This window comes from Carica papaya, chromosome 6 (genome assembly GCF_054855325.1).
Source record: "Carica papaya isolate Zhongbai chromosome 6, ASM5485532v1, whole genome shotgun sequence".
In the NCBI taxonomy this organism is placed as follows: Eukaryota; Viridiplantae; Streptophyta; class Magnoliopsida; order Brassicales; family Caricaceae; genus Carica; species Carica papaya.
The window spans coordinates 31,737,578-31,809,666 of NC_142314.1; the positions used below are offsets into that span (position 1 = coordinate 31,737,578).

General features: G+C 35.6%; 1 protein-coding gene across 2 annotated transcripts; it reads right to left on the reverse strand.

Annotated features, from left to right (window-relative positions):
- Positions 1-1,052: 1,052 nt before the first annotated feature.
- On the reverse strand, positions 1,053-25,518 carry YAK1 (YAK1-like protein 1). 2 transcript variants are annotated; one of them, XM_088223433.1, is made up of 18 exons: positions 24,759-25,518; positions 17,793-17,992; positions 16,813-16,966; positions 12,563-12,672; positions 12,347-12,416; positions 12,177-12,259; positions 10,428-10,506; positions 10,267-10,307; positions 8,680-8,802; positions 7,833-7,983; positions 5,882-5,996; positions 5,706-5,788; positions 5,531-5,605; positions 3,883-3,957; positions 2,885-3,708; positions 2,151-2,303; positions 1,494-1,792; positions 1,053-1,326 (listed from the first exon to the last, which is right to left on the reverse strand). In XM_088223433.1, the coding sequence occupies exons 1-18, from the start codon at positions 24,927-24,929 to the stop codon at positions 1,250-1,252; spliced, it is 2,883 nt and encodes a 960-aa protein (XP_088079559.1). In that variant the 5' UTR covers positions 24,930-25,518; the 3' UTR covers positions 1,053-1,249. The 2 variants fall into 2 exon arrangements, with proteins under 2 accessions (XP_088079559.1, XP_088079560.1); XM_088223434.1 differs by having other exon boundaries at positions 17,793-18,045; positions 24,759-24,898.
- Between the last annotated feature and the right edge of the window lie 46,571 nt (positions 25,519-72,089).

Here is a 72,089-nt window from a genome sequence, read left to right on the forward strand (position 1 = left end):
CATTACTTGATTAAATACCAAAATTACCATATTTCTTTTTGGTAGTTAAATTAATTTTCTAAAGCAGTTAACAGCAAAGACCAACAAAATTAAAAGTGCCAAGAGCTGCTCTCCTGCTTTCTTCCTGGCCGTAGGGTCTTTTTCTTAGTGACAAAGCTTCCATACAATGAAAACTCAACCTTTAACATCCTCAAACCATACTACTAAAGCTACTCTTTAAAAAGCATACAAGAACGAATCAACCATAATACCTCCGCCTGAATCGTAACGGATGATCAGTAGAAATTGAAACTGCAGTTAAAATGAAATGGCTAAAACGGAGTCAGTCAGGTCCAATCAAGAAAACAACACCTGCAATGTTTACATCACTCTGTTTGAATATCTGGTATTAAGCTTAAAAAATTAAAATTTCCATCTTTCAGTGACTTCTTAATGTATGCATGCCGCAAGAATATCAGAATATCTGGCCAGCCCTTGTGCTCTATGAAATGACCAGCAAGATTTGCAAATTGAGTGCAGAAACCTCCAAACAGATACAATGCTTGAAGAAACTAAATACAAGTTCCTTTCATGCTTTCTAATCAACAGCATTGCATCCAAAAACCTGTGCAAGACTCTGCTCTAATCTCCAAATGAAGTAAGCAATTCAAATTTACAATGAGAATTGAGTCCATTTTGCCAATGACTGTAACTTGTACTCCCTGTTCGAGAATTTCTGAAAGTAACCTAGCTTGTTTCTAAATATATGCAATAGATGTCCTAATGTGCTGAACCTAGAGTCCACCCGAGACCCTTCCCTCCTAGGGCATGTACAAAGACAAAGAAGAAAGTTTAATATAAAGCTTCTAATCTCTAACAATGACGAACCATATTTACATAAGGTACTTAAATCATCACCCTGTACCTGACTTCCAGTCAAATTCCTTTTGAGCAGCTGCAAACTCCAATATGCATGTTAGATTCCGTAATATGGATGAAAAAGCCAAAATTAGTACTATGTATGCGAAAAGTCTGATAATGGAGAAACAGAGATTATAGCCATTGAAGCAGCATAATCAAAAGAACCTTAATTGAGGAGACAAACCAAAAAAATAACCATAAATTATATTTATGCAAAGCACAAATGAATAAGCATTGGTTGGGATGAGCATTTGCTCGGCATGAACCCACTAAGCATGTGAACTGAGTACAATTTTCTCGCCAATCCCAATACACATGGCACACGATTTAAAAAATCTAGTTTCCAATGTTAAGCAATCCTTCCATAATCCTTTCTTCCACGAGATGCTGGTGGAATGTTTGAGACAGGGTGATTAGCCCTACGCCCTACAGTATAATGCCAGGATGAATTTCAATGATCAGATGACTACCATTTTCTCTAAAATATCATTTTCTTGTGTATTTTGCTTCATATATTGAGAACTATTGACAACAAAAAGAAAAGGCAGGAAAAATGAACACTGCAGTATTGCAAGTTTTAAGTCAGGAAGTACCCCATGGCATGCTATTGCTAAATGAGCTACTTCCAGGAGAACGTTGGCCTCCAGTGTTGAAGCTGGAAGGAGGGAGCTGAACCTTCATGTGATTCCATTCACTACCCCAAGCAAAAGTTGCCCTCCCATGATTGAACCGATGAACTGGTTGCTGACCTAAACGGCTGGGAGAATTTTGCGAAATATGAGGCATGAAATGGGAAGGCTTTGACATGACACGGGACGACCCACCATGGGGGTCATGAGCTGAAGGACTGCCCACTTCTCCATGTGAGAATCCTTGTATAGGTCCATTTTGTCTGAAGTAAATCAAGTAAAGCATCAATGGGATTAAAAAAACATTCAACTCCATGGCAAAATAGAAATGTAAAAAAAAAAAAAAAAAAGAAAACTCAAAACATAATGTTCAACTAAATATTTTGAATATCAAATATGAGCTGTATACAAGAGAGTTCACTTATTTTATTATCCAAATTCAATTAATTTAAAATACTGAAATGTTATGCTAGGTATTCATCCAATAATGATGCCAGTCATAATAGGTAGCATAAATTACGTGGAATAGACCCATAAACCAGTGATTCAGTGGGTGGTGAAAGTTGCACACAGCATATACATGACAGACAAGAAATCAACTTAACAGAATGTACGACCTACCTCTGGATAGGTAGATTCCGACATGTGTTTGAGGCATGGCTAAATCTTCCAACACTGACCAGTGGCTCCGCTGAACCAAGATGCATACTTTTGCCAAGTTCAGTGGCTAACGAACTCTCGTCTGAGCCATCTTCTTGCAGCAGAAGTTCATCACTAGAACATCAATGAAAATCAAACTTAAAAGCTGAGCAAAAGCATGGTAAAAATAACATTTAAGATTTTTCAGTGAAATCGCTTTTATAATCTACGCAAGTACCAGATAAGAAGTTCCTGCACAACTAATATTTGAAAAGGTGAAGACATGCACATTTAAAATCATCACTGCAGGTATATCATTCAAGCAACAACTTCTCCAAATTTATATCTGCATCAGAACAGGCACATCCTGCAACTTTATGGTAATTTGCTGTCCAGGCTTGACCTATGAGTCAGGTGCTGTATGCTTCTTGTTAACAGCTTAAGTAACTATAGTTTTTTTTCTCTTTTGAGACAAAGCTTAAGTAACTATAGTAGAAGTGACAAGACCAAACACACACAGACACATAAAAAAAGCTAGTGAGAATAAGAAAAGGATATCTCCTCTTAATTTGATAGAAATCTTGGTGGTTGTTTTCATGCCCTAAACATCAGTTTAGAGTGCAGACACATACAAATAAATGTGAACTCATCAATTTTGATATTATGAAAAATGCATCCAATGTTAGATTATAAAATAAGTTTTATCATATCCTTGCCTGTAGTTGGGATCCCAATCTCCAGGGTCAGGCATCGACAAGCCAGCCTCAGGATTTTCATGACCCACTCCCTTGCTAGGAGGGAATTGTAAATTTGTACCAAGTGACAAGGAATTGGGCATATTGTGAGTACTGGGGTACCCAGCAGTATTTCCGCTGCCTCCTTGCTGCTGCTTCCAGCTTGTGGAGCTAGAATTTGACTGGAAACGTGATGGTGATCCAATTATTACTTGAGAATTTCCCTCGGTTTGGTTAGGGTTACCATCAAGAGATTGTCCTTGCCAATGCGAAGACGAAGAATTATCTTGAGATTGAGAACTTCCGGGATATCCCCAACTTTTTCTTCTGTTAAACTGGCTAACAGCAGCCATCTTTCCCAAAGGCGATCCATGACAACTGCTTCTTGCTGGAGAAGGTGGGCCATAATGCCCTGGAGAACCACCTGAGACTTGACCATAGGAGCTTGGTGGAGTGAATTGTGAGGGACTAGTGCCAAGGGGAAGTGGAGCAAAATTTCCTGCTGATGGAGACATACCAAGTCCACTTCCATGTGAATACTGCATAATTCTCCTTCTGGCATCAGGGCTACTTCCAAGCATTGACATACCACCCTGTGCATGCATATTCATCCCAGAATGACCAACCGGTGAGTAGTATGCAAACATATTGCTACTATCTCCATAACTCCCATAGCTGCTACCAAGCCCAGTGCCATCATTGTAGCTACCATGGCTTCCTACACTGCCATAACTATTAGCATGTGTGTATGGCACCATGTGAAAATGTGGGCTGTTATGAAGAGAAACTCTATTCCTGCCTGGAATCTGCATTAAAAGTTTAGATACTTTAGCATACGGGACAAAACAATTACAAAAGAAAACAGTCAGAAACATCATAAATGTGTATATATATATATATATATATATGAACTATTTTTAATATATATAATATATGTATTGATGAAGATATTGAACCATCAGTAAATACAGAGAACTCACATTAGGAGAGAGACCAGCAGCAAACCAGTGCCCTCCACCTGGGTGATGGTCCACTTTAATATTTTGAGTGACAGGCTGTAGAAAAATGTAACTAAAAATTACGAAAAATATGAGACAAAGAATGCTAGAGAGAGGGAAATGACTTTGCTATTTAACTCCTTGGTCACTAAAAACAAATCTCATTCATTTTGTTGCTGAGAGGAAGTTCCACCAGTATCATCTACCACAAAGCTTCCATCTAAAATGGAGTACTTGCACTAGTTTCAAAGGAACTTGGAATTTTAGGATGACCAAAAGTTTCTAAGAGATTCAGGATGTTTCAAAATGTTCATCAATTCTGAAAAGTCAAAGGTTACTTTTTGTCACTTTTTTTAGATTGCCCTCTTATCTTTTTAATGGAGAAACTAAAATAACATTCAGAAAGTACTGAGGAAGTACCACCCACCTATGGAGGTACTCTAAATCTTACACAAGAGATAAAAGTTCTACAAGTTCCACAAGCTCTGCATTGAAGGTATGACCTGTGAACCAAAGACATAGTGAGTACTGTTGAAGGGTATCTCCTTCCTTCAGAAAGCTCAAAGGTTCCTCTCCTTCCATAAACTCTAGAGGATGGAGAGAGGAACAAGGGCAATAGTTTTTTATTTTTTAGATGCCAAATTTTTTTCCAAGGGTCTAATTTCGCTTAGGATATAACAAAAAACTGCCTATTCCAATTCCATCACACCAAGAGCCAGGTTCCAATAAAGTTAGAACCAAGGATGCCAAAGGAGAAAGTATCTTGGTGTCTCTGCTCCATGTTAACTCAAGTAGCAACTGCTCGCTATCACTTTTTCTCATTATGTCAACTTCCTTTTCTGTTACAAATTGTGATGCACAGTATAATTTCGGAAAACAATGCACTTCTAGATTAAAATGCATTAATTAACATTGCTTTGAGAAGTTCAATTCTTAAAGATGGTTAACAACTTTTACCACAATCTTTTTCACTGATCTTGCCTTCATTTCATTGGAATGAATTAGAAAGAAAAAGACTTCGGCTCATATTGGTTTTCTTTTTACTCGGGAGGCTAGAAGATCCCCCTAATTGTGCAATCTAGCTTCCAAACAGCAAAGAAGCAGATGATTGGAGGATCCATTCTGGTGCAGACACAAAGGCAATCATTGACTATGATTCTCCCTCACCTTAAAGTTATCAAAAGCGAGGATTTTGAGCCAACCTCCCATTTTTTGGGCAGTTAATGGCTCAGTGGGCTCTGAGATTTGGGTGAATTTGTGCTATCAAGAAAATGAACTTCATCTCCCTTACTCTTTCGGCCATTAATTGGGTGTTATAGAAGAAAAGAAAAAACAGAGTTTGTTCAAGCAACACCTATTTCTTGAAGGAGCATTGATTCCGAACTTGAGTTTTTTTGTTAGAAGTAAGTCTATCATATAAAAGGAGGACTACAGAAACTTGAAGATATTCTGCCTTCTATTGGAAAGATTTGACTCTCTTGTATAGGGGTGGGACAACCTTGATGCCTTGTTTATAATAGCATTACAATTTTTTTTCTTCCAGAAACAAAAAACAAAATGACATAACAAACATCTAATAACACAAAATGATAAAAAGGCCAACTGTGGAATGGAAAATTTTAAAACTTACCATGCGAGGGGTCTCAGGAGGAGGTTTATAGGGACATGTGAAAGGTTCCCCTGTTACAAAAGGATGTTTGGAAGCCTGCAGAAAAATCAGTTAAAACCGTAACTATCCACAGGTTACTAGTTGCAAGACAGCATTCTCAACGATTAAATAAGTAGCAGATGAGAAAATTAAGAACCTGGAAAGGTGACCACCGTTTTGCTGGATCAAACTCCACAAGTCCTCTTAAGAAATCAATCAAAGCTAATCGTATTTGACTCTCTGGTGTTTGTTCATGTGAAATGTCCATTAATGATTTTATCCTAAGATGATAATATAATCAGCTTAATGCTCCGAAGGTAAAATAATACTAACCTTTAATAATATCTTCTTTGGCTAGGTTCTTTCTGTACGGATAGTTTTTAACTATTGCCTCAAGGTTCATATGATTGAAGTACTCTTTCCCAATAGTCGGTTTTTTCCTCTCTCTCTGAAAAAACCAACAATAACCAAAGAAAACTACATCGGTAATTATAAGTAAACACATCAGTGCCAAAACAAAGACTTCATCTATTGAATCACAAGAACTCTTTGAATAGCAATCTTACTTTTTCTTCACTTTATCAAGTTTCCTGTTCTTTTAAAATTGTAGTATTAACACTTACAGTTTTATTCTTTGCCAACGACGCATTAATATTTTGTGAACCGGACCTCTATTCTTTACTTCATTTGAGGTGTTTACTTGCTTGTTTCCAAATGGTGTCGGGTTTAGGGATTAACTTCAGCAAAACTGAAATGGTTAGAACTGGAGATAGGAGGGATGAAAGGGAATTGGCTAGTATGTTGGATTGTAAGATTACCGAGCAGCCCATTAAATATCTTGGTCTTCCCCTAGGGGCAAAAATTAAAGATACCAAAACTTGGGACCCCATTGTGGATATGTTTGAAAAGAGACTTGCGGGGTGGAAGCCGAACTTTCTTTCTGAAGGGGGAGACTCACATTGATCAAAAGTATCTCAACAAATTTGTCAATCTACTACCTCTCCATCTTAATTATTCCGGCCAGCATCGCCACTAAACTAGAGAGGATACAATGCAGATTTCTTTGCAGTGATGAGGAGGGGCATAAGAAATTTCACTTAGTTAAGTGGGAGGAGGTAAAGAAACCGGTCAATAAAGGTGGTTTGGGGTTGAGATCTATTTCGAAATTAAATTCTGCTTTACATGGCAAATAGCTATGGATATTTGTAAATGAGAAGGGGAAATTAGTGGAGGAGGGTGTTGGAGACTAGGTGGGGTGATTGGAAGAGGGATGGGGGCAGAAGAGGGAAATATAAACGTCATGGTTCTAGTTTGTGGAAGAAAATCAGCACCGACAGCAAGAATTTTTATGACTGTTTCTGCTGGCAGCTAGGTAATGGAGCTGAAATTAAATTCTGGAAGGATGAGTGGGTTGGTGACTTCAAATTGAAAGATAAATTCCCAAGGATCTTTGAGATTGCTAGTGAGAGGGATAATCTTGTGGAGAAGGCATTTGAGAAAGGAGAAAGAGGGGGTGGGTGGTGTATATAGGTTAGAAGAAATTTAAAGGATGAAGAAGAGGTAGAATTCTGTAATCTACTTCGTTGGCTAGCTGTTTTTAAGGTGGGTAATGTGAAAGACAAAAGAATCTGGAAACCGGACAAGAAAAGAGGTTTTTCAGTGAAGTCCTACTATAACTTTATTGTCAAAAATGGTGAGGAAAATGCCTAAACAGCACCGTTTAAGCAAATTTGGAGGTCAAAAGTACCGCCTTGAATGGCTTTTTTCATTTGGGAAGCTGTTTAAGAAAAATCTTGACAACTGATGTTGAGAAAAAGAGGTATGATAATGGTTAATAGCCGAAGAAGAATCATGCAATCACTTGTTACTTCATTATCCTATGGTCAACAGTATTTGGAAGTACGTGTATGGGATTATGGGGATGAAGTGGCCCATGGCGGGTAGTGTTAGCAAGGAGTGGTGGACGTGAGCTGGTTTATGTAAAAAAAATTTTTTTTTTTTCCTTATTCCGATTTCTATTATGTGGGTTGTTTGGAGGGAAATGAATGCTATGACTTTTGAGGGTATTGAAATAGACATTGTAAATATGAGGGATAGATGGTTTCATACTTTTGGTTCCATTTTGATTGGTCATAACATAATAGATTGGGAAGATATTAGGGCTGTCAGAGACCACCTGATCAACTTGTAATTTTGTGTTTTCGGGTGGTATCCCCTTGTAACCTTTGTGCATAATAATATTCTTTCCTTTTTATTTAAAAACAAAAGTAGTATTAACACTTACAGCTTCATATTCTTCTTCAGCCAATGCTTGGTAAGCAGATCTGCCACCAGTGGGAACTTCACCACTCTCCATATTATGGACACTTGCAATGCACTTAAAGAATTTGCTTGTATTTTTTGCTTCTTTTAGAACATAATCTGGGGGTTGTCCTCTACACATTAACAGTAAGACATAAAAGGACTTTCAAACAATTCTAAAAGCATGCAAGCTATTACTAATAGTTTCATGATTTGTAAGAGTCTAAAATGCAAACAGCATCTAGCATATTGGAAAACATTGAAGAACATTCTTTTATTTTTTTGAGAGAAGGAAAACACTGCAGAACATGATGTTCCACATGTCCAAACAGCTAGCATGGTTCAGGTATGAACCATATTTTCAAGTAGCTTTTCCACTTTGTTACTGATCTGTGGGATAGGATTGTGTGCCTAACTTCCCTGTGGCTAAAGCACATGGTTTCTTCAGGGGTATTCCTCTTTCCAAAATCCAATGGTATTGGAATACTATTTTATATTGCTAGTATTTTGTTTTCTTCACTTCTGTCATTTGTTCTCATGTTTGTTTTTTTTTTTCTGTTTATATGTTTTCAGAGGATAGCTTAGCCTCTATGATGTAATTCTTCTTCCTTTTTCTAATATATTTATTTTTCTATCAAAGGAATACTAAAACATGAGCATTAATGGTGAGAAATCAAAGGAACAGGAAAAGATTGACCTTCTCCCGGACAAAATGAATAAGAGCAAAAGGTTCCAAAGATGATTTCAAATTTTCCAGTCAACAAACAGAAAATGACACCAAAAAAGCAATTATTCTTCTTGTTTATCAAAACTAAAGAATAGAGTAATACCCAAGTATTTCAATCATTCGCCTCAAAAGATCAAATTCTGAAGCTCCTGGGAATAATGGTAACCCTAGAAAGAGTTCAGCAACAATGCACCCAAAGGACCACATGTCGATAGCTGTAGTATATCTGGAAATTGGTCAAGTCCAAACTGAAATCCTATTGTCCTTCCGAATCTCTAAACAGTTAAAAAGAAGTTCCAACACATTCTTTTATGAACAAAGAACAAATAAATCTCTAATTTCGCACAAATAAGATCTTTAATTGAAATGCAAAGCTCTCGATACGACTTCAGCTATTGACAATTCTACAGATTAGACCATCACAAAATAAAATATCATGATCACTCTCAGAGGTAGCTCGCTCAAACAAATCTAAAGCTCTGAGCAAAGTTACAGAACTTTAAACAAACAATATAAAATAACAGGAAATGTTCAAAGGAATTCAGATACCCCAAAAACTAATCAAATAATAAAAAGGAAAGAGTTTTGCTAGTATGAGCCTTGGTAGTAAGATCTTTAGGTATAGGTTCAGGTGTATTAGCTACCAAGTCAGTTGAAGTGTTTCAAAGGGGAAAAAAAGCTTGTTTTAAAACTTGAAGCATGCCCGCCCATTGAGAAATGTGGTAACTGCTCTCCACCACAACCAACATTAGCTGAAACCTCAGCAATACAAGCTGGCATCCAAACAGGTGAAATCATAAATGTCATTCTGACTTCCAGCTGCCAATGATGCAACTGGCTATCCAAAACAAAGATTTTTATTTGAAATCCAAAACCAACGACATTGTAGATCTGGACTTGATAAACATATCCACCAAGAAATGTTAGAGAATCTAGGTGAGGATGAAGTTCAATGTTTTATTTAATCTAAACATTCTATGCATATGACAGGTCTAAGCAGTATGGTCTTAAGTTATGCAGATGGATCAGATCCTAAACGATAAGGCATTGAAGACCATAAAAGAGAACTGTCTAAGAAATGTACAAGCCACATCTTAACTTATGCAGATGGATCAGATCCTAAACGATAAGGTATTGGAGACCATAAAAGAGAGCGGTCTAACAAATGTACAACCCAAATCTAAGCAGATCTGATAACACTAAAATGGGCCTACAGTCCAATCAAGTTCAGTAAAGAAGGTCAAGTTATTGTTGTATAGAGTGGCATCAATTGTTATATTCTTAGCACATTCCGGGATCAATTTCTTACAAATCCAAATCAAGCAAATCACATATATACAGAAGAACAGAAACATTTCACTGCACACAATGATTTTGATTCAAGAAACCGATATTATGACCTATACAAAAATTCTAATTCAAGGACGAAAAAGGTTTAAATGGAACAAATTCCCCAAGATATCTTCTAAAATTAAATCTTAAGAATTGGAATATTCTAACCCAATCTATTCCAGAGACATACATGTTGAATAAATGCATTGATGTTGGCCATGTCCAACTCATGTAAAGTCAGTTTATACTATTCAAGGTACTAGAAAGAAACATGAAATCACAATCTATCCATAAATTTTAAAAAAGAAAGAACTAAAACTACCCAAGCATATAAAAAAAAAAGCATTCGTAAGGATACTGATACCCAAGAAGAACTTCAGGCGACCTATAATAACGACTCTGCAGAAAAAATGAAAATATAAAATTATTATGGTCCCCTAAGTTTGATAAGAATGAACTTTAGCACCAAAAAGTTGTTTTATAGGAAAGAAACTAAGAGAAGCAAGCATAGAACAAAACCTGGATGTAGGAATAAACAGTGCGATCCTCCATGCATGCAGACCCAAAGTCAATTATCTTGATTTCTGCTGGCTTCACACTGTATTTTCCATCAAAAAATATTATTTTTAACCAAAAAAATGATTGACAGAATGAAACTTAAATTCAGAGTAAATATTACAAAACATATATTTAACTATGGCATCCAATTATACCATGTGTATTTAGTTGACTCATTAGCCCCACAAGATTACAGGAAAATAAAAATGTTAAGTTTTAACAGTACTTTCTTTTAAGATAGAAAAAGAGATATTTATGAAGACTACCAATGATTGTTAAGTTTTAATAGTACTATTTTTAAAAAAAGCATTTTGTAACTTCTAAACCATATCTTTACCTCATTTTTTTTGTGAACAAAAACATAGTCACAAAATTTTTACCTTTAAATCTCTTAATAGAAACGAAAAATTATTAATGATGAATAGAAATGTAAAATGAGGAGAATTACATTTCCTACTAAAAAGAGAGGAAAACATAAAGGGGGAAAAAAGAAATGCCATTATAAAGGACATGTTCCTTACTCTAAAGAGACACTGAAGAAGTTAATTTATCCCAAAGAAAGAAATAGGAAGAGAAATGATCCTTAAATATCCTTGCATTCCTCTCAAGCCTCGAAAAAAAGAAAAACTAATTTTTTTAAGTAGAAAAAGAAGTATTATTAGAAAGAGAAAGGAATCTGCAACCAGGGAGAATAAGACATCGTCCCCTCCCACCCCCACCATGATACATTCTTTCTTCTTCCCAACACCACGAAGAGTAGAAGTAATGAAACCCTTGAAATTCGAAAGAAAATCCCATCAAACACCAAAAGTATCAGATAAATTAGTCCAAAGTCTCCAAGCTACATGTACTGAAAGAAAAGATGGCTATGAGATCGAAAACACATCATGCACAGCCTTGGGAATAAAGCACAAATCAGCCCATGAACTTAGAGCAAATCATTAGCACTGGACCTGTTAAGAACCACTGTCCAAATAAAAACAGTGACCGATTCAAAGGTATCATTTGACCAAACATATCCTTTGGAATAAGAGCTATCAACTAAAAATAGAGAAAATTTTGCAAGAAAAAAATAATTCCCAGGGCTTCTAAAGGCCAAACTCTACAATCAGGTCTAGGAGAAAAAGTGACAGATTAAGGTGCATCAAAGCAAACATATCAATAGCTCATGATTACTGGTTTACATGAAAAAAAAAAACAAACAAAAAAAACAAATTCCAAGACATATAACCATCAGTTTGGTCATAGTAGTACAAGATAAATCATAAAAGTGTTATGGAAATGAGGAATCTTATAGAGATGAAGAAACCAAGTAGCTAACAAGAGATGACCAATCCAAGGGTATTCCCAAACAAATATGAGATCTACAGCCACCATCAACTTGATCAAAAGAAGAAAAAAGTCATATAATTATGAGATTCCTTCCTAGAGGCGCTTGAAAGAAATAGGAAATCTGATATTAGAATCCCAGGCATTTCTGTGCAGCCCAAACTTTCTCCTTAATTCTCCTTATATACACTTTTTTTAAAAATAGATTCTCGTCATATACACTCTGATACATACAGTAAAGTTAGGGGCTAATTAAATCAATTAAAATCATAAAGAGAAATATGACATAAAATGACACTTTATTAATCTCTAAATTTATCTGAAAATGTAATTCACCTTGAGCAAAGAAGAACCCTAAATTTATCCTAAAAAGTAAGTTACCTTGTGCAAAGAAGAATATTCTCTGGCTTCAAATCGCAATGGATTATCCCAGCATCCTTCAAAAGTGCCAAGCCCCGCAAAATCTAAGTAAAGGAAGCTCAAAGTAAGGCAAATAATGCATAAATAAACCAAAATAAGATGAGAGACTCAATTTAGCAGAGCCCATGTACCTGTTTGGAGAAGAGCTGGACAATGCTCAGCGACAACCCTCTAAATTGATTCATCTTGATAAGCTCATACCTGAATAATACAAGAATGTGAAAACCCTACTCTACAAGAAGCTGGAAGACTAAGCGAGTGTAAACAAGACAAAGGTATGATTATGCATGCAAACACTTCAAGGAGCAGATACTAAGTTGCTCACAAGAAGCAGTGCTAAAACTTACAGGTTTGTGTCAAGCAGTTCGAAGCAAATGCACAAATGTCGTTGATGTACAAAGTAATCATAAATACGTACAACATGATGTTTGTCCTCTGGATCATACTTCTTGTTTAACTGCAAAAAAATAAACTTTTGAGCAGAACATTAAATCAACTTCATTAAAAACATATCAAAAAGCCGATAAAAGATTACGGTGATTTGTTTTTGGAATATTTTACACGGGCACTAAACAATCTAGGTATAGATTTGAGGGTCTCAGCTTCTTAGGAATATTGACAGAGACTTTTTCTGTCAAGTTTGTTAGAATTTTCTGGAAAAAGCATTCTTGACGTACTTGCTGCTGCCAAACCTGAAACATTCAGAGGTTGATAAATATGTTGGTCTCCTTCAGCATCTTACCCACTCAATTCTCCTTGATGGAAATGATGAACCAATTTGAAGTTGGAACTAATGGTTCCTTCCTGGTTGAAATCTTCTATTTGCATCTTGCTCAATTTGGCTCATCTCAGAGTGACCCCTATGGAAGTGCATCCAGAAGCTTAAAGTTTTCTTTTTCCTTTGTTTTTTTGAAATAAGTATCCAGAACATTAAAGTGTCCTTCTAGAATTGATTTTTTTTTTTTTGCTTTGGAAACAGTGAGAGAGAATTTACTGTTTACAATCTTCAAAAGGGGGCTAAAAAGAGTGTCTTGTACCAGAGGGCAGCTAAGACACCAGACCGTCTTATGCTGCCATTCCTCGGTATGAGTTAATTAATGGCAATTTTTTCTTTTCTTTTTGAAATAAAAGTTTGATGGCAAATTATGTGGCCAAAGAGATCTAGGCAAAGTAGGACATCCAAGGTAATGACCACAAGGGAAAACTCATCTTTCCCATCCCCCAACCACTATGTGGATCATTTGGAAGCAAATAAATAGCAGGGATTTTAAGGGCTTACTTTTTTCCTTCAGAAGAGCTAGAAATTTACAGTTCCAAACAATGGATTTTTGGTTTAAGGATCATCCTCTTTCTTCTAGAGGGGATCTAGGGATCTAATAGATATTCTAACTTATATGTAAAGTTTTTGTGGCTGGGTGGTGCTAGATGCCTTTTTTATACATATATATTCCTTTTTTCTTCTAAAAACCCATATTGCTACTGCCAGCTATCTTAATTTCGGATTAATAGGTGCAGTCAATTATGGAGATCAGTTTTGCAGACCCAAGTAGTACACATCTCATTTGGCGAGTTTACACGGCCATGGTCTTTGTTGATATCAATTGATGCAAGTCAAATAAAGCTTGAACATAAACACTACGAGAAAATATTTTTTTACATTTTGATTTACATTTTAATTGACATGTAACCCCTTTGGTTCTTGTGAATACTTTACTCTTTATTTCAAAAGACAATAACACTAAAAGAAGTAATTAAAAACCAAAATTGGAGATCTTGAAACTCAGTAATCAAATCAATAACTAAATATTTAAATAATAATCATGAAATAGTCTACCAAATGGCTACACTAAAGTACCTTATTTATAGGCATCAACATACAATCAAAATAGAAATTCTTAAACCTATCTAGTAATTCTAGAAAATAGAAAAATAGACTAATTAATTTGAATAACCTATAAAAGAGAATAAAAGGATTCTAACTAAATAGGTAGTAAACTTTTCCCATTATAAGTGTGTAGCTACTAGTCCTGGTTAGAAATTTGAATGATTGTGAGATTGATGAATTTACAAGGCTTCTACAAGTTCTCACGGATGTTCAAGTGGGTTCGGACAACGATAAGCCTACTTGGAAATTCAAGAAAGATGGCAATTTCACTGTGAAATGCTTCTATGACCTTTTGACATCCAAAGAGGATAATGGTAAACAATTCCCAATTCAATAGATATGGAAAGCAAATGTGCCATCACGATCACTTTTTTGCTTGGGAAGCATGTCAGGAATGTATTCTCACTATTAACAAGTTGATGAGAAGGGGGCACATTATAGCCAACAGGTGCTATCTTTGTGTGAATGCTGCAGAATCTTGCAACCATGTTCTTATTTGGTGCCTAATGACTAATAGTTTATGGTCTATGGTTTATAGTCTATTTGGTATAAATTGGATGACTGGGGGTATGGTGAAAGATGAATTGTGGGCATGGGGTTGGGATTAGAAGTAGTAATAAGTTTGTTAAAATGATTCCATTGTCTATTTTTTGGGTTGTATGGAAAGAAATGAACAATAAAACTTTCGGTGCATGAGAGATATTGTAGAATTAGAGATAGATGACTTCATGCTTTTGAGATTCTAATTCTGGGTCATGACGTGTATAGGTGGGATGATTTTGGGAGAGTTATTGATGCACTAACCAATTTGTAAATTCTTTTGTATAGAGAAGACACCCCCTTGGTGTCATATAAATAATATACATCTTTTTATCTCAAAAAAAAAATAGCTACTAGTCCTAGATAATCTAGGTACCTAAATAACACACAAACATTAAAACTACATAAATATATCTTATTATAAAAATGTCCACTTTAAGATCTTTCTACTCTACATCACCTACATAACTAACCACTCTTAAATTTAAATGTGATACAAGAATGAAGAATATCAAATCTCTATCACAAGAATATATGATGTATCCACCTTCATTGTATAACACCCTCGGCACAACTACCACTAGCCCAACAACTTCTCGAACCAAACTACTGGCCTTCAAAAGTTTAAGTGCAACCTATTGGTAGCGTGAGACTTGAGCTTTTATATGGAGTTCAACAATCATATATTTTTTTGATGTAGGATTGGATTATAACCTTCAACACTCACATCTTTGATGTCCTCATCAAGCACACACATCACACAATCACATATCACAAGCTCTGATACCATTTATAAAGTCCAAGATCGTACCAGGCGGAATCATCGGACTACCATGTGCTCTGATACCATTTATAAAGTCCCAAACACAAGCATTACTAGTCCAACAACTTCTCGGATCCAAACTACTAGTCCTCAAAAGGCTAAACCCATATTACAGATAGTGAGTGATTTGAAATCTTATATTGAACTCAACAATTATATATCTTTTCGATATAGGATTGGGGTATCATACACTAGGGATGCATAAGAGCATTAGCTGCAATGGTTAACAACTGTATCTTCTTTGTTCTATTTCTTCTTAGATCTTCCTTGTTATTTCCTTCTAATCTAATAACATGGCTACTATGCCTATCCCCAATGGACACGTGGTGTCCTAAGGGACAACCATCAGTATTGACCTGTTAGATCAAGCCACTTTGAGTCTGGCTACTAGTAATTTAGTATGGCGCACATTTTTTCCCCCTCCCTAAATGGATGCTACGTGTTCTAAGAGATAACACTCGCACTAAGACTTAACCATAAATTAGGTCACTTTAAAGTAGGCATGTGGCAGAATATTTGTGGGGCCGCCCCCCAAATGATTCCGCACACCTAAAAGACAGCTCCCAACCCAATACAAGCCTATTGATAACGAATTTTCCTCAACGTCCAACCCTAAGAGATTCCACTCATCCCTTGGGGACCAAGTCCCAATCAACTGGACCTCCCAAGCAAAAGGCTCTCGTCCCAAGGCCTCTAATCAACCCAAGAAACTCATGGTTTGGAACTAGTTGCCTTTATAGAAAGCTAACAATATATGCATCTAATCATTATCAATAATCTTTAAATTTAGGAATACCCTGATGTTCACCAACATTCTCAAAACTAGCAATGTCAAACCCTGACATCTAATACGGAATTGCTTGAATTGGAAAGAACCACCAGCTCGCCACGTCCCTCACAACAAGTCCTATAAGTGTCCTAAGAATTCTAACAATGGTAATCCTTCGGTATCCTTATTTTTTCTAAAGTATTGCTCTTTTCTCTCTTATTCTCTTCACTTAATAATTGGAGGTTTTACAAGAGAGGCAACTCCAGTATTGCACTGGCACTCTATTTATTTCACAAGAGTTAAAGATCTTGGGATTTCCACATGACAGCACATGCAATCCTGCTTCTCCAAATTTCAGATCTTCCACAGCTTTGCGTTTTAACTTTTTTTTGAAAAAAAAAAAATTCTTCAACTGAAGGCACAAAATCTTACATTGCCCACTACATGATCCATAAACTACCTATTCCCCTAGTAGTTTGATGCCCACATAAGAACCTTACATATTTCTTTGTCCTTCCTGTATCACAGCGACAATATCTTTTGAAACAAGAAATAAGAAGCTAATACAGAATTTAATTACCGTTGTCAAAATAGACACTTCAACCAGTGCCTGCTGGTAGTAAGCAGGCTGATTTTTAATTATCTTCACAGCAACAAAACTGTGTGTTTCTGCAACCCAGCATTTAGCAACCTGCCCGAATGTCCCATGGCCAAGTACATCTTTGACAACATATCTGAAAGATAACATGAGAAGAACAATTAAATTCTTCTTTTCGTTACTTTGGTTGGTGAAAGGACCCAGGAAGGGCAATAAAAATGATAAATTACCATCAATAATTCAAAGTATACACACTATATGCATGGTCTGTCCTACAATAATAAATGAATCTCTGTATGCTCATTCTTTGGTCAAAAAGCAAGTAATTGATTTACCTCGTTCAGAAGGCTGGCTTCAAGGTCCAAAAAGAATATTGATTCTCACTGTCTCGCTATATTTTGGATATCATGGAAGGAGAGATAGAGGAGAACTTTTGAAAAATCTTCATCCTTTTTTGCTTCTATTAGGGATCATTGGTTGAGGACATCTTACATTTTCTTTAAGGCTTATGTCAGTCAAGACCGGTCAATGTAGTTGACCTGTTTGGCATTTTTTTATAGATTTTTAAATCGTTGAATATTTTATTCTTGGGTGGCACTCCCTTATTCATGAAATTTTTCTTCACTAAAATCCCAGCTAGAAGTTGATAGACATGGTAAAGAAACTAAAACCCACTGCTCACATCAAACTTGAACATTACAATGGAGATAATGTTGCAGAAATGCAATTCAAATAATTTTCATATCCTTTTTTTTAGAGTAATGAACAGATACTTGACCACAGGTTAATATCTTCATACTTTAAAGCACAAGATCTAAACCCCAAACATTTAAATAAAAATTGCCTAGAATTCCTGCTTCTTCTTGGAACTTTTCACCACAAGAAAACAGTGTTGTAGAAAAAGAGAAACTATTTTCGGAAGGAACATGTGAAGAATACAAAGAAAATAGAAACCAACGAACCTTCTCTGTGTGTCTGAATTGACCAAGACATAGTTCACTGTTAGTATAAGATCTGAGTTGACATTATCATAGCCATCATTGAGGACTCCAATTGATGGGCTAGTTAAAAACCGCTTCAAATTTAATTCTTCTGAATACTTGAATTGTGGATTGCAAATTTGGTATGTTTCAACTATGTCTTTTGTCAATCTTGCCACCAACTGCAAAACAAACATTTGCCTCATCTAGTTTTTGCTCTTTAGGATTTTCTTAGCTAAACATAATAAGGCAGAACGGAATAGTATCAATCGAAAAGTTACATCAAATCACGTCTAGAAACATAAGTGGCAAACTAAATGATAATAGCACAGAAGCAACACAAGAGGGAAGGCATCATAGACAGATAAGAAGCATATAAATGGAACACCTAGTTCTTGAGATTTTTGAAAATGCAACAACCTTTGAAGAAATTATAAGAGAGGGAAAAAACCACAAAGGAGAAAGAGGAAACTGTGAAGAGACCAGTAATAGCCACCAAATGGATACAAGAATGGGAGAATACAGACATCTCAGTCACCTCCATATGTGTATTCTTCCCGTCGCTCAAATTATTCTCTCTAGGAATATTCAGTGAAAAAGGTAGCTACTTTTCCAATTTCCATACTTTTGATATTCATTTTTTTATACATAAATTGCAACTCTTGTATTGACAATCTTCCATCACTGAATTACAACTTATTGACCAGATCTCTAGTTGGGGCTTTTATTTTTGAAAAACCAAAAGTTTGTCTCAACGCCTAAAATAAAGTGCTTTTAGTTAAAACCAAGGTAAATTTTGACTCTGTAACAAATGTTCTTTTCTTTTAAGGAAAAATAATTTTATCAAGAAAAATTTTTCCACAAGCGGGTGCAGCCCCATATATATAAAAAGGAAGATTTACAAATAATCAGAATGTCAAACAGGTCCCATAAATCCTCCAACAAAGGAAGAGAACGCCCTTTAAACAAAAAATATAGGATTTTTAAACCACACATTCCAAAGCCTACCAGAAAGAAGAGACCCATCTTCGAAAAGCCTTCCTACTTTCCTTCCAAAGTAGATGAATAGTATTTTTCAGTAAATGCTTTATGGATATAGTTTCTCATTAAAGAGGTTAACATTATTTTCATAAAAAAACTTTTTCCGATTTTACCTTTGATTAATTAATAGGTTAAATAAGCTATTTCTCATATAAAATTATACTACTAATAATTTATTGTTTATCAAAATTATTCAAATATTTTAGCATAAAAAACAAATCGAGTAATAAACCACTATGACTAGTATTTATATTAAATCCATTAACTGATTGAAAGTTTTAAAATGACTGAAAGAAAGAAAATTTTCAATAAGAAAATTTGACAATAATATTTAAATTATTTGCAAGACTTACTTTTACTTTCATATCATTTTTTATTAATACCAAACACAATAACATTTGTGTTTTACAAGGATATCAGTTTCTACAATAATTTTATCAAAACAATATAGAAAGCAGGGAATTCCATATGGCATGCACCCGATGTTTTAAGAGAAAAAACAGAAGTGATATTCACATGGCATGCATACAATGTTTTAGAGAAAACACAGAAGTGATACGGACAAAGCACCAGGAGCAGCCAAACAAGTACAAAGATATTCACAAGCAATATTAATCAAACTAGCTCTTATAAGGTTTGCAAAAACTTTTCAATGGGAATCATTTACAAAATACAGAGTCTGGAACTAATTAGCCCTGCTCTACAGAAAAGAGAGTAAAAGTCCTCAAACACCCTCCCATTTCTATCTTTCCAAATGACCTAGAGAACAGGCAGGATAGTGAGAGCAAAAAGCTTCACATGGCATGTATCTAGTTAAGTGTTCCATTTTTTTAAATAAAGAATAGCATGTATCACTAATTACAAGCACTAAGGGGGTGCCAACCTATACACAAAATTATTTACAATTCAATCAGGATACCTATAAAATTTCCAAAATCTTCCATAGCTTGCAAAGAATGATATGTTATTAATAAACTCACGGTTTGGAACCATCTATCCCTAACTCTATTGAAATTAGCTTCCACCCCCAAAAGCTCTCCTATTTCTTTTCTTTCACACAACCCAAAAAATAGCAAGGAGAATGAAATCCACGTGCTTTTCTTATCGCTAATACCTTTCCATGCCCAAATCTCATCTCTTACATCGCCTGCCATAATCCAACTGATTCCCAATTACTTATACACCATAATCCATAATTTGTATGCCAAGGGACACCATAGCAAGATATGATTGCAACAGCCTTCAGCACCCTTAAATAGGAAGCATCCATTCACCAAAATCTTTTCCCTTTTCATTAACTTGTCAACAGTAAGTATACATCCCTCTCTGCCTCCCAAGCCAAAGAAGTCATTCTGGGGGAAGCACTCACCTACTGAATTTACTTGTACATAAAGCTGATCTCAAATGAGTCATTCTAAACCAAGTAGTTGTAGAGTTAAAAAGGGACTCGAACTCATTAACCTCCGAATCATTGAGGTTGCTCATCAACTCCACTTGCCATTTCAGAGCTTTCCCACTAATACCGAATGATTCACTGACTTTGATATCTTTGTTTCATGCAATATAAAAAATCTAAGGGAATTGATCTCTAAGTGCTTCATCCCTAAGCCAAGGATCCGTCCGGAAATTGATTCTTCTCTGATGACCAACCCTTCACTTTATGCATCCCTAAAATTTCTCTCTCCCCATAAAGATTTTCTCCCACAACCCTTTCCTATGTTGTCTTGATGAAAATTTGAGATATTATTCTCTATCCACAGTACCACACTTCGCTTCTATTACCCTTCTCCAAAGAGTGTCATTTTCTATCATGAACCACCAAAGCCACTTGTCCTGAAGCACCTTGTTCATATCCATGAACAATCTCAACCCTACATCACCCTGATGCAACAATTTCTTAATCTAATTCTTTGCCAGTAGATTATATCTCCTTCTATCCTCCGAATCACCCACAAGAATCTGCATTTTATGGATTTAAATCTCTTCGCCACGCTCACTGAGATTGTCAATAGAGACATGTAGTAGATGGAAAAGTTAGTCAACGTGATTTTGATTAGAGGAAGCCGCCCTCCTTAGATAATAGATTTCTCTTCAAACCTACTAACATGCTCTCAAACCTTTCTATAAGCAGGTCCCACACTCTCAAATCTTTATAATTAGTCCCTAAGGGCAACTCCAAATACTTGCTCAACAATTCCACCTTTTGCATCCTGTGACATTTGCCAATCTGGTACCATCATCCTCACCACCCAATCTCATCGATTCTAACTTGATCAAATTAATATTAAGTTCAGAGACTGCTTGAAAGCACCACAAGACACATCTTAGATTGAGAAGTGCCCCCCAATTCACATAACACTAGAATATCATCCAAAAAAAATAAGTGAGTAATTTCCTCCACCTATTCACCCAATCCCACTTTCAGTCCTCTTAACAAATCCAACTCTATAGCCCTTACCAACGACTTGTTCAGCCCTTCCATGGCTACGATAAACAGTAATGGAGATAATAGATCCCCTTATCTGAGCCTTATGGAAGCCTTGAAAAAAGGAAGATGGCCCCCTATTCACCATGTCGGCCAAAGAAGTTGTAGTGTTGCATGAGTTAATCCACTTACACCTATCTCTCTTTAACATATAATCAATAAAACCCCAGTTGAAGGTGATGATATGCTTTTTCTATATCAAGTTTGCAAAAGACCCTTTCTATGTTTCGGGATAATAATTTATCTACCACCTCATTATCTACCAAAGTCGTGTCCATAACTTGTCTCTCTTCCACAATAGCATGTTGACATTCACCTATCAATTTATCCATCACCTTGGTCATCCTTCTGGCTAATAATTTTGCAATAAGCTTGTAGACGCTCCTGACAAGGTTGTTAGCAGCCTCCTCCACCTTAGCAATCGTAACCAGAAAAGAGGAATTTAAAAATTTAGCAAAAGAGTCAGCCTCGTCCAATTCCTTAAAACACTTATAAGATGCCCTCTTTCATAATATGCTAAAATCTTTGTATATAGCCCATGTTAAGACCATCAGATCCAGGGGTTTTATCTGTGTTACATTGCATAAGTTCATTAAAAATTTCCTCTTCTGTAAATTCTCTTTCAAGTGAGACCAGGCTTGTTTCGTCCAAAGTTTCAAAATTCAAACCATTCAACTTTGGTCGCCATCTAAACTCCTCCTTGTTCAACTTGACCAAAAAAAAAAAATCTTTCATGCCTCATCTCAACTCCTCATTGCCCTACATTACCTGCCGATTAATATCCACCTCCTCTATATAGTTAATCCTCCTATAATGATTTCCATACTATGAAAAAACTTAGTAATCCTACCCCCCTCTCTGACCCATCTAGCTCTCGATTTATATCTCCAAAAATCTCCTCCATTTGCATTATATTAGTCAATTCAAGCTTCGGTGCCTCCCTATGGGCCAAATCTTCAGTTGACAATGTATTTTCACCCTCTTTTCCATCAATAGCCTCAATATCATCTAATAAATACTTCATTTCTATATCTTCTTTCCACTCCTCCTCCTTGCACCACAATTTGATTACAATTTTCACAACCTTCAACTTGTGAGCAATTCTAAAACTGACATTGCCTCTCACCATAGCATCTCTCTGCCAATCACCAATATTACCACAAAAAGCATTATTCTTCAGTGATTTGCCCCAAAACCTGGAAGGCAAGGGCCCCACTTGATCCTCTCAACTAAGACACATGGGAAAATGATCTGATATAGTTCGTTGCATAAACTTCTGCTATATACTCATTGCTTGTATTTTGCAAGAAACTGACATGTCGGGTTCAATTTCTAATCAGACCAAGTCCATTTATCTCCCACAAGAGATAAGTCCATTAATTCCAACATATCAAGCATCTCCTCGAATTCTTCTATACATGCCCTCGAAAAAGGCTCTCCGGATCTTTCAAATCTGCTCAATATTATGTCAATGTCTCCTCCTTCAACCCCCAGAAGATCCCATTTTTGTTTACGATCGTCCAAATCTTTCCATAGTGAGCTCAAGTTAGCGTTCCATTCATCCTCAATTGAAAATGAATATAAATTAAAAAACTCTAGGATTCTCAACTGCACTTCAAAATAGTCCACGAAAACAACTCTTTAAGTTTGCTTTCCATTGAAAGAACTCAAAAGAAAACAATTAATGGAAGCTAGATATCAAAAAATTCAAGGGAAGACAATTTGTTAAAAATAAGGAATTAAGGGGAAAATGAGATGACAAACAAAGACAAAATTATAAAAATTGCAAAAATTTGTTAGCTCTACGCTAACATAGTTACAAAAAAGAGGACATGCCTATTAAATTAAGGGAAAAATTAATTTCCTAGTACCTATGATGACTTTATAGCTGTCCAATTCAGAATAAGGACCCAGTTTCTAAAATCAAACAAAGATATTGCCACTTCTTCCACAGACAATTGCTCTTAAGTCTATCAAAAAAAAAATTACACTCGCTACCAAAGCCTTGTAAAAGTTACAAATTATAACATTTCTATGAATGAGTTGACATTTCTTCTTTTTCCCAAGAAGGTCTAAAGAGCCAATCATTCCTAAATGCTTCTTAAACGATAGTAAAGCTAGCCATTAAACTCATTATGAAATGCAGGAGCTGCATGGGGTCCTAAATAAAGTGGTAGAAACATTCTTTCTACTTATTTAGCCAGCCTTTTGAATCTTATAAAAGAGCCTTAAATGGTGGGACATGAACTAGCAATAGAATCGCAAAGAAGAAGTCAAATGAATCTTGGAACAGATATCTATCTAGCAAGGAGGACGGACTTGCATATTTTTCCTAGATACAAATACATGCCGATGTGCACACACACATATTGGTTCCTACCAATAAGAGTGGGTTGGCAGTGCAACACTAGTATAGTTGACAGGAATATTCTTCCTTCAGAGTGGTTGTTCTGAGGTATAATTTGCTCCACCTAATAAACCAACCTCTTTCTAGAAATTTTCTAATATAATCTAGAAAAATACTATCTGCAGACCACCAACAACAACTAAACCGAATTTACCACTAGGTCGAGGTTTGAGGTACTAAAGAAGGGATGCAGCATGCAAGATATTAGAGGATGACACCAGAACAAACAATATTGAACAAGACAACATTAAGCTTCCACAAAGATTATACTGACGGGTGGGCCTAGAATATTTTTAAGATAAGAGGTCACCAAGCTATATAGCAGTTAGCGGAGAACATTTTCATAACGTTTCCTTTATTAACAGTAATAAAAGTGACAAATAAAACCCTCTCAATCAAAAGGAGCAACAAATAGGTAACTCACAGGCAATGCTTTTTCTACATGCCTAACTAAGGGCACAAGAAGACCATATTCCACTGCCCTAGTGGCCACTAGAGATCCTCTAGGCCCTGGAAACAGAAATTACATTTCCGAAAATAAGTGTTCATAGTTGCAAAATATATGCAAACCAAAATTCTGATATATCTTGCATTGTCCAGTTCTGATTCATAATACTGTTCTAAGTTCTCCTAACCTAGAAACAACATTCCTTATAGTGAAGATAACTGGCAGGGAAAAAGGGTAAACAGCTCAAGGGACCTTCGGGCTTTCTTCTCTGCATTTGAATAATGGACGCCTATTATACTCAACCATTCTCAAAATTTCAGTTAAAATTTACTATTAAAACAGCACAAATAGGTTGAATCAGTAAAACTTCAGTCATCATTACAAACGCCAGACATCTACCCTTAATCCCTACTGTACACAAACCGAATCGAAAACATTTTTCAGCTTCTATAAACAATCAAACAATGACTCATATATACATGTCACTTATCAGTGAAATGAAAAATTCGATCGATCAGTATGCTACAACCAAAAAAGGAAAACCTGAAAACAAATAAATACACTCACAGGTCTCCTCACGGCAACACGCAGAGGTTGCGCCTTGTTTGCGGCATCAATCCGTGGCGGATAAGGCCCGAAAACCAGCTGCCTGGGCCGCCACCGCGCAGTTGATGGCTCCTCGGAGCCCACTTCGCAACCTCGAGTTCCACCTTCATTGCTAGAACTGACCTCATCCATGACCCAGAAGAACAAATCAAGCTTGTATCCACCGACTGACCGTGCCTAACTGCTCCATTGATCCTACCGAGCAATGAGAACGAAAAAAGATAACAGCAAACAGAACCGAAAAACCCCGATTAATCAGCAATTAAATTGGGCGCTTTGAGACGAAAATCGGGGGTCTTTTGATGATTCAAATAACCCACCGGCGGATTCTAATCCCATATCTCTCTGTCATTCACTCTGCAGTAATCATAAGCTGTCAATACTCGTCGGATCCATGGAAGATCAGAAAGAAATTTTTACATGTATTATTAGAGGGATAGACTTCTATGTTGGATTATGAAATACCATACACTAGAGATGAAGATTTTATCGATTCTCTATTGAAGAAAGAAAAAACAATGAGGAGAGCTATACAGACGTATGTATATGTATGAGAGTAATGGATTGAGAAGTATGATAATTGAAGAGAAAAATTCAAAAGATTGAGAGGAGAGAAAATTAGGGATTGGAGAGAAAAAGAAAATAGTTTTTTAGAGAGAGAATTTTGTTTCGTCTGAAGTTGAAGCACCGTGTTTCTTCCTCCAAATGGGAAGCTTTCTTTTTGGGTTTTTTTTTTTATTTTATATTATTTCTCACGGTTTAAAAAAAAACAACAGCCAAGGCGTCAGGAGAAAATAATATATTTATATATGTATATATACACACACACACACACACACACACATACATATTAATAGAGCAACGATGTCGTTTCATTTAATTCTATATGATTAAATCTTTATTACATGCGGCAATAGGAGTGCCATCATCTTAATAGAGAAGATGAATCAATAAATTAAAACAAATCTCATAAAATTCTCATGAATTATCCAATAAGTCGTATTATAGGAAAGAGAATTTAATTTTCAAATAATATGATAAAATATACATGGCGTAGAGAAGATATATTTTACATCTTGCATTTAATACAAGATTTGTCAAAATCTTATAAGAAAACTTGGTCCATGAGATAAAAGATTGCATAGTTAATACATAATTATTATGCACTTTAATATTTTCCAACCCCTTAACTCCTCAAAAGCAAGCAAATAGAACAAAAGACATTTTTTTTCTGGCTATAAGAGAATTGTGGGAGATTAAATGAATTATCTTAACTCTTCGAATTGCTTGATGAAACCAAACACAGGTTACAATGGAAGTTGTTTGTGTATGCTACATCGTAGAAGAGACTGGTTAAAGAAGATTGTAGCGCCCGGACCGAGGGGAAAAAAAAAAAAAAAGCCACGTCGGCAGCCACGTCAGCAGTCCCGGTCAACCGGGGCCTGCCACGTGGCAAGACCACGTCACTCCTGAACGGGCCACGTTGGCGATCCGCGTGGGCGCGATTGGACGGCCCAGATCAATCGCATGATAGGACGGCCCAGATTTAATCGCACGGATGGCCCAGATTTAATAAAAAACGGACGGCCCAGATTTAATAAAAAACGGACGGCCCAGATTAAAACAAAATGGACGGCTGAGATCAAAGGACAAGGGGTTATAAATAGAACCCCCACACCAGACCACAAACCCTAGCCGCCTGCCGCTCGCCGGAGAAGACGAACCAGAGGCCGACCGCCGCCACCCGCCGCCGCACCGGAGAAATTTCCGACCGCCGATCGAGGTAAATTTCATACCCCCGACTCGTTTTTCCACGCTGATTCCTCCTATGGCCAAATCGAAGCCAAAATCCCGGCCAAACGGCCGGAATACGCGGCCGAAGACCAGCGGCGCCGCCGCGCCCCCTCTCGGTTTTTGCCTCCGACGAGGCCCTTCCCGGCCTCCGTTTGATGCAATTTTTATATCACCGTGATCACCATTCTTTTCTCTACAGGTTGACCGGAGCCGAATCACCAAAACACGAACCTCGCCGGAGAGCCGCCGCACCCGAGAGCGCCGCCGCCGGTAAGCTCCGTTTTTCCGTGATTTTTTGGCCCCCCGAGGGCCCTAGGGCTGTTTTCTCACAGGGGCCGATGCGAGTATGGCCGAATTCAGCCGAAAACAGCCAACCCGAGGTGACTCGCCGCCGCCAGCGGCGGCGCTGTCGCCGGAACACGGCGGAGCCGCCGTGCCGGAGTTGCGATTTGGGCCGAAAGAGGCCCTGGGCCTAATTTGGGTTTTTTTTGGAACACGTGCAGGTACCGTTAGTGTGTTTCAGTTTCCCCGGGGAAAAATTCAGGGAAAATTAGGGACGGCCTGTAGGCGCACTGTGAATCGTATTTGGATCCTGAAAACAAGTAAGGACCCCTCACCCTATTTCCTATCACGGTATGAAAGTTCAAAATGATAAAACGGTATTTCTTGAATTAACGCATGTGTGAAATTGCTTAAGGTTGCTAATGGAGCCCGAGTCTAGTGTGATTGATGATTTACTGTTATTTGGCCTGTTTTACAGCTTTAAATGCATTATGAGGTTTGATGTGTTCATTTTATAGTTTCGAGTGCATATATTACTGTTTTATTAATTATGGGTTGAAAGACTGAAGAACTGATACTGTATGTTGTCTGTTTGGCATGAATTACGATTTGCTTGTTTAAATGTGAATTGATGATGCTTATTGAGGAAAAGGAAAATGAAAGATTGTGTAGACTGATAATTGTATGATGGGGTCAGCCTGACTAGATATCTTGAGAGATGGTGGACGGACCGGGTCTGTAGGGAACCCTACCGGGATTGTGGTCTCACATGCCGGACGGGGTATGGAGATCTTATAGTTTTGGCGCCCATACCGGACGGGGTATGGGGACGGCCCGTTTCACCCTCATACCGGACGGGGTATTGAGGTTTATGGTTTTGGCGCCCATACCGGACGGGGTATGGGGACGGCCCTGGAAACTGATTATGAATGTTAAAGGTTAACGGATAGTGGGACTCCTATGGACCCCCATGGATACTAGTAGGCTGGTAAATGAGAAAATGATATGTTGTATAATGATTGAATTACAAAAGGCGTGATAAGTGCTATGTTTTACAGCTTATATTATTCCATGTTTGTGATAATGTTATTGTTTTCTTATATTGCTTCACGAATTCCACCGAGGTAAGTGGATGGTAAAGGTTTTATCATAAATAAAAAGGATTTGTTGTAAATCATGCTCCATTGGTCTTTTGTGTTTTTCTACCCACCTTTACCTTTGTGACGGTGAGATATCGTGATGTTCTTACTGGGCTAGTGTAGCTCACTCCTTATTTAACCATTTCAGATCAGGAAGACATGGTTCCCGAGCCCGTTCCGCATGAGGACGACGAAGGGGATGCCTAGAGACTCTGTAGTCATACTCATAGTTTTATTTTCGAGTTTCTCTCTTAGTTAGTTTAATCTTTTATACTTTAAGTACGTTTTTGGTCTTCGTGTAAGGGATGTTAACTGAAATTTTGATCTCGCTTCCGCATTTAACATTTATAATATAATTTCCATTTTTTTGAATTACCGGGGCTGCTACAAAGATAACAGGAAAATTTTTATAATGATTATTATTAATGACACATTCAAGGTCGCATGAGAAAATTTTTTTAGTGATAAAAACTTTAGTAACACAACATAGAAGGAGGCTTGAATTGATGAAAACATCAAAAGGTTTGCTCACACGAGAAAATAAGTTCTCTTAACCTAACATTATTTCTCTAATATCATCTCAAATCTAAAAGTATATATTAAAATATTTTTACGTAATTATTTTAAAATTTTGGATAATTTTATCATATTAAATATATAATGAAGTATATAATCTATTGACTCAAGATGAAGAAAGTCTATATTTAAACCTTATTTAAATAAATCCATATTAGTCCAGTAAGAAGATAATGAATATAAAAAATATTAAGTTTTTGCTAAATATTATAAAGAAAACACTTATTTGAAATTATATCTATGTTTATATGATGCTAGGAAGACTTCATTTAAGACCTGTCCACCAAAACATTTTTTGTTATCCATGGATATAGACACTCCATAAATAATTCCAAATAGAGCAAGCTAAATTTTCACTTATTATGAACAAGTGTGTTATAAAAGAAAGAGTGAGTCGATTTAGATATAATATATATGAAAAATATGTCTAACCTTTTTATAACCTAATGATATTCAAATCAAAACCCTAAACTAAACTGGGTATATGCCATGACATCATCATAGGATTAATAACTTCATGAATCTACAATTAAGATTCAAGGGCAGTTTGAATTTAAGAATGCTAGAGATCTTAGTATCCTCTGGATATTTATGATCTCACCATTACCTAAATGAAGACAAGTTTCATTTATGAGAATAGATCGGGACTTAAACTGTCTCTTAAAGAAATAAGAGTTTGTGGTTTTAACTTGAACTCTTAGAAAAATTGTGTGAGAAAGATATTTGGCTATAAGAAGATAAATTTAAGGTTTTGGGATATTAGATAGTAAAACCTAATCTAACTTACCTATGGAGGACATATTAAAGTCTTTAAATCATTTAAAAATAACCTTTCTAATTTCTAAGGCCTAAAAAGACTTTCCCAACTAATGGGTGTGACTCCATTTTCTTTATTCATCTTTGAACTAAAAGTCTATTATTATTTTATCCATTTTAGTATTATACAACTTTAGGTAAAGAAATATATATATATATATATATATAAGAATTGAGTTTAAAGTTGATTTAATCAATGTAGCTCTACCAACAAATGAAATGAACTTACTTTTTCCAACCGGACAGCTTGGTTTATGATGTGTAAAATTTCCTCATAAATAGTTAAAGAAACTCTATTGTAAAGTAATGGTAGACTAAGATATTTAAAGGTCACTTAGCTAAAAGAGAAACAAGTAAGGAGTTAAACTTTTTCTTGCATAAAAGTGAACTTTAAAACAAAAAGTAATGAAGATTTATTTTTGTTGATACAATGACTAAACTAGCTACTATTTTGTTAAAACAATCCATAATTGTAGCAATTTCCTCTTTTATGGTTTGAAAATATACAAATAAATAATATATATGTAAATAGAAGATGATTTAAAATATGTGTTTTAATGCCATGGATATTTTTTCCTCCATTCCATTATTAGCAAAAAGCCTTGTAAGCATTCTCTGTAAAGAATAAATAGACTGGAATGAAGAGGATCTCCCTACTTTAATCCATGTTCTTGTTTGAAACACTTAGTTAACTTTTTATTTATGTTAATCTAAAATGACATAGTAGAAATAAACTGATGAATGAGTTAAATTACCTCAAATAAAATTGCATGCTAATAAGGCTATATAAGAGAACATTTCATGTCATTATAGGAAAGATCTACCACATATCACCATTTGAGGGCCACACATCCTCTACATCTTTCCCAAAAACTACTTAAAATGGATATTTAATTAACTACAAAATGGACATTTAATGTGAAATAAAAACTTTAGTAACTATCTTATTGGACACACTATAAAGTAAAATTAGTTGAAATTGTTTAATAAATATAGCGCCAAGACATTTATGAATATAAACTATTTGTGTTTGATTCATTTTCTCAAGAAGAAATGATTGAAAGAATTCTTGGACAAATCTAATGATGACTTAGTCTACTTTAGGACAAAAAGCTTGATAAAAGGACTTTGAATTTTTTTGTAATCATAGGACTATTTGGGATCAACATCTTAAGAACTAAGTGTTGATGTGGCTTGAATTTTGGTAATATTTATTTATATTCTAATAGATAGTTTATGTTTATCCTAGTAGATATTTTTATATATATCTTAAAAAAAATTTATATTTATCTTGGAAAATATTATATGTGTATCCTAGAGAATATTTGTTTGAAAAAAACTCTATTAATCTCTCTATAAATAGATTTGTTAACTTACTAATGATGTACTCTCATTTGATCATAGTGAAATACTTTCTTGTCGGTCTTACTCGTGAATGTAGGCACATTGTTGAACTCCGTAAAAATCTTATGTTCTTTTCTTTCTATTTTTTACTTTAGTGTGATTGAGTTCAAGAATTTATTTCCATAACACTAGGAAAACTATAGAAGCTTAAGAGGATTCTAAGCAATTCCTTGTTATCTTCTTCAGTTATACAGGAAAAAAAAAGTTGTTATAGCTTAGAAGATAAAGCCGACTAAACACTATAGTAAAACCTTTCATATTGATCAATAAAATGATATGCAATTTCATTAGGGTCAGTGAGATAATGTCATCCAGATCAATAATTATATTAATATAATTCCTTTTCCAATTGATAATGGTGGAAAGATAAGAGAAATAAATGTTGTTATCCCCTTGAACTTGCCATTTAAAATATGGTCTTTAAGTTCTAACTAGATAAGCTTTCTATTTAGCAAGTTTACATCTTTTTTAACTACATATATATGGATTGCCAAATAAATCAAATCAATTAGAACCATTTTATCAAAAAACCTTAAAATTCCTTACTATTAATATATGACCTACTAAATATAGTTTCTATTATCAATAGCAAGGATTTGGTTAAAGTCTCTATATGTAACACTCGGGCTCAAAAATTTGGCTCAGGATAATTTAATATTAATAGAAAAGATATATTTAAAATAATTAATTTTAAATGTTTTAAAATTTTGTTGAAAATTAGAATTTCGATGCATTTATAAATATTTTCAAAAATCAGGGCTAAAATAGAAATAAGAGATGATCTATTCGAAAAGAAATATGAAAAACTGGGTAAAAATACAATTTAAAAAAATACAACAACGTGAGACGGCCACGTCAACAGTGCGGCGAGTCAGAACGCGTCGCGTGGTGGACACGCTAACACCAGTTCCACGCGGGTTATCCATGTGCCTAGGTGATCCAGCGACCCAGATTGCATTTCGTGTGCAGGAACGATTCAGATCTGTTTCCTCTTCAGATGCGATCAGACGACTAGATTTAATCGCGATGAACGGTTCAAATTTGCACACATAATCGGCCTAAACAGGCAATAATTGGACAGTTCTCCATGTCGACACAGATGAATGGCCATGATCAGGGGGAAGAGAGGTATTTAAATCTCTCTTCAGTCAGTGCTAAAACCCTAACTGACAACCACTAACCGAAGAAGAAGAATAAGGGCGGCCAGAGGGAAGATCAGCCGCCGGAGGGACACTGTCGTCATTGCACCGGAGTCATCACCGACGCCAAAGAAGTTAAAATCTTTCTCCTTCCACTTGGAATTGAATTTTGAACCTCCCAACACCCATATCAGAGCAAAAAATATCAGTGGATGAGCTGAAAAATAAGAGCAGAGCTCGGTAGAGCCATGCAGTCGTAACCCGAAAACCTCTCCGTTAACCCCCTTCCTGTTTTTTGTTCCCTTCAATTTTCTAATCATCGTGACTCTCGTTTTGTTCTTATATAGGTTAGTCAAAGAAACACCCCGACCGCAAAGGAGGAACGGTGGAGCCATCGCACCCGGAGACTTTTTTACCGGTAGGGGTTCGATTTTTCCTTCTCCAGCCAATAAAGGCCCCCTAACTTTGTTTTTTGCAGCTTTTCATATAAAATCGGCCAAAATCGGATAAAACCAGTCTAAACCAGCCAGGCTGAGAGGAACCACCGCCGTGGTCGGCAGAGCCGATAATGGTGGCGTCGTGCTGAAACCCTAAATTGGTCGAGAAAGTTTAAAAATACCTATTTTAGCCTTTTGAATTTTGGATAGATGATGCGTATTTTTAATTTTCGTAGAAAAATTTAGAAAATTCGGGAACCGTCAGGAGACGCAGTGAAATGTTCGATGTTTCGGACACCCATTCGATGTAAGAATCTTTTACCATTTTCTTCGTCATGGTAAATTGAAGCTTAATAATCAATAACATTGTATTTGTGAAAATTAAAAAAACTCTAAAATTTATTACATGTCACAAGTGGAGCCGAAACTGGTTAGTATATAGTTTATCTGTATTGTATATTTATTTATATATTATCTTAATTATTTATCGTTATATCAGATGTTTTAATTTATTGATTTTAATTACTTTTTTAATTATTATTTTATGTAACTGTTTTATCCATATCCATTTATTGATCTAAAATAAATGTTCTAATTGTATTTTTTTAATTTTATGTGTTGTCTATTTGCATGATTTACAGTTGATTTGTATAAATGAGATGCTGGTATGTGATGTGATTAGTTGATAATGTAGATTTGTGGATGAAAGGTTTATTAGGTACCCTGGGGAAGGGTGTACGAATCCAATTTATAGGAAAAATTCTACCGTGAATATTACATCGAACGGGACTGAGAAGTCTTATACCGGAAGGGGTTTGGAGGTATACTTTACCTCATACCGGACAAGATATTGAGGAGGTGGTATGTTTGGTGCCCATTACCGGACGGGGTATGAAGACGGTTAGTCAATCGAAAAATTAGATATTGAGTTCACACGTAGGAAAATATCCATATGGACCCTCAAAGATACTGGTAAGTAGGTAAATTTATTGTTATTACTTATTTGAATACGAAATCAAAATATGATTAGGGTTATTGACTTCATTGGCCAGTTTTGAAAACTTGTAAGGGTAAGTATGAAACTTGGGTTTTTTATATTAAATGAATTTATTTAAGAAAGCAAATGACTTCATTAGTTATTTTATGATTTTTTTTACCAATCTTCCATTTTCCGTATCGGTGTTAAGTGTGATATTCTTACTGGGTCAGTGTAGTTCATTCTCTTATTTGACCATTACAGATCAAGAAGATTAAGATTCAGATCCTGAACAGTAGGAGGATTGCGAATGAAGGTTACCTCCCGGACCCCATCAGAGTTGCCCAGCAGAGGTTAGCCCCATAGAATTTTTATTTCGTTTTGTTTTAATTATTTATTCTGTTAAAAGAACATTTCTGTAACTCTATTGAGTATTCTGATTTACTGTGTAAAGAATATAAACTCTAAATTCTAAATTGCTTACATTTATAGTTGATGCAATTTGATATTTCCATTTCCTTAAGTTCTAGATCTTTACACTATATAAGTAGCCAAGGTTATAAGAAAGATGCTTCTATTTGAAAGAATTAATAATATAAAAATTAATTTAATGAAAAGATATGGTGGTCTATATAGACCATAAAATATCCGAAAGATATTACCTAACTCTGTAAATATAGTAATAATAATCTAGTTAGAAGACCTATGGACAATATTAAGTTAAACATTAGAATTTTATCCAAAACAAAGAGCTTTATTGGGACTGATAGGCTCAACGACTATAACTTATAAAACATAATTTTAATAAATGACAAGTTATTTTGATTTTGAAAATAAATATATTAGAAAGATTAAAAGTGTATACAATATAAATTGCATTGCAGAACAACGAAGTAATCTTTTGCAATTCACTGCCATAAAGTTCATAGTTGTTCAACAGGTGATGACCTTACCTTTGAGGCTTTTCTTGGGAGATAAGTAGAGACACTCTGAATTTTCTTCAAAAATAGCTATTGTATGAGAGATAAGCCTAGTCATGCCCTTTTAATGTTCTCCCTTTAGAATCTATTAAGATTTAAAAGACGAAAAAGAAAATATAACATCAAAAGAATTAGGTGCAAGTTGACGTTACTAAAGGTTGTCGCAAATGATTGTATTGGCTATTTGAGTTTTTCATGATAACCTTCGACCCATCTGGATAAGGAAAAAAAGATCCTTTATGAGAGAAAAAGTAGTCTTAAATAATTTATAAATAACTAGGTATATGGTCCAGCCTTAAAAATGGATAAGGTGGTAAAAAGTATAAATATGGGATAGTAATGACTATAACAATGTCAATTATAGGTGCATGTGTTAATAATGGACCATAATCTACATTATTGAATGATTTTCTCTCCTTGTTAAAGTTAAATAAGATAATGAGTGATAAATGTCAAAAAAAGTACATTTGAGGAGGATTCTTATTTTTATATAAATATAATTATTATTTATACTTTAATTTAATTTAATTTATTTTAATTTGATTTAATGAAAATAATAATAATAATAAAATTGTAAAAAAATTAGTTAGAAATTTAATTGAAAACAATTTTGAGAAAAAAAAAAGGTGAAAATTTGGGTTCTGGGGATATTTTTAAAAGAAAAATCAGAAACCGGAGGTCAAAATGGAATTTAGAAAAGTTACGCCACATCAGTTACCCGGTCAGCAGCCCCGACCAACCAAGACGCGCCATGTAACGGCCCCGGAAATTTTAAAATAAAATGTGTATTAAAAACATCAAATGCGGAAGCGAAGTCAAAATTTCGATTAACATCCCTTACACTAAAACCAAAAATATGCTCACGAAATATAAAAGATCAAACTAACTAAAGGAGAAACTCGAAAGTAAAAGCTATGAATATGACTATGGAGTCTTTAGGCGTCCCCTTCGTCGTCCTCCTACGGAACGGGCTCGGGAACAATGTCTTCCTGATCTGAAATGATTAAATAAGAAATGAGCTACATTAGCCCAGTAAAGACATCACGATATCTCACCGTCACGGAGGTAAAGGTGGGTGGAAAATACAAAAAGACCAATGGAGCATAATTTACAACAAATCCTTTTATCAATAATAAATCCTTTACCATCCACTTACCTCGGTGAAATTCATAAAACAATATACGAAAGCAATAACATTATCACCATCATGAAATCATATAAACTGTATAACATAATACTTATCACGCCTTTTATAATTTAATCATTACACAACATATTTTCCTCATTTACCAGCCCATTAGTATTCATGGGGATCCATAGGGGTCCCGCTACCCGTTAACCCTTAACACTTGAAATCAGATTCCAGGGCCGTCCCCATATCCCGTCCGGTATGGGTGCCAAAACACATAAGGTCTCCATACCCCGTCCGGTATGAGAGACCACAATTCCGGTAGGGTTCCCTACGGACCCGGTCCGTCCACCATCTCTCAGGATATCTAGTCAGGCTGACCACATTATACAATTATCAATTTACATAATCTTTCATTCTCATTTTCCTCAGTCAGCATCATCAATTTACATACAAACAAGCAAACAGTAATTTATGTCAAACAAGACAACATACAACATCGGTTTCTCAGTCATTCAACCCATAATCAATAAAACAGTAAAATATGCACGCGAAACAATGAAATAAAAATATCAGACCTCATACTGCATTTAAAACTGTAAAATATGACAAATAACAGTTAACTGACAAACACACTAGACTCGGGCTCCATTAGCGACCTTAAGCAATTTCACACATTCATTGATTCAAGAAATACCGTTTTATCATTATTGAACTTTAATACCGTGATAGGAAATAGGGTGAGGGGTCCTTACTCGTTTCATGGTCCGAACACGGCTTCACAGTGCGCCTACAAGCTGTCCCTAATTTTCTCTGAATTTTTTCTGGGGAACTGAAACGCACTACCGGTACCTGCACGTGTTCCAAAAAATTCCAAATTAGGCCCAGGGCCCCTTTTTGGCCAATATCGCAATTCCGGCACGGCGGCTCCGCCGTGCTCCAGCGACGGCGCCGCCGCCGCAAGCGGCGGGGATTCACCTCGGGTTGGCCATTTTCGGCCATACTTGCATCGGTTCCTGCTATAAAACAACCCTAGGGCCCTCGAGGGGCTAAAAAATTACGAAAAACTGAAGCTTACCGGCGGCAGTGCTCTCGGGTGCGGCGGCTCTCCGGTGAGGTTCGTGTTTTGGTGATTTGGCTTCGATCAACCTGTAGAGAAAAGAATGGTGATCACGGTGATATAAAAATTGCATCAAACGGAGGCCGGGAAGGGCCTCATCGGAGGCAAAAACCGAGGAAGGGCGCGACGGCGCTGCTGGGTTTCGGCTGTGTTTTCTGGCCGTTTGGCCGGGATTTTGGCTCCGATTTGGCCACAGGGGAAATCAGCGTGAAAAAACGAGTCGGGGGTATGAAATTTACATCGATCGGCAGTCGGAAATCTCCCCGGTGCGGCGGCGGGTGGCGGCGGCCAGCTTCTCCGGCGTCTGGTTCGTCTTCTCCGGCGATGGCAGGCGGCTAGGGTTTTTGTGGTCAGGTGTGGGGGTTCTATTTATACCTTTTTGCCTTTTGATCTCAGTCGTCCATTTTGATTTAATCTGGGCCGTCCGTGCACACGCTTGATATGGGCCGTCTGATCGCGCGTACGCGGATTGCCAACGTGTCCCGTCCCCGGTCGACGTGGTCTTGCCACGTGGCAGGTCCTGGTTGGCCAGGACTGCTGACTAGGTCTGCTGACGTGGCTGCTGACGTGACGCTCTTTTTTTTTTAACTTAATAAAAATATTTAATAATAAAATAACAAATTTTCTAAATAGACGCCTCCAACTAGACCCTTCCCGATTCCCGTTCGATGTAATTTTTCACCGTTGTGATCACCGTTTCCTTCTCTACAGGTTGACCGGCGTAAAACACCCAACTGCAACGTGAGCCGGAGGAGCCGCCGCACTAGAGAGCCTCACCTCCGGCGAGTTTTGATTTTCTACAGTTTTTAGGCCCACCGAGGGCCCTAAGTGTGTTTTCTCGTATGAATCGGTGCAAGTTTGGCTGAATTAGGCCGAAAACAGCCAACTCGAGACAGATCGTCACCGCAGGCAGTGGCGCCGTCGCCGGAACACGGCGCAGCAGCTGTGCCGAATTTTTGAAATTGGCCGAGTGGGCCCTGGGACTAATTTTTGGATTTATTTGGGACACTTGTAGGTACCGTAAGCGCGTTTTAGTTCCCGTAGAAAAATTCAAGGAACCTAGGGACTGTCCGTAGATGCAATAACCATCTAGTTTTAGGCGTCGAATTAACTAAGGATCTCTCACCCTATTTCCTATCATGGAATTAAAGTTCAAATAAATAATAATATAGTCCTTTGTACAAATTAAATGTATGTGCTCTATTAATTACGAATTGCTAATGGAGCCCAAATCAGACATTATTTTCTGCCGATTACTGTTGATTTATTGTACAGTCTAAAAGTATGATGATATCTAGTTTATATATTATATGATTTAAAGGTATGTATTACGGTCTTACTTGACTACTGTTTGATTTTGGGAATCTAAGATATGAATGCATTGTTGGATGCATGTTACTTATTTATATATTTATGTTTGATTTGGTGACGGAGACTAAGGACAAATAGGAATGAGATATGATCTGATAAATGGATAAGATGACAGCCTCACTAGATATCCTAGGAGATGGTGGACGGACCAGGTTCATAAGGAACCCTACCGTAAACGTTGTCTCATACCAGACGGGGTATGGAGACTTGGTCATTTGGCGATCATACCGTACAGGGTATGAGGACGATCTGTTTCACCCTCATATCAGACGGGGTATTGAAGTTTAATATCTTCGCGCTCGTACCGGACGGGGTATGGGGACGGTCATGGAATTAAGATTGTTAAGAAAAATGGTTCACGTATAGTAGAGACACCCCTATGGATCCCCATGGATACTAGTAGCTGGTGAAATGAGAAATAGTGATGATTAGTTATTGTTAATAAATACGAATTTATGATATGTTTTATGTTATTGATTATGCATGGAATTATGATCTGTATGATATTATTGCTTATATAATTTGTTTCCATAAATTCCCCAATGGTAATAAAAATGGTAAATGGTTTTTTTTAAATAAATGTATTGGTTTAAATCTACTGCTCTATTGGTTGTTTTGATTTTCTACCAATCTTTACTTCTGTGACGGTGATATAGTGTGATGTCATTACTGAGATAGTGTAGCTCATTCCTTATTTAACCATTTCAGATCAGGAGAACTTGGTTCCCGAACCCGATCCACAAGAAGACTGCAAGTAGATGCTAGATGTTTTATAGTTTTCTTTATTTTTATCATTTATCATATTTCTTTTAGAGAACTTATTCCGTGATGTTTGTTTAATACTTTTAAATTATTGCGTAAGGGATGTTAACTTTAACATTTATTTCGCTTCCGCACTCAAATTATTATATGCATTTCTTTTTGAATTTTCGGGGCCGTTACAGTATTGTCTATCAATCTCAGTTCATTAAACATTAAGGTAATCTAAGTAATTTATATTAATATTAATTAAAATTTTATGTTAGGAAGTTTGGTGAACTAGTAAGCGAGTGAATTAAGAGAATAAGAGATTAATAGAGAAGCTTTGTAGAGAATTGTTACGGAAAAAAAAGGTTAAAGGGATATAAATGCTGGGAATGGTAATTTCGAAATATCAATAAAATAATTTATAGCAAATTAAAAGTACAAAAGAAAAAGAAGAAGAACATTTGCCATGTTGAAAAACTAATTGAACAAACATTTTTTGGAAAAAAGGTTCTTTAAATATATTTAACTTATAGAAGGGTTTTGGAATATAACATCGAGTCTTATGCATATCTTATCAGTGAGTAATAAATAAAAAGAAAAAGATTGTATGTATATTTTTGTAGTTTTTTTTTTTCAAAATTTTAAATAATTTAATTTAATTTTTAATTCATCGTGATTATTTCAACTCAGAAAACCTAATTACTATGAAATATTTATTTTACTTACAAACATAATGTACTTGCTAAAATATTATCCAACTTAACCATTATATTCTTACTAATATACTTGTAAACTAAGTTCTTATTCTATTGTATCAAATATTATAAATTGATTAATATTGAAATAAAACACAAATATATTTACTATAATATTTTAGATATAGTATTTTTTTGTTTTAATTTATATGCGTATAAGTATGAAATTGGGCTTCCTTCCTAATTCGTATCCCATAATTTGCTTTCTAAACGAAGGCCTCGAATATTTGCGGTCCATGAAGCGTTGAGTATTAGCCCAAAAAGTGACCTATAAAAATTTGAGACCCTCTAATACTGGGACCCATTGTTGATATATACATATACATATATACATATATGTATATATGTATGATAGCTAGGCCCATAATTGTCAACGAAGCCCTCCATATGTAAATATATATGTTAACTGTTTACGTGTCTATTGTTCTTTATACATATATATATGAACTTATGAATTTATGAACAATAGTTTTAAAGTTATTCAATGTTAATTAATCACATGACACTGAATTTCTCTTGTAACTAAATATTATTATGTACAATATATATATATATATTAATGGTCATAAATTTGAAAATACCACTTTAAGTATTATTAAATATCTCATAATTATATATTAAATATATTACTGCTATAAATTTAAATATACATTATTTTGTATAGATAATAAAAATATTAAATAATTAAAAGGTAATGGAGGTAGTACAATGTGATACAACCTGGTATATAGATAAATACAAAAATATATTATTCAACTATTTAAATAATTATAACATATGACTCAAATTCCTAAATTGAGTGAGATTTCCGATTTATTAAAAAACATGATACTGTATTGGCTCTATTTTTTAATAGCTAAATTATTTATTTCCAAAAATTAGATACAATTCAAGTAAATTAATTAACTAGCAAATATAAAAGTTCTAATCATTCCAAAATTAGAGAGAAAAATATTAATTAGCATCTAATAAAAAATTAATTTAATTAATTTTTAGTTTATAGTGTAACGACCCTGGAAATTAAAAAAGAAATGTATATAAAGAATTTGAGTGCGGAAGCGAAATAAAAGGTTCTGATTAATATCCCTAACACAATAACTTAAACGTACTAACAATATAAAAAATAAGTAATCTAAAGGAAATATTAGAAATGAAAGGTTATAAAGAAACTAATAAACATTTAGGCATCTATTCGTCGTTTTCTTGTGGATCGGGCTCGGGGATCAAGTTCTCATGATCTGAAATAGTTAAGTAAAGAATGAGGTACACTAACTCAGTAAATAAAGATGATTTATTAAATTAGTAATTGATATTTGATATTTATTATGAATTAATTTTAATTTTTTAATTATCGTAATAATTTAATTGAGATAGTATATAAATATACTAAAATAATAAAATATATATATATTATACATAAAATTTTATGTAAAATTAATAATTTATATAATAATTTTCATCTTTTTGATTAAAATAAATATAAAATTTACAAAAAAAAAACAAATTGTATTTATACTAACTATAGAGTTAAAATTTGACATTTGATTATGACTAATAGCGATAGGATGAGTAAGCATCATCACGAGGATCACTAATTTTCTTGGAAAAAGAGAGAGAGAGTTTGTGTGTATCTTCTGTGTGGTAGACTCAAGTCAACTATACATATAAAACTCTTTAACAAGAGTGAAGTTAATTAATTAAAAAATATGGATTGCTTTTTAGTGAAGAAAAAGTTATGTAGATAATCCTAATAACTCATTGTGACGGTGACTTAATTTATTCACTATAGTTTTATTAATATTTTAATAAATTAAATATTAAATCTACTGAATCAAGAATTATGAGATGATTACTATCAATGTAATATTCGGGTTCGAAATTAATTTTAACATTCTAAAATGTATAAAAATTTATTTTTTGAAATTAATAAATTTTAATTTAATGTAGAATTATAAAAAAAATAGATTAGAAATGAAATTGAAAATAATTTTAGGAAAAACATGTGAAAATTTACTTTCAAACAGTATTTTTGAAAGAAAAATCGAAAACTGGGGGTCAGAACATAATTTTAAAAAATTTTGCTACGTAAGACCGCCCAGTCAGCAGTCTCGATGAACTGGAGTGCGCCGCGTGGCAAGACACGCTGACTCGATGCTATGTGGGAGGCCACGCTGACAATTCGCGTGCCCCGCGATCGAACAACTCAAAAGCCTTCTCCCTGCGTGGACGATCCGGATCTGTTCTATTCTCAGGCACGATCGGACGGTCGCGATCAAACGTGATGAACGGTCCAGATTCGTTTCCTCCTTAGGTGCAATCAGACGGTCGAGATCAAACACAATGAATGGTCCAAATTCGTTTTCTCCTTAGGTGCGATCGAATGGTCGAGATTAAGATGAACAGCCCAGATTAATGCGAGATGGGTATAAATATTTTGTCTTACACAGAACCCGAACCCTAGCCACCAGCCCCTTACCAGAAAAGAAGAACCAGTCACCGGAGAAGGGAGCCGACTGCCGCCCGCCACATTGGAGCCACCTCCAACCACTAAAAAGGTAAAAACTCTCTTACTTGCTCAGAATTTGATTCCGAGCACCCTTGTGGCCATATCGGAGCAAAACAAACGGCGAGTGAGCTAAAAACCACGAAAAAACCCCAGCAGCAACGCAGCAGGCAAAATTCGCAACCGCCTCCGTTGAGTCCCTTCCCGTTTCCTGTTTCGTACGATTTTTCTACAGTTGTATTCACCATTTCGTTTTCTATAGGTTGACCGAAGAAAAACGCTCAGCTATGAATGTGAATCGAAAGAGCCGCCGCACCGAAAAATTCCACCACCGATAGGTTTTTGTTTTTATTTTTTTTTCAGCCAATCGAGATCTCCTAATGTATTTTTTCATAGGGATGGGTATAAAATCAGCTGAAATCGGCCAAAACCGAATGAAATTAGCCAGGCTGAGGCAAACCACCGTCGCAGACAATGGTGGCGTTGTGCGGGAACCCCGAAATTGGCTAGAAAAAGATTTTCAACACTGATTTTATATTTTTGGGGTATTTTTAGGTACGTAAAGCGTGTTTTAATCTCCGTAGAAAATTTAAGAAACCCAAAGACTACCAGTAGGCACAGTAGAAAGTTCAGTATTTCAGATACCGATTCGGATAAAAATCTCTCACCTTATTCTCTGTTATGAAATTGAAGCTTAATAATCAATAATGTGGTATTTTGTACAATTTAGAAAACTCTGAAAATAATTACAGTGTTACTAATGGAGCTAGAATTGGTTAGTTATTTTTTTGTCATATTTAACTAATTATTTGATTTTACAGCTTTAAATGCATGATAATATACTAGAATGGTTAAATGATTCAGTTGTGCTTCCTTAATGCATGTATTCTTTGTCTTGCATGATTTACGGTTAATTAGTGAAACTGAAAAATTAGAATGTAAACGGAAAATTGCTTGGTTGAGTGAATTGATGAATGTTGTCTTACTGGATATCATGAGAGATAGTGGACGGGTCAGATACTTAGGGAACCCTACCGTGAATGTTACCTCATACCGGACGGAATATTGGAGGATGATATTTTTGGCTCTCATACTATATGGGGTATATGGATGATCCAATTCACCCTCATATTGGACGGGGTATCGATGGATGATATTTTTGCCGCTCATACCAAACGAGGCTTGAGGACGGCCGGTTAGTTGACAAAGTTTAGATATTGGTTTACGCGTAGTGGGATATCCTTATGGACCTCCAGGGATACCAGTAAGCAAATAAAAAGAGAAAAGTTATTGTTCTTGCTCACTTGAATATGAGATTATGATATTATTTGAGTTATTGTCTCCATAGGTTAGTTTTAAAAATCTCGCAATGGTAAATATACAATAAATGATTTTACTTATAATAAATGAATTTACTTAAATTAAGAGCTTTGTTTTATGATTTTTACCAACCGTCAGTTTCTGTATCGGTGAGTAATGTGATATTCTTACTGGGATAATGTAGCTCACCCTTTCATTAATTATTTCAGATCAAGATAACCAATATCTAGATCTTAATCAACAAGGAGGTTGTGAATAGTTCACCACTCGGACTCCCTTCGAAAGCTAGTGAAGGTCGTCCTAGAATACTCAGTTGTTTATTTTTTATTTATTTCTTTGATTTCTGTTTCTTCTTTTAGAAGGGACATTCCCGTAGCCCTATTGAGTTCTCTAAATTATTCTGTAAAGAATGTAAACCCTAACTCTATTATTTTATTTCCGCATTCAATTTATAATTTTATTTCTTTTTAAGTTTTGGGCTTTTACAGTTGGTATTAGAGCCGCGTTTCTCGAAACCATTCCTTACATAAAAAACTTAAGAAACACCAAAAAATGAATTATCGTTCAACTATTCTTTGTGAAATGCAGGTACAGATATATGAGGAGAGGAAGACCCCCACTAACCGAGTAGCTCATGAGGGTTTGCTTCTAGAGGATGTCGACCAATTCTTTGAAATATTGGAGAGACTCATCACTGCCCAGTAGGCTTGGGAGGAAAGGAGGGAGCTACCTGACCCTTTCCCACTGCCACAGTTTGAGTCACCCCTGCAGCGGGAGGATCCTGAGCTACCCCGGTACAACCCTGCTCCTCTACAGTACCATCTGACACCACCACAATACGGTCTGGTGCCCTTACCACATCACTCGGTACCACTACAATACAATCTTATGCCCCTATCGTATCATCCAGTACCACCACGGGACCACACGATCCCTCCTCAACACAATCCAATCCATCTTCTACGGGACCCAATTCCACCCATAATGGACTCAGACTACATTAAGAGTTATAAAAGACTAAACTCATCTACTTTTGCAGGGGCCTCCTTATTTGAAGAGGTCAAGTACTGGTTAGCTGAGACAGAGAAGGCTTTCACGACTCTTGGGTTGTTTTCCGAACAGAGAGTTATACTTGCCACTTATATGCTGGTGGGAGAGGCAGGTCACTGGTGGCAGCTCAAGTAGGCCACTCTGTATGTTCCAATCACTTGGGAACAGTTCTTGATGGCCTTTAATATAGAGTATCTCCTAGAGCATCTCCGACATCTGAAGGAAATAAAGTTTGCACAACTACTCTAACCTAATATGACTGTATCAGAGTATGTCTGAAAGTTTTTAGAGTTAGACCGGTATTTTTCTAAGAGCATGATGGATGAAGGCAAAAAGGCAAAAAAGTTCGAGTGGGGCCTCCGTCCTAATATTAAGCAGTAGCTGTATGTGTTCGAGCTCAATATTTACTTAACCGTTCTGGCCAAGACATAACTAGTGGAGAGGAACTTTCGCATTTTTTCTCCAGTAGTGGGGAACCTCAGACTCCCAGCTTCACACCAGCATCCACTGCACTTGTTTAGCAGAACAAGAGATTTAAGCCATTGACTCAAGCTCCTCCTCAGATTCCGATGACAGTACACGGAAAGACTTGCCAGCATTATGGCAAAGATCATGGGAACCGATCCTGCTATCGCCTCAATAATATTTACTGTATATGTGGGAGTGCCCAACACTACGTGAGAGAGTGTCCAAAGAATCAAAACTAGACCAGACCTCCTATTCAGGGCAGTGCTTACAACCTCACTCAACAAAATGCAGAAACTAACCTATATGTGATACATAGTACGTACATTATCTGTAATCATTTTGCACATTCATTTGTCTAACATGTTTTTGCACCAAACTTGGATGTATTACTTGAAAGACTTAATTTTGTGTTGTTTATGTTTATCCTTGGGAGTAGGACACTATTATGGGAGGTTATATACAGAGCTTATATCATAAATATAGCAAATAGAAAATTGAATGTGGACCTAATAGAGCTTCACACAGGAGACTTTGATGTAATTCTAAGAATGAACTGGCTAGCGGTGTATCACACCACCGTAGATTATTTTTACAAGACACTAGTATTCAACCCTCCTAATGATGAGTCATTTACAAATTAATAAAATTTTTAAACATTATTCCCTCATGGCAATTTTTTGATTACAAAGTGTTTTAACTCGGTTGTTTTCTCTAACTAGGCAAACCTAAGAAAAAATTTTGCATCCGAGAGATTCTAGTAGTTCAAGACTTTCTAGTTGTGTTTTTTGATGAACTAACCGGACTGCCAGTGGACAAAGAAGTCGAATTCACCATAGATCTTCAACAAGGTACCCAGCCTATCTCGGTTGCCCCTTACTGCATGAGCCATGTTGAGATGGAAGAGTTGAAGAAACATGTAGCGCCCGGACCGAGGAGGGAAAAAAAAAAAAAAAACCACGTCGGCAGCCACGTCAGCAGGCCCGGTCAGCAGTCCCGGCCAACCGGGACCTGCCACGTGGCAAAATCACGTCGTTCCAAAAAGGGCCACGTTGGCGATCCGTGTGGGCGCGATCGGACGGCCCAGATTTAAACGCATGGACGGCCCAGATTTAATCAAAAACGAACGGCCCAGATTAAAACAAAATGGACGGCTGAGATCAAAAGGCAAGGGGTTATAAATAGAACCCCCACACCAGACCACAAACCCTAGCCGCCTGCCACTCGCCGGAGAAGACGAACCAGAAGCCGGCCGCCGCCACCCGCCGCCGCACCGGAGGAACTTCCGACCGCCGATCGAGGTAAATTTCGTACCCCCGACTCGTTTTTCCACGCTGATTCCTCCTGTGGCGATATCAGAGCCAAAATCCCAGCCAAACGGTTGGAATGCACGGCTGAAGCCCAACGGCGCCGTCGCGCCCTTCTCGATTTTTGCCTCCGATGAGGCCCTTCCCGGCCTCCGTTTGATGCAATTTTTATATCACCGTGATCACCACTCTTTTCTCTACAGGTTGACCGGAGCCGAATCACCAAAACACGAACCTCGCCGGAGAGCCGCCGCACCCGAGAGCGTCGCCGCCGGTAAGCTCCGTTTTTCTGTGATTTTTTGGCCCCCCGAGGGCCCTAGGGTTGTTTTCTCGCAGGGATCGATGCGAGTGTGGCCGAATTCGGCCGGAAGCGGCCGAAAACAGCCAACCCGAGGCGAATCGCCGCCGCCAGCGGCGGCACCGTCGCCGGAGCACGGCAGAGCCGCCGTGCCGGAGTTACGATTAGGGCCGAAAGGGGCCATGGGCCTAATTTGGGATTTTTTTGGAACACGTGCAGGTACCAGTAGTGCGTTTCAGTTCCCCGAGGAAAATTCAGAGAAAATTAGGGACAGCCTGCAAGCGCACTGTGAAGCCGTGTTCGGACCCCGAAACGAGTAAGAACCCCTCACCTTATTTCCTATCACGGTTCTAAAGTTCAATAAATGATAAAACGATATTTCATGAATCAACGAATGTGTGAAATTGCTTAGGGTCGCTAATGGAGCCCGAGTCTAGTGTGTTTGTCGGTTAATTGTTATTTGGCCTGTTTTACAGTTTTAAACGTAGCATGAGGTTCGATGTTTTCATTTTATAGTTTCGTGTGCATGTTTTACTGTTTTATTGATTATGGATTAAATGACCGGGATATTGATGCTGTATGTTGTCTGCTTAGCATAAATTATCGTTTTGCTTGCTTGTATGTGGATTAATGATGCTGACTGAGGAAAAAGAGAACGAACAATTATGTAAATGGATAATGGTATAATGTGGTCAGCCTGACTAGATATCCTGGGAGATGGTGGACGGACCGGGTCCGTAGGGAACCCTACCGGGATTGTGGTCTCCCATACCGGACGGGGTATGAAGATCTTATGTGTTTTAGCGCCCATACCGGACGGGGTATGGGGACGGCCCGTTTAACCCTCATACCGGACGGGGTGATGAGGTCTATGGTTTGGCGCCCATACCGGACGGGGTATGGGGACGGCCCTGGAATTTGATTTCAAGTGTTAAGGATTTACGGGTAGCGGGACCCCTATGGATCCCCATGGATACTAGTGGGCTGGTGAATTAGGAAAATATGTTGTGTAACGATTGAATTACGAAAAGTGTGATAGGTATTATGTTATACAGTTCATATATATGTTTCCATGATGATAATGATGTTATTGATTTCGTATATTTTTTTATTAATTTCACCGAGGTAAGTAAATGGTAAAGGTTTTATTTATCGATAAAAGGATTTGTTGTAAATTATGCTCCATTGGTCGTTTTGTGTTTTCTACCCACCTTTACCTCCGTGACGGTGAGATATCGTGATGTCTTTACTAGGCTAGTGTAGCTCATTCCTTATTTAATCATTTCAGATCAAGAGGACATCGTTCCCGAGCCGATTCCGCAGGAGGACGACGAAGGGGACGCCTAAAGACTCCATAGTCACATTCGTAGTTTTTACTTTCAAGTTTCTCCTTTAGGTAGTTTAATCTTTTATATTTTGTGAGCACGTTTTTGGTTTTAGTGTAAGGGATGTTAACCAATTTTGTCTTCGCTTCCGTATTTGATATTTATAATATAATTTCCATTATGAATTACCGGGGCTGCTACAAAACATATCAATAAACTGTAGGATAGTGGGTTCATCTGACATAGTGTGTCTTCTTGGGGTACTGGAGTCATATTTATAAGGAAAGGAGATAAAACATTAAGGTTATGTATTGACTACAAGAGACTGAACAGGGTTATGATCAAGAACAAATACCCCCTCCCTAAGATTGATGACCTTTTTGATCAGTTGCAGGGTGCCCAGGTTTTCTCCAAAATAGACATGCGTTTAGATTACCATCATATAAAGATCAAGGCAGAGGACTTTCCCAAAATAGCTTTTCGAACTAGGTACGGACACTATGAGTTCCGGTCATACCATTTGGACTAACCAACGCACCAGCCACCTTTATGGATTTAATGAATAAGATTTTCAAACAATTTCTATATCAGTTTGTCATTGTATTTATCGATTATATCCTGATCTATTCAAAAAGTAGAGAGGAACACGCTCACCATCTGACTCAGGTTTTGTAGGTTCTTAGAGAAAAAAAGTTGTATGCAAAGTTGAGTAAATGTGGGTTCTGGCTCGAGCAGATTACCTTCATAAGGAATATCATATCAAGGGATGGAGTGTCAGTGAACCCTGAAAAAGTTGAGGCAGTGCTTGGTTGGGAGAAATTGGCCTCGGTCAAGGAGATTCGTAGCTTTCTAGGAAGGACATCATGATAGATGCTCATAGCTCAAAATTTTTCATGCATCCTGGAAGTACTAAAATGTATCAAAGTATGTGACCCCGATTTTGGTGAAACGAGATGAAAAAAGAGGTAGCCAAGTTTGTTTCCAAGTGCCTAGTGTGTCAGCAGGTCAAGACAGAGCATCAAAGCCTAGATGGCATACTTCAGTCATTACCGATTCCAGAGTGGAAGTGGGAACACATCACAATGGATTTCGTGATAGGATTGCCTCAGGCACGATCGAGACATGATACCAATTGGGTAATTGTTGACCGACTCACCAAGTCTTCTCACTTATTGGCCATCAAGATGATCGACCCCGTGGACAAGTTAGTAATAATGTATATCCGCGAGATAGTCAGGTTACATGGAGTGCCGGTGACAGTAGTATCCGACAAAGACTCCAGGTTCACTTCTCGGTTCTAGTATAGTTTTCAGATAGTTATAGGAACGAAACTGTATCTTAGTACCGCATTCCACCCTCAGACCGATAGACAATCAGAAAGAACGATCTGCATACTGGAAGATATGCTTCGAGCTTGTGTTCTTACATTCGGAGGCCATTGAGATGATCATTTACCATCGACAGAGTTTGGCTATAATAATAGCTACCAAAAAAGTATCGGCATGGCTCCGTATGAGGCGTTATATGGCCGCCCATGCAGATCGCCAATCTGTTGGGAAGAGGTGGGTGATAAAAAATTGTTCAACCCAGATCTTATGAAAGAGACTACAACCAAAATATTTAATATCAGGAAGAATATTCAGACGGCTCAGAGCAGGTAGAAAAGTTATGCGGACACTCAGATGAGGGATTTGGAATTTGAGAAAGGTGATCGAGTGTTCCTCAAGATCACCCCTTTCAAAGGAATTAATAAGTTTGGCAAAGGGAGAAACTAAAATCCCGGTTTATTAGGCCATTCGCCTACAGACTGGCACTACCTCCAGAACTATCCAGAGTCCATAATGTATTGCATGTGTCCATACTACACAAGTATAATTCGAACCCTTATCACATCCTAGCCCAAGAGCCCTTTTTACTCTAGGAGGATTTGTTTTATGAGGAGGTACTAGTTGGCATTATAGACCAAAAGAGCAGAGTACTCTGCAACCGAAAAATTTCCTTCGTCAAGGCCTTATGGAAGAATCACACATAGAGTGTGGTCACATGGGAGCTAGAATCAGATTTCAGAGCCCAGTATCCCTAACTGTTTGATTAAGTGAGAGTGATAAATTTGAGAGACCAAATTTCTTTTAAAGGGGGGAATATTGTAATACCCGAACTCAAAATTTAGTTCGGGGTTAATTTTAACTTTCTAAAATGTATAAATCTATTTGTTGAAATTAATAAATTTTAATTTAATACAGAATTATGAAAAAAAAAGTTAGAGATGAAATTAAAAATAATTTTGGGAAAAATATGTGAAAATTTGAGTTCAAATGGTGTTTTTGAAAGAAAAATAAAAAACTGGAGGTCAAAACGTAATTTTAGAAAATTTTACCACGTAGGACTGCCCAGTCAGTAGTCTCGACGAACCGTAGCGCGCTGCATAGTAAGGCGCGCTGACTTGATGCCACACAGGAGGCCATGCTAGTGATTCGTATGCCCTGCAATCGGATGACCCAGAAGCCTTCCTGCGCACGTGGATGGTCTGGATCCGTTCCCTCCTCAGGCGCGATCGGATGGTCGCAATCAAACATGATGAAAGGTTCAAATTTATTTTCTCCTTAGGTGCGATCAGACGATCGAAGTCAAACACGATAAACGGTTCATATTTATTTTCTCCTTAGGCGCGATAGAACAATCGAGATGAAACATGATGAACAGTTCAGATTAATGCGAGATGGGTATAAATATTTTGTATCATACAAAATTCGAAACTTAGCCACCAGCCTCACGCCAGAAAAGAAGAACCAGCTGCTAGAGAAGGGAATCGATCGCCGCCCGCCGCCGCACCGGAGCCATCTCTGACCGCCAAAAAAGGTAAAAATTCTCCCACCCAGATTCGATTCTAAGCACCTCCGTGACTATCTTGGGAGATGGTGGACGGACTGGGTACATAGGGAACCTTACCGTGAACGTTACCTCATACCGTACAGGATATTGATGGATGATATTTTTGGCGCTCATGTCAGATGGGATATGGGGACGACCTGATTCACCCTTATACCAGACGGAGTATCGAGAGATGATATTTTTGGCACTTATACCGGACGGGGTATGAAGACGGCTAGTTAGTTGACAAAGTTTAAATATTTGTTCACACGTAGTGGGACATCCCTATGAACTACTAAGGATACCAGTAAACAAATAAAAAGAGAAAAGTTGTTGTTCTTACACATTTGAATATGAGATTATGATGTTGTTTGAGTTATTATCTCTATAGGTCGATTTTAAAAATTCCGCAACGGTAAGTATGCAATAAATGAGTTTACTTATGATAAATGAATTTACTTAAATTAAGAGTTCTATTAGTTGCTTTATGATTTTTACCAACTTTTAGTTTCTGTATGAGTGAATAGTGTGATATTCTTACTGGCTTAGTGTAGCTCACCATTTCATTAATTATTTCAAGTCAAGATGACCAATATCCAGATCCTGATCGACAAGGGGGTTGTGAATAGTTTACCACTCGCACTCCCTTCGAAAGCTAGTGAAGGTCGTCCTAAGATACTTAGTTGTTTATTTTTCATTTAGTTTTTTTATTTTCGCTTGTTCTTTAAGAATGAACATTCTCGTAGTCCTGTTGGGTACTCTAAATTATTATGTAAGGAATGTAAATCCTAATTCTATTATTTCGCTTCCGCATTCAATTTATGATTTTATTTTCTTTTGAGTTTCGGGCCTTTACGATCGAGCCATAATAGATTTATAAAGTGACGATCTCTATAATTTAAGTAATGTTCAAATTCATGATTTTTAAGTGTAAAACTAAAATCTTAAGTACGAAAAATATGTTATTGTTACAAAAAATATGATTGTGTTTGAAAATAATATATAATTAGTTTGACTATTTTTTATATTGTATAATGTATTATTTTTCTGTTATAAAACTTCTTAATTTTAATTTATATTTAATAAATAGATTCTTTAATAATGTACTAATATTAAATTTATTTCAATAAATACATAAATAATAAAACTAAAATAGAATTTAATAAATTACAAAAAATATTATTTTTTATTTTACTTTATTAATAAATTTCATTATTGTTATGATACCCTAATTAAGAATAATTATTATTAATTTGATTAAATTCTTAATTTGTTTTAATTACATTTGCAAAAAAAGAAAAAAGATTATGAAAGTTGAATTATGATTGAAGGGTGATTAGTAAAATATTAAAAGACTTGAAAATGGGGGCATGCAGTAGCAGCCCACTAAATTTCCTTTTGGAAGGAGAAGCCACCAGGAAGATTCCTTGGCAACTTTCCTAAAACAAAAACTATTTCTTTTATTTTTTACGCAAATTTTCTATGTATTTAAGGCTACATGCATTATAAAAATATATTTCTTACTTTTTATTTCCTATACATATATACAGATATTTTTATACAAAAATTATAATTGCAAATAAATTCAACTCCAAATAAATTTTATATGTAGAACAAATGAAATATTTCTGTAAAATTTATTTGGACTAGAACTAAAGTGATACATTGTTTTTTAATTTTAGGAAAAAAAAATTTCTTAAGAAATTTGAGATAGAATTAAAATAATAAATTTAATTTTCAAATTATGAAAATAGAATAATTTTATTGGGTTTATCTCTTCTTTAAGTCCTTATGATTCATCTTAACCTTATTTTTTATGTTAGTTTTAATTTAAGTACATAATTAGAGCATAATTTTTGTGTTTTGGTACTTCTAACCGTGACTCACTTTGAATTTTTTTTAGTAAAATTTTTTTTGCTTCTTCCATCGCTTATCATTTTACATTCTCTTTGTGTGATTGATATTGATCTCATATTAATATTTCTATTGAAACAGATAACAAATTTTTGTTTGTTCACTTTCTAGCATGACCAACTATAATATAATTGAATGCAATCCATGATTGTTTTTAGTTCTTACTCTTTATTCTGGCATAAAATGATCAAACTATATACAAATTATAAAGACCCGTAACTTAAAAGCAAATAAAGTCATAATTAAATGCGAAAGCGAAATAATAGAGTTAGGGTTTACATTCCTTACACAATAGTTTAGAATATCCAATAGGGTTACGTGAATGTCATTTCTAAAAAAACAAATAAAAATCAAGAAATAAACAAAAAGTAAACAATTAAGCATCCTAGGACGACCTTCACTAATTTTTAAAGAGAGTTTAGGAGGTGAACTATTTACAACCCTCTTATTGATCTGGATCTGAATCTTGGTTCTCTTGATCTGAAATAGTTAATGAAAGGATGAGCTACACTAGTCTAGTAAGAATATCACACTACTCACTGATATAAAAACTGAAAGTTGGTAAAAAATCATAAAAACAACCAATGGAACTCTTAATTTAAGTAAATTCATTTATCATAAGAAAAATCGTTTATTTTATATATTTACCATTACAAATTTTCAAAAAAGAGCTATAGAGATAATAACTCAAATAATATTCTAATCTCATATTCAAGTGAGCAAGAACAACAACTGTTCCTTTTTATTTACCTACTGATATCCTTGGGGGTCCATAGGGATATCTCACTATGTGTGAACTAATATCAAACCTTGTCAACTAACCGATCATCCCTATACCCCGTCTAATATGAGTGCATTAAATATCATCCCTTAATACCCTATCTGGTATGCGAGTGAATCGGGTCGTCCCCATACCCCGTTTGGTATGAGCGCCAAAAATACCATTCATTGATACCCCATCCGATATGAGGCAACATTCACGGTAGAATTTTCTATATACCTGGTCCGTCCACCATCTTCCAAGATATCCAGTAAGAAAACTGTTTCATTAATTCACTTAACTAAGTAATTTTATATTTATATTTTGATTTCTAGTTTCACAAATTAACCGTAAATCACGCAAGACAAATAATATATGCATCAAAGAAGCACAATTGAATCATTTAACCATTTAAGTATATTATTATGTATTTAAAACTGTAAAATCAAACCATCAGTTAAACAGGATAAACAATAAATAACTATCGGTTCTGCCTCCATTAGTAACCTATAATTATTCTTAAAGTTTTTTAAATTACACAAAATACCATATTATCGATTATTAAACTTCAATTCTATAACAGATAGTAAGATGAGAGATTCTTACCCGAATCGGTGTAAAAAATACTAAACTTTATACTGCGTCTACTGGTGGTCCCCAGATTTTTTGAATTTTCCAGTGGCGGTTAAAACACGCTTCACCTATCTAAAATTACCATAAAAACTCAAAATTGATGTTAAAATCATTTTTCAGCTAATTTCGGGGTTCCGGCATGGCGACACTATTATGCTTCGGCGACGGCATTGACGTCCGTGGCAGCAGTTTGCCTCAGCCTAGCCATTTTTGACTGATTTTGGCTGATTTCGGTCAATTTTATACTCATCCCTGCAAGAAAACACGTTAGGGGGCCTTGGTTGACCGAAAAATATTTAAAAATGGAAACCTACTGGCGGTAGAATTTTTGATGCAGCAGCTCTGCGAGCTCACCTTTGCGACTGGGTGTTTTTCTTCGGTCAACCTATAGAAAACAGAACGGTGAATACAACGGTGGAAAAATCACACGAAATAAGAAATGGGAAGTGGTTCATCGAAAGCGGTTGCGGGTTTCGCCCGTAGTTTCTGGCTCATCCGCCATTTATTTTATGGCCACAGGGGTGCTCGTGGTTTCCGGCTCACCTACCATTTGTTTTGCTTTGATATGGCCATAGGGTTGCTCGAAATCAAATTTTGAGCGGGTGGGAGAGTTTTTACCTTTTTTGGCTGTAGGAGGTGGCTCCGGTGCAGCAGTGGGTGGCGGTCGATTTCCTTTTTCGATGACTAGTTCTTCTTCGGCGGGGGGCTGGCAACTAGGGTTCGGGTTCTGTATGATGCGAAATATTTATACCTATATTGCGTTAATCTGGACTGTTCATCGCGTTTAATCTCGACCATTTGATCGTGCCTAAGGAAGAAAAGAATATGAACAGTTCATCACGTTTGATCATGCCTATCCGATCGCGCTTGAGAAGTGAACGGATCCAGACTGTCCATGCGCGTGGGAAGGCTTCTGGGTCATTCGATCGCCAGGCACACGGATCGCCAGTGTGGCCTCTCGCGTGATACTGAGTTGGCATGCTTGCCACGCAGTATGCTCCAGTTCGTCGAGATTGCTAACTGGGCGGTACTACGTGACAAAATTTTTTAAAATCGCATTCTGACATCAAGTTTCTGATTTTTCTTTCAAAAACACCATCCAACCCCAAAATTTTAGCTTTTTTTCTCAAAATTATTTTCAATTTCATTAATAACCTATTTTTTTTTCATAATTCTACATTAAATTAAAATTTATTAATTTAAAAAAAATAGATTTTTATTCATTTTAAAATGTTAAAATTAATCTCAGGTCAAATTCCGGTCTCGGATATTACATAAATAATAATTGGTCAATAGATTGGTTAAGTCTTATTATCATTATACTTTGAATTGAGCATTTATTTGCAACTTCTGTTAGCAATTTATTATTAATAGTCCTCCATAGTTAGTTATTATTAACTTCATTGTTGATATGGGGACAATAAGTTTGCCTTTTGAATCGTATTTGGTATAGAAGATGGATCTGATGACCTAGAGTCTCGTTTATATGTGGTCATGTCTACACTTCTGATTTTTTTAAAGATGTGTTGTTATTCTAATAATTTGGACATGATCTCTTCAATATTAACTTTTTAAAGCAAAATCTACTTTAATAGCTTCTTTTATTTTCCCTACAATAGTATTTGCATACAATATTTATTATACCATAAGGAAGCCTATGACCCTAATAATAAAAAATGTTTATAAAAAATCAATGTTTAAAGAAAATCTAACTCTTTAATAGCTAGGTCAATTATATTTTTCTTAAGGATCATAAGAGAATCTCTTATGCTCTTAGAGTATTTATTCATAATCTTTCTTGATAACTTCATATTAGAATGAACATGTAAATATGTTTTTTCTCCAATGATTTAAGGCTAAAAACTTTACTTGTCTAAATGGAACTTATAATGTAAAAGCTCGAAATCCATATTAAGGATTTTAGGTATTTAGCATGACTGTAATAATATAGTGATACTGAAATAATTATTGCTTGGAAGAATTTAAAATTTAAAAGTTACATTCCTTACACATTAACTTATAATACCTAAAACAATCTAGTAGAATGTCTTAGAACCTAAATAAGAAAACTACTACAAAATGATAATTAACCTCAATTAAGTTTGGTGGAACGGAAATGAATAATTTCCTAGCTATTCTTTCACTCTTCAAGATTCAGGTCTTTATCATCTTGATCTTAAATGGTTATAAGAAAGAGATGAGCTATACTAGCTCAATAAGAATATCAAAAACCTTACCACCGACACAGTAACTAAAGTGTTGTAAAAAACTATAAAACAACTGATGGGGCGTACATTTTTAATGAAATCTAAGTGCTAATGCATCCCTTATCCGTTTTTACTAAAAATATTATGTAAAAACCCGGAACCTTAAAGGAAATGTATTTATATTTTAAATACGAAAGCAAATAATAATGTTAGAGTTTACATTCTTTACATAACAAATCGAAATGTTCAATAGGACTATGAGAATGTCGCTTATACATGGTTCATAAAAAAGCAAACGGTAATTAAAGAAAAACTAATAAACAAGTATCCTAGGGGTAACCTTCACTAACTTGAAGGGAGTCTAGGAGGTGAACTACTCACAACCCTCTTACTGATCGAGATCTGGATCTTGATCTTCTTAATTTGAAATAGTTAATGGAATGGTGAGCTATATTAACCCAGTAAGAATATCACATTAATCACTAATATAGAAGATTAAAGGTTAGTAAAAATCAAAAAACAACTAATGGAGCCCTTGTTTTAAGTAAATATATTTAACTTCAAAACTTTTTATTTGATATTTATCGTCACAATTTTTTTTTTCTAAAATCAACCTATGAAGACAATTAACCAGATAACATTTTAATTTCATGCATAAGATCACCAATCCTTCATTTTTAACCTACTTACTGGGACCTTTGGCGGTCCATACGGATATCCCTCTACTCGTAGACCGGTATCAAGATTTGACAATTAATTCGATCGTCCTCATACCCCGTCTGGTAATGGAAACCAAAAATATCATCGCCTCGATACCCCGTCTGGTACAAAAATAAACCATATCTCCTAAAACTCTTCTGGTATGGGACTTTTCAGCCCCATCCGACTGAAATAATGTCCATGATAGGGTTCCCTATGTTCCAAGTCCGTCCACCCCTTCCTAGGATGCCAAGTAAGCTTTCATTTATTTAGATTCTCATCATCCAAACAACCACTAAAGCATACCAACGTCTCATTTCATATTCACTGATCAATTTAAATGAAATTTAAGTAAGTGATATGTTTATCATAACCAATAAACGAGTAACCAGATAACCAAATAAAAAATACAAGAGGAACCAAATAAAAAATGTAGGAGAAACCAAATAAACCAGATAATCGAGAATATCATAGAAACTATCAATTTAAATATGCACAATATAATAGTAAGCAAGTTGGCAGCATAGGAAAATAAATAAGGAACTAGGACAAATGTGAGCTAACTGGTTCTGGCTCTATTAGTGACCTGTAATATTTTTAGAGTTTTTTTAATTTTTTTACAAAACACACAATTATCGATTATTAATCATTAATTTACCCTAATCGAGAATAGGGTGAGACATCCTGAGAAAGGGTGGACAGACCCGGTACATAGGGAACTCTATCGTGGACATTACCTCAATCAGACGGGACTGAGAAGTCCCACATCGAAAGGGTTTTGGGAGATATGGTTCACCCTCACACCGGACAGGGTATCTATGCGATAGTATTTTTGACATTCATTACCAGACGGGGTATGGGAATGTCCGAGTTAATTATCAAATCTTGATACTGGGTCCACGAGTAGAGGGATATCCATGTGGACCCCTAGAGGTCCTAGTAAGTAGGTTAAAAAGGAAGGATTGTTGATCCTATGCATAAAATTGAAATGTCATTTGGTTAACTATATTCATAGGTTGATTTTAGAAAAAAATCGTAACAGTAAATAATAAAAAGTTTTAAAATTAAATATATTTCCTTAAAGTAAGGGTTTCATTAATTATTTTTTTTTATTTTTACGAACATTCGATTTTCTGTATTAGTGATTAATGTGATATTCTTATTGGGCTAGTGTAGCTCACTCTTTCATTAACCATTTTAAATCAACAAGACTAAGATTTAGATCCCGATCAGTAAGAGGGTTTTGAGTAGTTCACCTCCTGAACTCCCTTCAAGTGCTAATGAAGTTACCCTTCGGATACTTATTTATTTGTTTTTTTTTAATTATTGTTGTCTTTTTATGAGCCACGTAGAAGAGATATTTTCAGAACCCTATTGGGCATTTTAATTTATTGTGTAAAGAATGTAAACCCTAACATTATTATTCGCTTCTGCATTTAAAATATAAATTCATTTCCTTTAGGGTTTTAGGCCTTTATACATTATTTTTTTTTTCTTATAAACAATCTTCCAAACGACATGAAAAAAACTCATAATGTCCATACTGGGTTTTGAAGGTTGTCTTAGGGATGTTTTGCTTTAATCTTTATGTGATAGTATATTGAACACAAGTCGGTCTTGGAGAAAATCGGAGCACCCTGTAACTGATAAAAAAGATCGTCAATTCTGAAGAGGGGGTACTTGTTTTTAATTATGATCATGTTTAGTTCCCTATAGTCTATGCATAACCTCAATGTCCCATCACTTTTCTTTGCAAAAGTAACTCCAGCACCCTAAGGAGATATGTTGTGTCGGATGAAACCATTATTTTACAGCTTTTTGATTTATTTTCTTAGTTCCTCCATTTCGACACGGCTTATCCGATACAGGGCAATCGATATAGTTTGGGTGCTAGGTTGGAGATCAATGGCAATTTCTACCTCTCGATCTACTGGCAGCTCTGGTAGTTCATCAGGGAATACATAAGGGAAGTTTCGAATAACATGAATGTCTTGAATGTAATTCTCTTTCTTGGGTTTGCCTATCGCAGAAAAAAATAATTAAGTCAATAGTAGACAATCAGATTTAATAAAGTATCTCCATACACTAACAATTTTTAAAAGTTTATTAATCAATAAAAGACTTTTTATTGTGGTAGCAGGCAACATTAGCATGATAGGCTACTAACCAACTCGTCTCTAGAATTACATCAAAATCTTCGATGTTTACTACTGTTAAATCTACAATCAGTTCACTAATAAGGTATAATCAAGATGTTTAAGTGGTACATTTAAATGTTGAGTGAAGACATTTGAAACAAAAGAATGCGAAGTACCATTATCAATTAAAACATATGCAAGATGTTTACAGATAATATACATACCCTAAATCATATATGGGTTGGCTTTGGCATCCTGCTTGATGAACGTGTAGACTTTGCTTTAGATTGCGGGTCTGACCTACTTCTAATTTTTTTGACACTCTTTCGTGTAATGTTGAGCACTCCCACATATACGACAGGTGTTATTGAGACGATAACAAGGTTGGTCCCCATGATCCTTACCACAATGTTGGCAAACTTGACCACATCCTGCTACTGGGGCTTGGGGAAGAGCCTGAGATGTGGGCATTAGTCTCTTGTTCTATTGGTTTGGTACAATTAGTACTGGCCTATGATGTGGGATTAGGGGCCTGAAGCTGCCCATCACTGAGGAAAAAGTACGAATATTTCTCTCGATCAGCCGTGACTTGGCTAAAATTGTCGAATATGTGTCGAGCTCAAACAGATACAATTGCTGTTTGATCTCAAAATGAAGACCTCTTGAAACTTCCTTGCCTTCATGCCTTCATCTATCATACTATCAAGGGAGTATCGACTCAACTCAAGGAACTTCCCAGCATACTTTGTAACAGATAAATTTCCTTGGACTAGTTGCAAACTTCATTTTTTTTTCAGGTGTTGAAGATGTTTTGGAAGGTACTAGACATTGAAGGCTGCCAAAAATTATTCTTAGGTGACTAAAGTGGGTAAAGTAGCCTACTTGAGTTGCCACTAACATCCTACCTCATCCACGAGCATATACGTAGCAAGGACAACTTTCTATTCGAAAATCACACCAAGTATCGCGAAAGCCTTCTCGATCTCTCCCAACTAGTACTCAGCTTCCTCAAAAGTATATGCTCTTAAAAAAGTAGATATATTAAGTCTCCTGTACCGTTCAATATAACTCAGGTCCATTATGGGCAGAGCTGGGTCCTGCTGGAGGGGAATTGGATTATACTAAAGAGGCACTAGGTGGCCTTGTGGAGGCACTAGATTGTACTGTGGAGATACTGGATTATATTGTGGAGGTACTGAATTGTACTGTGGAGGTACTAGATTGTACTGTGGAAGGATTAGGTTGTACCATAGGGGTAATGGATCCTCTTGATATGGACATGGTTCATACTGTGGTAGGGGTGGAGGGGGATCAGATAACTCCTTTCTCTCCTCCCTAACCTGCTGGGCAGAAATCAACCTCTCAAGCATTTCAAATAGTCGATCAACGTCCTCTCGTAATGATCATTCCCAGACTGTTCTGTTTAGCAGGGGCCCTCCTCTCCTCATATTTCCTTACTTACATCACATGACAATAGTTTGAGATTCGAATTTTTTTGACGTTCTCTCTTAACATGCATTAAATTATTTTAGCTCTATACGCAAGAAATGGTTTCGAGGAACGTGGCTTTGATACTAACTGTAAAAACCCAAAATCCATATTAAAGATTTTGAGTATTTAGCATGGCTATAATAATAAAGTAGTACTGAAATTATTACTATGCAGAAGAATTTAAAATTTAAAAGTTAAATTCATTGCACGTTAACTTATAATACGCAACATGATCTACTAGAATGTCTTAGAGCCTAAAATAAGAAAACTACTACAAAACGATAATTAACCTCAATTCAAGTATGGTGGAATGGAAATTAATAATATCCTAGCTATTCTTTCATTCTTCGGGATCCTGGCCTTAATCGTCCTTGATTTAAAATAGTTAATAAAAAAGGAGTGATCTATACTAACTCAATAAGAATATCAAAACCCTTACGACTGACACAATAACCAAAGTATTGTAGAAAACCATAAAACAACCAATTTAGCGTACATTTTTAATTAAATCTGAATGTTAATGCATCCCATATCCATTTTTATCGAAAACATTATTATTATTTTTTCTTACTAATAATCTTCCAAATACATACATTAAGATATAATCAGAATCATAATTAAATTATAGTAAACATGCAATTCAGTAAATATATAACCTTAGGTTATTTACTATCTTACCTAAACTAGGGTTACTTGCCATCTTTATTTTTGTTTTATTATTTTTATTATTTATACTACCGGTATCACTGGGGGCCCATACGGATTCCTGCTACACGTGGATATATAAACATTTAATTAGTAAATCATCGGTCGTCCTCATACCCATTTGGTAATGGGTGTCACAATCAAAGACTGTCTCAATACTTCATCCGGTATGTGTCTAATTACTTAACTCCCAATCCCATTTGGTATGGGAGTTTCCAACCCTGTACAACTAAGAATACATTCACGGTAGGGTTCACCTTATGTACCAAGTCCGTACACTCTTTTCTATGGTACCCGATAAGCCTTTGATTCATGTCATCATTTTACACATGTATATATTTCACTATTTTTCACACAATCAATAGCCGTAAGATCCGTACCTTAAATTTTACAATAGTATGCAATCCATGTTTTGGTACCCAATAAGGATAAAATCGTAAATAAAAATGAAATAAGGTGGCAAAATATGATAAAAATTTCCTTTGATGAAATAATATAAATAATAAAACAAAATGAATAAATTAAGGTGATACATAATAAAATAGAATACGAGAATGAAGAGGAATAAAATAAACTAGAACAAAACAAAACAAAACAAAACAGAATAGAGTAAATTGCAACGATTTAAGATACGTGACTAATACATTGATTCTAGATGAATATAACAAAATAAAAATGAAAAATGAATAGGTAAACTGAATGGAAAACGAAAATTGAAAGATAAATAAATAAAGAGGATGAAAATAAAAGTAAAAGTAAAAATAAAAATAGAGAATGACAAATAAAAATAAATCTAATAACGGACAAAAAAAACTAAATCGATTAACTAGCTCCATTGACAACCTGTAATAATCGGATAACAAGCACACAATTAGATTCATGTCTATTTCTCAATTAAGACTTCGATTTAACTATAATAGAAGAGAGGGTTGAGATATTCTTACCTCAGATCGGAGGTCAGAACACTGTCTCTTTCAACTATGATTCGCAGCAGCTCCTGGCTCTCGAATTTTTGAGTTTTCTACTAGAATCAAGGAGTTTGTATTAAAGTGATGCGAAAATACATAAAAAGTGGTGAAAAGGGAGCAAGAATACTCACCGGGTTCAATTTGGGATTTTGGCATAGTGGTACTATCGAGCTCCGTCGTTTGGTTCTCCTTCCCTGTTGTTCCTCTCTCTTAGTTACTTTGAATCCTAGTGGGATTTTGGTGGAAATCAACTTAAAACGTGTATGGGAATGTTTTACAGTTAAAAGAGGAAAAATTCGGGCTTATCGGCATCAGTTAGGTCTCCGGCATGGCGGCACCGCCTTCGCTTCGTCGCCTGCACTCTCTTTGGTCACCCCTACCGCTTCCTCTATTGTCTGCTATGTTGGCTAGGGTTTCAGAGGCTGATTGAAGAGAGGTTTATTTACCTCTCTCCATTTAATCTCAGATGTTCGATCAGACTGACGTGGCACGATGAGAGCTATTGATCGGCTAGTTAGCAAGCGATCCTAAATGTCGGATTGGTTAATCCCTCATATCCGAGCCATTGATCATGCGAGCCATTGGATCGATGTGTGGTTCATCCAAGCCGTTTGTTCAAATTCAGGAGTGTGTGAATCTGGATCGTCCGTGCACGCGAGAATGACCACGAGCTGTTCGATTCTACCAACATGCAGATTATCGGTGTGGTTTTTTGCTTGGGGTCTTTATCGAAGCGGCTTCCATGCGGCGCGTGGCAATTTCCCGCGTTACTAACTAGGCTTCCTGTAACGACCCCAGAAATTAAAAGAAAATGTATACATTTATTCTAAGTGCAGAAGCGAAATAAAATAAATTATGATTAACATCCCTTACACAATAATCAAAACATATTAATGATAATAAAGAATAAACTAACTAAATAAAATACTATGAATGAATACGTCCTGCACGCGAGAATGACCAAGAGCTGTTCGATTCTACCAACATGCAGATTATCGGTGTGGCTTTTTGCTTGGGGTCTTTATCGAAGCGGCTGCCATGCGGCGCGTGGCAATTTCCCACGTTACTAACTAGGCTTCCTGTAACGACCCCAGAAATTAAAAGAAAATGTATACATTTATTCTAAGTGCAGAAGCGAAATAAAATAAATTATGATTAACATCCCTTACACAATAATCAAAATGTATTAATGATAATAAAGAATAAACTAACTAAATAAAATACTATGAATGAATACGTCCTGCACGCGAGAATGACCACGAGCTGTTCGATTCTACCAACATGCAGATTATCGGTGTGGCTTTTTGCTTGGGGTCTTTATCGAAGCGGCTGCCATGCGGTGCGTGGCAATTTCCCGCGTTACTAACTAGGCTTCCTGTAACGACCCCAGAAATTAAAAGAAAATGTATACATTTATTCTAAGTGCAGAAGCGAAATAAAATAAATTATGATTAACATCCCTTACACAATAATCAAAACGTATTAATGATAATAAAGAATAAACTAACTAAATAAAATACTATGAATGAATACTATAAGGAAAATTAATAAATTCTTAGGCTTCTACTCGCCGTCTTCCTGCGGAACGGGCTCGGGAACTAAGTACTCCTAATCTGAAATGGTTAAGGAATAAGCTAAACTAGTCCAGTAAAGATTTCACACTATCTCACTGTCACAGTAGTAAAGGTTGGTAGAAAATAAAGACGATCAATGGAGCATAATTCATAACAAATTCATTTATCAATAATAGAATCATTTACTGTTCACTTACATCGATGAGATTTATGAAAACAACTTATGAAAACAATAACATTATAAACATCATAAGATCATGCACACTCTGTAACATAACACATATCATACTTTTGTATTTCAATCATCAGTCAACAAATTTCCTCTTTTATCAGCCTATTAGTATCCATGGGGATCCATAAGGGTCCCCGCTACACGTGAACCATTCAACTTAATTCCAGGACCGTCCCCATACCGCGTCCGGTATGAGCACCAAAACCATAAACCTCAATACCCCGTCCGGTATGAGGGTGAAGCGGGCTGTCCCCATACCCCATCCGGTATGAGCGCTAAAACATTTAAAGTCTCCATACCCCGTCCGATATGAGAGACCACGTTCCCAGTAGGGTTCCCTATGGACCCAGTCCGTCCACCATCTCCCAGGATATCTAATGAGGCTGTCGACTTATCCATTTATAAATTCACATACCCTTTTTATTTTTCTTAGTCTCAATTACCCAATCAACATGAATACGTAAACTAGTAACGCGCACCAAACAAGACAACACAACATCGGGTTCACAATAATTCAAACCATAATAGATTAAACAGTGATTCATGCATACGAAACCACAGAATAAACAATCAAATACTATACTACATTTAGACTGTAAAATACATTAAACAGGAACAGATCGACAAATACATCAGGTTCGGGCCCATTAGCAATCTTAGTTAATTATACATATCTATTAATTCATAAAATACCGTTTTATCATTTATTAAGGTTTAATGCCGTGATAGGAAATAGGGTGAGGGATCCTTACTTGTTTCGGAGTTTGAAATCAGGTTCTCACTGCGCCTACGGGCAGTCTCTAGATTCCCTAAATTGTTCTCCAAAAACTGAAACACACTTCTGGTACCTGCACATATCCCCAAAAACCCCAAATCAGACCCAGGGCCTATTCGGCCAATTTCAGAATTCCGACACGGCGACTCCGCCGTGCTCCGCTGACGGCGCCGCCGCCCACGGCGACAATCCGCCTCAAGTTGGCCATTTCTAGCCGTTTTCAGCCAAATTTGGCTAAACTTACACTAGTTCCTGTGATAAAACACCTCTAGGGCCCTCAGTGGGCCAAAAAAATCTAGAAAACCGAGACTTACAAGCGGCGGAGCTCACGGGTGAGGCGGCTTCTCTGGCACGAGTCGCGCGTCAGCGTCCCTGCCACGCGACGTGTCCTGGTTGGTCGGGGCTGCTGACTGGCCGCTGAAGTGGCATAAATTTTCTAAATTACGTTTTGACCCCCGATTTTTGATTTTCTTTTCAAAAACACCCCTAGAATCCAAATTTTCTCCCTTTTTTCCCAGAATATTTCAATTAAATCTAAAAAATAATTTTACCCCTTTTATCATTATTATTATTTTTATTTCTATTTAATTAAATTAAATTAAAACTATATAATTATTACCTAATAAATTAATTATTAAAATAAAATAAAATCAAAATAATTCTAATAATAATAAAAATAAAAATTCGAGTGTTACACTTCCACGTGGTCTATTTCGTAGAATTTGTATAGTGACCCCTGGTCACTCAAATTTTCTTCAAACATGCCTGTTTTTATCACAGAATGGTCTTACTAAGAAATTTTATTTTTTAAAAAAGTCCCCAAAAGAATTTTATTTATTGTTATTTTATTTTATTTTTCATGTTATTTATTATTATCATTATTATTATTATTCAAGAAGAATTCGATTTCACTATTTTAAAGTTAGTTATCCTGAGTTTGGGATGTTACATATAATATGTTGAAAACTTAATTGAATTATCTTGAAGAGATTATATTATTAATAAGAGAAAGTTCTTGTTTTAATTGTTGGAGCTTTCATTTTTCGATATGTGGTTTATGTTGAGTTCTTCTTGTTCCTTTATTTTCAATGTAATTTTTTTGGTTTGTTGTGCAAGGTCTTCATTTGTGCTAGTGATAATGCTCTTTTTGTTAAAAGTCATAAGACTTTGGTTGTTTACTTAGGATATTTACAAATAGAAACAATACGTCAATATTATTGTGTAGTTGGTGAGAATAAGTGAAGTAGTAATAATAATAATAACAATAATAATAATTGTAATAATCTAATCTTAATTTTACTTTGACCCGAGAAAATAGTAGCTACTTATAGAATAAAAATATTATAAATAATTAAATTTCAATATCAGACACTTATGACCACACGATAATCTTTTTTATTATTGGGTCATATTTTATTAATTTAAATTACATATTTTACAAATAAAATATGATTTAAAAATAACATTCATTTTAAAAAGTATTTATTCTAGTAATCTATTCTCCTTTTAAAAGATGATGAGAAAATTTTCTTATTATTTAATTATAGAACAATATACTTCATAATTTACTCTTTAATTTGGTTCAATAAGTTAATGTAGTACTTAATTAATTACACTAATGTACAAATATAAGATCAAGTTACTTCTTCAAGTTGATAATTCTAATTAATTATACTAATTTGTTTCACGTGATAGAGTTTTTTTTTTTTCCCAATTTAGTAATTGTATAAATCATATAAATATTTATTTATTTATTTATGAAGTTACTTTCAATTTCAATTTCAATAAGTCAAAAGTCATATTAACTAGTCTTAACTGGTTAATTAGTTCAATATGACTTTGAATAGTCTAAAAAACTTGTTTTTTGTTTTCAGAAAAAAAAAAACAATTTATACTTATTTATTTATGAATTTTGTTAATATTAAAAAATTAAATAAAATATTTGATTAATTATTTTTGTCACAAGCTGAAATCTAATCTAACTTCAAATTATTACTTATTTTATTTTTATTGAATTATACAAATGATGAGGATGAAATTTATTATCCCTTTTCATATTAATTAAGTTATTAACTATTGTTGGTCATTATTATTAATCTTGTATACTAAAAATACATTTCAATTGATTAATTATGAATTAAAAAATTAAAAAAAAAATACATGTCAGTCTCACTTAACTTCGTATTAAATACTATTTACAATGATTTTTTTTTTTGTAGGGAATGAAATAATTAAATATGAATCTGTAATAAAAAACGAAAATATAGTTCGTGTCAAATCATCAAAATCTAACTTTGAATTGGATGAATCCATAATAAAAAAAGAACTACAACTCTTCCGGTTGATCTTTTAAATTAGTACATAATTCTTTGGAGTTCTTTCACTCTCTCTATTTCTGGTGATGAGATATCAGAATAAAAAATTATATTTGTAATTTGGGGACCATAACTGTATATTTATAACTTTAATTTTTACTATTCCTAATTTAACTATCACAAAATTAGAAATAATATTTTAGTCTCTATACATAAAAATTCATACTTTATTTAATGCATTAGATCTCATTATACTCTTAATCTTATCGGATTATTTTAAAACGACCCAATTAATTTGATAGTTTTTTATACCGAATAATTTTTACATATAATCTCACATAGTTAATTAAAACTCAATATTTTTCAGTTCCGAAAAATATTTTACAAATAGATAATAAATTACATAATATTTCAAATATATTTTATTATTATTGAATAATAAAATTAATAAATAAATAAATTTAATAACTTTTTATTGCAATAAAATAGAGGGGGAAAAAAAAAGAATTAAGTGGAGTAATTGGAATTGTACCACGAAGGCTCTATGAAATTACTTCAACAATCAAACTACTTGTTGTTTTCTTCTTCAAGTCTCACTCCAAAGAATTTTCTTTTTCTTTTTCCTTTTCTCTTTCCCGGAAAATGTGACTTATTTTTCTCGTGGACCAATTTTTTTCTTTTTGAAAATTTTCTTGCCAACCAACTTTATAGATGCTCTTATTTATTTATTTATTTATTTTTTGCACATTGAATTTTAATATATTTTTTCCTAGAAATGTGTAAGCGACTAACATTGAATTCAATCCTAGCATATGAAAAAGTGACGATTAATATTTAATTAAAATATATTATCTAATTCTTTAATATAAGAAAATACTTTAAGAAAAATGATCAAATTTGAATACAAGAAGAATATTTCATAACAAGTGGGTAAATCCCATAGTTGCAAATAGGATTTTGGTGAGGCTGTTCTTTTGTTCGTGTGTCCATATATATATATATGTATTATATTATAAGGTTAAAGTTTGTATTTGAGAATAACATATTGTAACTTTCGGTTTTTTAAATAAAAAAAATTGGGTCCATATTTTTCGTGGTAATATATAGATTACATTAACTGAAATATTATGTAAAGTATATCTCGGTTATTATTTTATTTTACCTCACAGTTTATTTATTTTTTTTATTTTTCAATTAATGCATATCATTACATATATAATTTAAATTTATATCATAAAAGATTTTGCTTACTATTGTGTAACATCCCGAGTCTGAAAATTAGGATCAGGATGATGAAATTTAATTTTTTTAAATAATAATAATGTGTAGGGTTCAATTTTAATAATTTTTTTTAGATATATGTATTTTGGGCATCTTTAAAAATAATTATAGAAAACAGGGTCAAACTGAAAATAATAAAGGATCTGTTTGAAAAGAAATTCAGAAAGGAGTCAATTCGCAAAAAGGAAGAAATGGGCTAGGTGGACGCCTAGTCAGCAACACGAGGAATCGCCACATGCCGCGTGGCGAATACGTTGACACAGGCTCTGCGCCAGAAACCACGCTGATAATCCATGTGTCAGGCCGATCGAACGGCTCAGGACCACTCCCACGTGCGCGAATGGCCCATTTCGATTCTCTGAATAGGCTCGATCGAACGACCTGCGTGTATCCAATCGAACGGTCAGAATGCGTTTTCCAAATAAGTGCGATCGGACGGTTTCTGTTGTGCCAGTGGACCCGGACAAATGGCCCTGATTAAAGAAGGAGAGGTATGTAAACCTCTTTTACTTGGCTCCCACAAACACTAGCCGACGCCTCGACCGGAGAAGAAGAAGAGGGGTGGCCAGAGGAGAGCTTAGCCACCAGAGAGACGCCGACGTCATTGTGCCAGAAACCTAAAATGTGTCCGAAGCCTAAATTTCCTTCCCGTTCTTCTCGTTTCTCGTCTTTAGCCGCCTAACACTTTTCGATGCGGGGTGACCGAGAGAAGTCGCAAACTGCAAGGAAGGGATGGTGGAGCTCGGTTGAGCCGCTGTACCAAAGGACTAAAACTGTTGGTAATACTCTATTTCCCCCTCATTTCTCTAAAAATCACCCCTAACCACGATTTAAAGTAATTTCCACCAGAAATGGCCAAAATTGGTTTAGCTGAGAGGAAGAATCACCGGAGAATGAGGACCAAGAGGTAGAGCACGACGGCACCGTAGTGTTGGAACCCCAACTCGACTCCGGTGAGATTTTTTTTGCTTTTTTGCCATTCCTTATTTATTTTCATGCCGTTTTAATATATGTTTTCAATCTTACCAAAAAAATCTAAGAAATTCAAGTACCGGGATGTAACATCCCGTTCATCGTCGTGCTAAATTATATTTAAAAAATCTTATTTATTTAGGTCTTAAGGCTACACTGAACTCATTTAATTTTATTTCACAGCTTTATATCATAATTCGTAAATTTTACTGATTTTAAATTTTACCTAATTTTGTTTTGATTTATTATTATTTTTTAAAAAATAAATAATTTTCAAGAGAAAATGAAAAAATGGAGAAAAATCTCGCGAAAAAACACCTACGGAGAGGGATTGCACGTGCGAGCACTGCGTGCGATAGGCACAGGACGTGCGCATAGTGCACATATCCCATTCGCGCGAGGCGTGGGGCCAGAACTGCCCACACGTATTATCGTGCTCAGGCATGCCTGTTCGTGTGCGTCACATTACGCGCAGATAGGGTTGGTGCTACACACTGTGCGCGCGACAGGGTAGCTCGGCGCCTGCAAGCTAGGCCTGCAACCCGCGCCAGGCAGGTGACGCACACTGTCGCCTCGGGTAGTGTGCCACCTCGCACCTTGGGTAGTGTGTTGTGGCTTGGGGTGTGCTGGCATTGGTGGAAGAAGATTCTCCTCTATTTTTTTGTGATACGTCAAATCAAACATCTCTACCATTTTCCACACTTTCTCTTTTTACTAGATTTTACCACTTAGGGTAAATCCAATGACCCCCATTTTCTATAAATAGGGGTCCTTCCTCTAATTTTCTCATCATTTCAAATCTTCCACCTTTCAAGAGTTAAAGAGAGAGAGAGAGAGAAAGTGATATAGAGAGAGAATGAAAGGAGGAGAAGAAGAACGGTGTAGGAAAAACTATCAAGGTTTCGGTACGAAATTTGGTATTTCTTTAAATGTCTTAAGGAGTATTTCTAGAAAAACTAAAATTATGAATTTGTAATTTTGTGTGATTTGCATGTTCTATATTTAATACCTTTAATAAAATAAATTGTTCTTGATTTCAAGTATGCTATGTGATTTGTAGGCATTTGATAATTTGCATGTAAATAAAATAATATAAAACTGGTAAAGTTATCTGGAAAATTAAAAAAAAAAATTGGAATGAAGCCTAAATGGTTCGAAGTACATACCTATCTGTACTGACATGCATAATGCATAAAATATCTTGTTAGACTTTTTATCTATGAGGGATATCTGTTTTCTCCTCCTCAATTTCGTTTGAAAAAATATGAAAAAACCGCTCCATGTGGATGACAGTGTACCCTTTGAGAAGAGCGATGACGCAAATATCTGTTAGGGGTCACTTTTAACTAAGTACTGTCATGACTATACAATATCTTATAGGACCACTGTAGTCGGTAAAACCATGGTCATAGATCGTACCATAGTTTGGCAAGCCAGAAATGTGCTTGAGTAAATTGTCGTTATCTGTATCTGATCTGGTCATTCTATATGGGTAGTCGAAAATCTGTATCTGCCATCAGATATAGAAGTTGGAACGACTTTGCGAAGTATAATGCGAAAATTTGAGCATTCATGATTTATTTGATTTTTTCTATTATCAAAATATTTTTTGCTTTTTATTGTTGTGACTATGACTTGATATTTCTTTAACAAATAAATTATTTTTATAAGGTAGGATAGGACTCTAACATGACCTAATGGTAAGTGTTCATGATGTAATTATTCACCTTTTAAACCTTATGATATTATCTAAATACTATTTTCCTTACTGAGTATATGGAACTCACTACTTCCATGCCCCTCCCCACACGAGGAAGATAGTGAGGGATAGTCAGCTGACCTACCCATTGGAGTCTATGAGGATCCCATGGATCCGCAAACCTTGAGTGCATGATTGTCTTCTCAATCTGATGAGTCCAATAGCATAATAATAAAAGTGACCCTTTTTGTATTTTGACATTTGTGTTTTATAGTCACTTTTGACCTGAATTACATGTGTATTTGGAACTTCTATATTTTATAAAAGATTTGTATTAATTTGCTCTACTATATATAGTTTTTATTATACACTCATAATTTATTTTTGTATCTGACACACACATGCCTTAATTAGCATATGATGTCACACGGGAATCGTCAAGAACCTTAGTAAAAATGGTAGTATCCGGGACACGACTCAGTGTAAGAATTCCTCACCCTTTTTCCTGTTACGGTTAATTTGTAACGGCCCCGGAAATATTAAAAAGAAATGAGTATTTAAATATATCGAATGCGGAAGCGAGATCAAAATTTCAGTTAACATCCCTTACACGAAAAACCAAAAACGTACTTAAAATATAAAAGGTTAAACTAACTAAGAAAGAAAACTCGAAAATAAACTATGCGTATGACTACAGAGTCTCTAGGCATCCCCTTCGTCGTCCTCCTGCGGAACGGGCTCGGGAACCATGTCTTCCTGATCTGAAATGGTTAATTAAGGAGTGAGCTACACTAGCCCAGTAAGAACATCACGATATCTCACCGTCACGGAGGTAAAGGTGGGTAGAAAAACACAAAAAGACCAATGGAGCATAATTTACAACAAAACCTTTTATCAATAATAAAACTTTTACCATCCACTTACCTTGGTGGAATTTATGAAAACAATATGAGAAAAACAATAACATTATCATAATCATTGAATAATCTAAGCTGTAAAACATAACACTTATCACGCCTCTTGTAATTCAATCATTGTACAACATATCTTTTTTCTTTCATTTACCAGCCTACTAGTATCCGTGGGGGTCCATAGGGGTTCCGCTACCCGTTAACCTTTAACATT

What these genes read in the sequence shown, in the direction of transcription:
- YAK1 (XM_088223433.1), bottom strand. Translation starts at nt 24,929, where the DNA reads ATGGATGAGGTCAGTTCTAGCAATGAAGGTGGAACTCGAGGTTGCGAA. An exon ending in GTGTTGCCGTGAGGAGACCT is followed by an intron (nt 17,993 to 24,758) that starts GTGAGTGTATTT and finishes TTTGTTTTGCAG; the next exon opens with TTGGTGGCAAGATTGACAAA. An exon ending in CGAATGATTGAAATACTTGG is followed by an intron (nt 7,984 to 8,679) that starts GTATTACTCTAT and finishes GTTAATGTGTAG; the next exon opens with AGGACAACCCCCAGATTATG.